This window comes from Pinus tabuliformis, chromosome 6 (assembly GCF_031772625.1).
Source record: "Pinus tabuliformis cultivar Carrire ecotype Pingquan chromosome 6, CPIR1, whole genome shotgun sequence".
Lineage (NCBI taxonomy): Eukaryota > Viridiplantae > Streptophyta > Pinopsida > Pinales > Pinaceae > Pinus > Pinus tabuliformis.
In genome coordinates this window covers 1861435411-1861507499 of record NC_142292.1, presented here as the reverse complement: position 1 = coordinate 1861507499, position 72089 = coordinate 1861435411, and the positions used below count along the sequence as shown (strand labels likewise).

The following is a 72089-nucleotide window of genomic DNA, read 5'->3' as shown; positions in this document are numbered from 1 at the left end:
ATATTGGGGCCTCCAATGTTTGTTCTTGCTACCCTGATTGCTCTTTTTCTTGCTGCTCCTCTTGTTGCTGTTCCTTTTGCCGTTGTACTTCCTGCTGTTGTTGCTCTTCTGTGGGAGCTAGCTGTTCTGGATCCATCTGTTTCTCTTTGCCTTTGCAGGAAGTTTGATGAGTAGTTCTGACTGCTTGCTGATGTGCTGTGGAAGATGAGGCAGCTGCTCCTAGTTGCCTTTGATATGAAGAGGAAACCTGTCCACAAGTTTCCAAGTCAGCCTCCTTCTCAATATTTTTTTCTTCTCTTTGTAGCATTTGCTCTCTAGTGATTGGCTCTTCTAGGGTGCCCTCTTTCCAACTTAGTTGATTGGCATATTTCTCAATATGAGGCAATTTAATGTGAGCATAGCCACCCAATTTATGTTTTATCCTTCTGAGAGAAATGAAATGATTAGGGTCATAAGGTATCCATTTGAAACTAGTTTCTAATCGGAGGGCCTCTAGCATGCCATCTGCTTCCTTCCATCCCTCCTCCCTTATGTTGTAAAGGAAAGGGCCTAGCTGGTTCCTGACTTTTAGCTGCACTTTCTTGTTCTTACTATGGAAATGGATCTGATCTGCATTTCCAAACTGCCTGAAGTATTCCAAGGCAAATAGTCTCATGGGGACATATCTTGGCAGCCTGTAAGGGTCCAGCTCACAGCCATAAACTCTGATTACTGTGTGGTGTTGGTAAAAGTACCAATCACCAATGCTGTAGGTCTTAGAGAGATGGAGAATTCTTTGCATTTCATCGGTCAATCTTGGAGGAGGAACACCATATAGCAAGGTCAAAGCAGGATGAATGAAAAGGTCTATGAATTCACAGTATGTGTATGGTGAGCAAGAGGTATGATGGAAAACTGAAGTCCAAAACACAACTGACCTTGGGTTCCCCTGGGCATCAAGTTTCTTGAGAGGAACAGGGAAACTGTCAGGTTGATAGAATAAGAACAAATGATATATGTATGAGGTGTATCTAAACACCTTCTCCCTTTCTAGATTCATTAGCTGCTCATGAATCTTGTCTGCAATGTATGTAGCATAGTCATAGTGCACAGCAGGAGGATTTCCAGGAGAAAATATGGACAGCATGGCCATAATTGTGTCATCAATATCCTCAATTCCCTTGTAGCCCAGGACATAGCTGATCAAATCTACAAGCATTTTGCCCAAGTCATTAAGATATGGATATCCTATAGGAGGGGTCCTCACAGCCTCAGAGCTTGGCTGTATGAATAACTGATTGATTTTGATGATCTGGGCACTGGACAGGCTGCGCCCCTTCTTTAATAGGTCTAACATAGAGAGAGGAGTTAAAGGTCTTGCAGTGTGAAAGTGCAGCATCTCATTTATGGCTTCAGGGGTGATGTGGAACAAGACTGAGCCAGTGGGACTGACAACAGCTCTCTGACATGGATCATAGCATTCACAGCATCTATGGATCAAGTCTGGAAGTGAATTGACTTGAGGAAGGTTAAAAATAGGCAAATTGGAGTCCCAAATTCCTAATATATCAGCTCCACTAAGGTGTTGAGCCTTCAACTCATTCAGCATATGGATATTAAATTTAGCATTCATTGGAAATGAGTCTATCATCTGATAATCTTTGTCACCTAGAGCTTTCCATTCTAACTCTCTCTGTGGGGCATTCAAAGGCTGAATATTCAATGCAATTGGTGCTTCCATGGCTAATAAGGCCTCTGATTAGTATGTGAAGTGGTTTTACTGAACAGAGCAACACAGAGGGGTATCTTTAAAGCAGAGAGGTAGATTGCAAAGGAACAGAGGGTAAATTGTAATAGCAGCAATTGAAATACTGCACAGAGGACTGATAGAACTAATATCAGGACTGATTTAAGTGTCTCCACAGTGAATTATTATAGTTTCGGGATCTAAGTCCACGAATGCGCGGATAGACTGCAGGTTTGGTGAAAACTCGGACAAACAAGGTTCTGCGGGTGAATTTGGACTCAATAGTTGAAAATGAAGGACCACCACCGGGGATTTACTGGTAAATTCAGTGTTTTCTTACTCTTTTAAGCTATCTTTGGACATTTATGGACAAAACCAGGCGCAGGGGGAATAATTCGGATAAATACCTCGTGAATTGCCGGCAATGGTCACAAATGTAGGTGGAATTGGCGCGCCAACGGTCTTCGGGTCGATTTCTGCAGGTTGGCGACAGATTGGTCGTAAAATGCATGCAGAGGTGAGCAACAGTCGTTTTAACAAAAGTTATAAAAAACACGATTTTCGGCCAAAATATGGACTTTTTGGGATTTTTGGCGCTTTTTTTGGATGACGTCAGCATGACGTCATCAGGTGGGGTCAAGGTCGGATGACGTCAGCATGACGTCATCGAGTGACGTGGCGGCCTGTGAGTGGTCCACGGGGATGGTGAGGTGGCGGACAGGTCAGAGCAGTGGCGGACAAGGGCGCTGACGCGGCAGTGATGTAGCAAAGACGTGGGCCTGACGTGGTAATGACGTTGGCATGGCGGGTTCACATAAAACCAGAAATGGTAAGTGGATTTTCTCGGACCGCCCTCGATACGGAAGTTGTTTTGTCAGAGGGCGACTCGAGAAATTGTGGGGGCGACGCGTGGCAGAGGCCTGACGTCACCCTCTGACAGTTTCTCGGGTGCTATCTTACGGACGTCGAGCCCGACCCGATATGCATATGGGCCGTCGGATGAAAAGAGCCAGATCCGACGGTAGACGGATCGCTAAGGCGCGAGGACGATACGGCAGCGGGTGGGGATTAAAATGATATTTTCTTTGGAATACGCGCCCTGCGGGGACTTTAGAGTTCGGCGGTTTGTATGGTTTTTTAATGTATTTTCAATAAAAATGCGCATTGCGCCAAACTTTGGATAAAGCCGAAAAGTGGGTTTTTGCTGTATTTTTGCAAATAAAGCGGGTTAGGGGTGAAAGTGGGGTTTTTTCACAAGGTTCTTTTGCAAATGAAGGGGCAAATGGTTTAAATGATTTCTGAAGGGAGAAGAGGGGTAAAGCTTAGGCTGTTAAACTAACCAGAGGTCAATTTAATCCCTGACTTTGGACATATGGCTATAGTGCCAAGGGGGGGGGAATATTTATAGAATGCTTGGGGTTTATACACCATAGTGTTTATAATAGTAAGGGAAAAGGGGAACATAGGGGATTTAGATAATAAGAAGTTAGGGGTTAATATGAGTGGAAAAAGGTGAATGAGGAGTGATATCACTAAGTTTATATGAAAACAACTTAGCTTAGGGAGTAGATCAAAATGAAAAGAATTTTAGACAAGAAATGTGGCTTTTAAAGGAATAAGAACCAACATAATACCTTGAATTCTTTCATGAACACAACTGGTGAAGGGATGTTAGTAATGAATGTGAAGGGGGGAAACAGGAAGTTAGACATGCTCCTTTGCTTTGCTGCAACATGATGGAGAAGAGGACCTTCTCTATGCCTTGATGTTTCTTTCATGTAAGACCAGCAAAACTCAGTTTGAAAGGAATGATATTTCTGCAACCCCAACTGCCTACCCATCTACTTGCCTAGCATTTTTTGTTTCTTCATGGAGGGTGCACTTAGACTTGCAGACCCTTATGTGCCTTTTCTTTTCTTTTGGCCTTTTCTTTTGATTTTCTATCTAGAACTACCCTTATTGCTTCCAAGGCCCCAGATTAAGCAGTTGGGAACCTTAATTCCCTACCTAACTACTGGTCTGCCAAGATTAAGCAGTTTGGACAGACTTCTTTCTCTATTCTACAACAGAAAATTGAAACATGGCATGATCCAGATTAGGCTGTTGGACCATCCATCAAAATTGAGTCAACATCAAGCTATATACACATGTTGTCTTTCCTTGGAAATATGGGATCTTTGCATCACCAAAGCAGAGCATATTTGGAACTTTATTTGCCAATCATGAAATATGAAACCTATTGGTATAGGTAGCTAACAAAAGGAACGCGATGATGGACAACTTTTCCTAGATCCTTCAGCGGCTACCCAGGGGAAACGCATCGGCTTCCAACAGCTACTCTGGAAATGCCACACAGTTTAAGGTACAAGTTAATTTTGAAATCCCCGTATTCGAGGGTCAGATAGACGCAGATGTCATCGATAAATGGTTAAATCTGCTAGAGGGTTATTTTTATTTTCATGATTTTTCCAGTCGAGAAAAGATTATTTTCACTCTTCTCAAAGCAACCCCCCACGTCAAGCACTGGTGGGAAACCTACTGCGAGCAGAAGGATGAAAATACAGGCTCACTATTTTCAGCCGCACCCACTTGGAATTCATTCTGGGATGTTGTCAAGGAGCAGTATTACCCTGTCGGAAGCTATGAGGATCAATACATAAAGTGGACCATGCTGCAGCAGGGAAGGGACCAAGATGTGCCAGAGTTTACCAATATTTTCCATACCCTTCGCACAAAGTTGGGTATCAAGGATTCGGAGCAGTATTTGGTACTCAAATATCACAGCTTCATGCACAAGTACATCTAGGAAGAAATAGAATTCTTGAACATCTCCTCGCTCGACATGGCATACCAATATGCCATCAAGGTCGAGCAAAAGTTTAAACAGAAGAAGCGAGACTTTGGATCTGTGAATCTGAAGCAAGGGAAATGTGCCCCCAAACCGCAGAACAAAGGACAAAGCCAAGGCAGGGCGGCCGAAGACAACCCGCCAAAGCTGCAAGAAAAGAACAGCGCCACGAAGCCGAAAAAGGACACGGGAAAGTGGTGTGAGTTCCAAAAGAGCTCCACTCACAACACAAGTGAGTGTCGGGCCAAGCAATCACTGGTGGCCGAGCTAAAGGTTTTAGAGTCAGATGCATGTTCTGAATCTGAGTCAGAACCCAACAAGGGAAATGACAAAGGGAAGCAGATTAGCGATGCGGAGCCCAACGCCACCGTTGCCACCACGAAGATCCAGGAGGAGGAACCCGAAGATCCAGAGGAGGAGGAACGTCTCTTCCACTCTGGATGTGGGTAAAGGGCTCCCCACTACAGTTCATTGTCGATAGCGAGAGACAAAAGAACCTCATTTCGGCAGACATCGTGAAGCGGTCGGGCTTACCGACCACAGCACATCCACAACCATACACCATCGGGTGGCTTCACCAAGGATGAGATCTTCGCGTGAGCTAGCAGTGTCGCCTTCCATACAACATCAAGCCCTTCACGAATGAGGTATTGTGTGACATTGCTCCCCTTGAAGTTTGTGATGTATTATTAGGACAACCATACTTGTGGAAGTGACATGCTGTGTATGAATCAAGGCCCTGTGTTGTTATTGTTACTTTGGGAAATAAGTTGTACAAGATACCGGAGGTAGCACTGCCTACCGCCATAACTTTGGTTGCTGCAAAACAATGCAGTAAACTCATTTCCAAAACCAGGAAGTTTGTTTTCCTGATGATACACCCTCAAGGAAAGAAGAAGACGATGGCCACGACCTCCAAACAGGGCCCCTCCACACAACAACTACAGATGGACAAGGTCGTGGAGGAGTACGAGGACATCTTCACCTCCCCAGCAGGGGTTCCTCTGCACTGTCAGGTCAAGCACTCCATCGATATAACCCCAGGTGCATCGCCGCCCAATGGACCAATCTATCGACGCTCCATTATGGAGAACGATGAAATCAAGAGGCAGATTCAGGAGTTGCTGCAGAAATGTCACATCCGTCTGAGTTCATCGCCTTATGGGAGCCCAATCGTGTTGGTACATAAGAAGGATGGGACTTGGAGACTCTGTATTGACTATCGGGTGCTGAACAAGATCATTTTTCATAATGGGTACCCGATCCCACAGATTGATGACCTCCTGGACCAACTAAAGGGGGGAAAATTTTTCAGCAAGATTGATTTGAAGTCAGGATATCACCAGGTACCAATCGAACCCTCTGATGTGTGGAACACTGCCTTCAAAGCCAAGGAGGGCCTTTTCAAATGGTTGGTCATGCCTTTCGGATTGACAAATGCTCCTGAAACCTTCATGAGGCTAATGGATGACATCTTGCGGCCATTCACTAACTCATTTGTAGTGGTATACTTGGATGACATCCTGATCTTCAGCCAGAGTTGGGAAGAGCACCTCCACCACATCCGAGAGGTTCTCCAAACACTGCAGCAACACAAGTTATGTGTCAATTTGGAGAAATGAACTTTTGGCATGACCCAGGTTCAGTATCTGGGATACATTATTGACAAACACGGGGTGCATGTTGACCCAGCCAAGATCCAAGTCATTCGGGATTGGCCATCTCCAACCATTTTGACAGAGCTTCGCAGCTTTCTAGGTCTTGCCAACTTCTACCGCAGGTTCGTGTTGGGATTTTCTCATATCACTTGGCCCTTGAGTCAAGTCACCAAGGGAGGAGTGAAAGCAAAATTCTTTTGGTCTGAATCTCAACAGAAGGCATTCACAGAGTTGAAAGATCGCCTCTGCTCGGCACCAGTGCTTACATTACCAGACTTGCAACAACCATTTGTGGTCGAGACAGATGCCTCTAACTATGCTATTGGGGCAGTCCTTACTCAACACGAGCATCCAATGGCATATCATAGTGAGACACTTTCAAACACAGTCCGAAAGTATCCCACTTATGACAAAGAAATGTATTCCATTGTTTAGGCCTGTTGACAATGGAAGCACTACATTTTGGGGAAGGAAACGGTCATCCACACAGACCACCGACACCTGTAGTTCATACAGACACAAGGGAAATTGCAAAATGATTGCCATTAGAAGTGGTTCACATACCTGCAATAGTTCAATTTCATTATCAAGTATAAGAAGTGCAGCACCAATAATGTTTCAGATTGCCTCATTCGACCACCAATCATGGCGTTAACCACTATAGCACAGTTTACTATTTTTAGCAGTTATTCGGGCCCTAAACTTTAGGAGCCATTTTGAGGCCCTGAACGACGTTTTTTTGGAAATCTACCGACAGCGATCATTTCTCTAAAATTGTTTTATCCGTCATAGTCCTTAGAGAAATCTTTCCAACGGGTTATCATGCACGTCAAATGGAGATAATATGACCAAGTCACAACCACGAGAAGTTGGTTGTCCAACTCACCCCAACGGGGCCCATAAACTCTTGGTATTACATCTCCTCGGGTTAGGGTTTTGGTTGTTTAGGGTTTGCTCTTATTATTCAATAATAAAAAGGCCCTTGAGCCTCATTGTAAGGTAGTTCAGAGCCATGTAGCCGCCACATCTCTTCTTAGAGATAAGCTACCATCGCCCTAGCTGGTTTATTTCCATTTTTGTTTGTAAGCATATTTCAGTGTTTTACATTAATGCAATGAAGTATTATTTCCGTTGCATCTCTGTGTTTATGGTTATCTCTGTAATTTGTTGCGTTCCTGTTTAAATTCGGATCAGTGGTATCAGAGCGGTCTGCTTTTTTTCTCTGTTTTTCTTTCCATGTCCTCAACGAGGTTGGGATATCAGGAGTTTGGGCTTGAACTGGTCGAACCTTTGCAAGACCAGCATCACAAATCCCGACGACCTCACATGGCAGATGAAAAGAAAGACGAGCGGGCATGAGATCCTATCAAAATCTTGCTCGAAGAAGCCCTTGAGCGACAAAGGAGCGCGATGATGGACAACTTTTCCCAGATACTTCAGCAGCTACCCAAGGGCGACGCATCGGCTTCCAATAGCTACTCTAGAAATGCCACATCATTTAAGGTACAAGTTAATTTTGAAATCCCCATATTCAAGGGTCAGATAGACGCAGATGCCGTCGATAAATGGTTAAATCTGCTAGAGAGTTATTTTTCTGTTCATGATTTTTCCAGTCGAGAAAAGATTATTTTCGCTCTTCTCAAAGCAACCCCCCACGTTAAGGATTGGTGGGAAACCTACTGCGATCAGAAGGATGAAAGTACAGGCTCACTATTTTCAGCCGCACCCACTTGGAATTCATTTCGGGATGCCATCAAGGAGCAGTACTACCCTGTCAGAGGCTATGACGATCAAACATAAAGTGGATCACGCTGCGGCAGGGAAGGGACCAAGACGTGTCGGAGTTTACCAATATTTTCCATACCCTTCGCACAAAGTTGGGTATCAAGGATTTGGAGCAGCATTTAGTACTCAAATACCACAGCTGCCTACACAAGTACATCCAGGAAGAAAAAGAATTACTAAACATCTCCTCGCTCAGCACGGCATACCGATATGCCGTCAAGGTCGAGCAAAATTTTAAACAGAAGATGCGAGACTTTGGATCTACGAATTCGAAGCAAGGGAAAGGTGCCCCCAAACCACAGAACAAAGGACAAAGTCAAGGCAGTGTGGCCCGAGACAACCTGCCAAAGCTGCAAGCGAAGAACAGCGCTGCAAAGCCGAAAAAGGACACAGGAAAGTGGTGTGAGTTCTATAAGAGCTCCACTCACAACACAAGTAAGTGTCGAGCCAAGCAGTCACTGGTGGCTGAGCTAAAGGTTTCAGAATAAGATGCATGTTCCGACTCTGAGTCAGAACCTGACAAGGGGAATGACAAAGGGAAGCAGATTATCGATGCGGAGCCCAATGCCACTGGTGCCACCACGAAGATCCAAAAGGAGGAACCCAAAGATCCAGAGGAGGAGGAGCGTCTCTTCTGTTAGTGTCAGTCTTTTCAGCCTTCCTCCAGTGATCAAATATGCTCTTACAAAGTGATTTTGAAGTGTCAAGGTCAAATTTTGTCATTTCAATGAGTCTTCAAGCAAAATTTGGTCACTAGGCATTAGGTCTAGGGTTTGCTTTCACACTTTTCAAAGTTGTCCAAATGTCAGTCCATGTCATCATTCAGCTGAGCCTATCATCATTCAGAGGGTTTCTATCATCATATTAGGTTCCATTGGGTCATGTTACACCTTATTCATGCTTCAGTTGTGCCTAGGCAAGGTCATTTCCCTCTCCTAGGGTTTTGAAGGCAATTTCTCTTGGATGGTCAAATCACCGGAAAAACTTGTTTCCGGATGTTCATACACCTTCCCCTATCCTTAAAGTACCTTATCAAACACTTCCCATCCCTTAGATCCGCCAAATTCCTCATTTTTGCACAAACCCTAGTTTCTAGCTACAACCTGGCAATTTTCTAGGTTGGGCCTGTGTTTTGCCCTTTTGGACCCCTTCCCCTCACTCAATCTCTGATATTCCACTTTCCCCTGCTTCCTAACATCCCTCCCTACTTCCAAAAATTTCCCCAAGAATTTAGAAGCCCCCTATTCCCTTCATTTCGCTCCATTTCGACAAAATTCTTTGTTTCACACATCGGGACAAGTCGCACTCAAATGATGTTCCAGAGCAATAAAAGATGAATTTTGTAAAACTGAGAGAGGTTTTTGTCCACAACATGCCAAGGAAGAAAAACCTCCTTCACTTTTTGCACAGGTGTCATGGTTTTAAAGAAATATCAAAAATACCGGCGAGAACGAAGGTGCTCCAAGGACGGTTGGCCAAAGCACAAAAACGAAGGAAAACGCCCGATCCACTCCAAATTTTGGCCAAAGCCTCTTTGACTGAGCATGGTACTTGATTGGGGACTCCCAGCCCAAATTTCAAGAAATTTGGAGAAAATTTTGTCATTTGTGAATTTTTTATGCCAATTGCAGGTTTTCTCCATTAACGGGTCTCACCCCCCGCGCGACCCTACATCATGGCAACTCCATTTTGCAAAAACTCAGAATTTCCAGATTTTTCATGAGAAGTTACATATGCTCATCAATGGACTTGAGATTTTATGAAGATTTGGGCCTCCAGAAAGTCAAAAAAAAAGCAAAAATTGACTTTCTGCCACATTTTTGAGTTGCACAGTGACTGGAATTTCAGGCTAACTTCTCCAGATTTCACTGTACAGCTCAGAAAAACGCAGTTGAGAGTTTTCACAGGCTGAAATCATTCACTGGCGACTCCTTCACTGAAAACTCCAGAGGTCAATGCTTCATGGTGACTTCACTGCCGAGAGATCAGTAGCTTTGAGATTTTCAAGATGGATCAGATTGCAAGAAGATATGCTCCCTTGAGTCGAGATCACATCCCCGGTTTTCCAAATAAAATTCCGAAGGTAGATTGGTCAAGGAATTTGCCTACATTTAATGATGATGGTAAGAAGGATGCTGCTCTTCATCTAGTTAGATTTCATATGCATATTCGCAAGTTGAAGGTGGTTTTTCCTGAAGATTGCTTGATGAAGATATTCCTGGCCACTCTGGAAGGTGAAGCCCAATCATGGTATGAAATTTTGCCGCCTGCTTGTATTTACTGTTTAAAGGATTTTCATGCTATGTTCATTGAACGATATAAGGACTCTTATCCATCATTAAATTTGGTTCAAGACTGTTGCAAGCATGCTTATAGTTTTATTGAAAGCCTTGAGAAGTTTTATGAAGATGATAATTTTATGGAGGTTGAGATCATGGAGGCTCTGTATGAAAATCCGTTTCAGCAGCACACAGAAATCTTAGAGGATACTTGTCAAGATCAGCAGGTTGAAGATGGCCATATGGTTGTAATTGATGAAAGAGAAGAGCTTGTTTCAGATTTGCCCACAGAAGAAGACAGCGTGCAAGGTAGCCAAGATTCAATTTTAGAATGTAATGCAGTCAACTCAGCTATTTCAGATCAAAATTCAGATCATGGTGACCAAGAATACCTTGTGTTGAATCCTATAAAGAAGAACTCGACTGTTGAGATCAGCTGGCATGAAGAAAACGAAGTTACAAATCTAAGTGCTCCCACCTCACCGGAACTAGATCTTCATGAGGAGGTCATTCAATCAGCTCATGAACAACAAGGTGAGATCTTTGCTCAAGCAAGTGAAAAAGTTTTTCTGCATGAATTTGTGGTAGACGATATAAATGATCATCTTGTGCTTCAAGGACCATCTGAAGTTTCTTCTCTTATGATTGATGAATGTAATAAGGAACATGATAACCTGGCCCTCATGTCATATACAAATGACCTACAGCACATTCACACCACAGAAGATCAAAACATTCAGGATTTCCTTTCAGATTCTTCATATGTTTCATGTGCTGAAATGTCTTTCCAAGAAGAGATCGGCTCATCCATTTGTTCAGAGTTTTTTGAAGCCCATGAGCGTACTTTTACTGAAGCACATGATGAAGGCAGATCAAAATTTGAAATAAAGGATTACTTGTTCTTTCAGCAGAAGGTGGTAATGGTAAATCTTCATGTTTTTCACGATCCTCTAGCAAGTTTGTTGCAGCCAGCAGTGACAGTGTTTATTGCGATGTTCAGTGATGAAGGAGATCATGGTCAACTATGTTTTTGGATGCCCAGTTACCAGTATCTATTGTTGATCATGAGATCTGATTGGGAGAACCAGTCAAGAAGGCATCTGCTTGATTGGTTACATTGGCATTATGATATAGTTTGATGGTAGGTTGTCTTGTAAGAAACATAGGCGGTTTTAAATTTTAAGTTCAGGTCTTGAGTTAGTTTGTTAGAGTCAAATTTTTCCATCATTTCAATTTGTCATCGAGTCGGTTTGAGTCAAGTTTTAGTTAAGTTTCAGTCACTTTTTAGTCAAGTTTTCATTCAATAAATGTGTCAAAGGTTTTGTGTTCTCTGTTCAAAATAATGACTCCATTGCCCAATGATTGTAAGGCACTAGTCTGCTCTCCCAGAGGTCTAAGGTTCTTGGCACCTCCAAGGAGCTACCATCCCCATTGGAGCCAATGTTAGTGTCAGTCTTTCCAGCCTTCCTCCAGTGATCAAATATGCTCTTACAAAGTGATTTTGAAGTGTCAAGGTCAAATTTTGTCATTTCAGTGAGTCTTCAAGCAAAATTTGGTCACTAGGCATTAGGTCTAGGGTTTGCTTTCACACTTTTCAAAGTTGTCCAAATGTCAGTCCATGTCATCATTCAGCTGAGCCTATCATCATTCAGAGGGTTTCTATCATCATATTAGGTTCCATTGGGTCATGTTACACCTTATTCATGCTTCAGTTGTGCCTAGGCAATGTCATTTCCCTCTCCTAGGGTTTTGAAGGCAATTTCTCTTGGATGGTCAAATCACTGGCAAAACTTGTTTCCTGATGTTCATACACCTTCCCCTATCCTTAAAGTACTTTATCAAACACTTCCCATCCCTTAGATCTGCCAAATTCCTCATTTTTGCACAAACCCTAGTTTCTAGCTACAACTTGGCAATTTTCTAGGTTGGGCCCGTGTTTTGCCCTTTTGGACCCCTTCCCCTCACTCAATCTCTGAGATTCCACTTTCCCCTGCTTCCTAACATCCCTCCCTACTTCCAAAAATTTCCCCAAGAATTTAGAAGCCCCCTATTCCCTTCATTTCGCTCCATTTCGACAAAATTCCTTGTTTCACACATCGGGACAAGTCGCACTCAAATGATGTTCCAGAACAATAAAAGATGAATTTTGGAAAATTGAGAGAGGTTTTTGTCCAAAAAATTCCAAGGAAGAAAAACCTCCTTCACTTTTTGCACAGGTGTCATGGTTTTAAAGAAATGTCAAAAATACCGGCGAGAACGAAGGTGCTCCAAGGACGGTTGGCCAAAGCACAAAAACGAAGGAAAACGCCCGATCCACTCCAAATTTTGGCCAAAGCCTCTTTTACTGAGCATGGTACTTGATTCGGGACTCCCATCCCAAATTTCAAGAAATTTGGAGAAAATTTTGTCATTTGTGAATTTTTTATGCCAATTGCAGGTTTTCTCCATTAACGGGTCTCACCCCCCGCGCGACCCTACATCATGGCAACTCCATTTTGCAAAAACTCAGCATTTCCAAATTTTTCATGAGAAGTTACATATGCTCATCAATGGACTTGAGATTTTATGAAGATTTGGGCCTCCAGAAAGTCAAAAAACAAGCAAAAATTGACTTTCTGCCACATTTTTGAGTTGCAGAAAGCCGTCTTGGGAGATTGCAATTTTGGAGGGGCAAATGACCACCAAATTAAGAAATTCTAGTTGGGTTGGAAAGTAGACTCATAGACCTTTCCAACAAGCCTACTTTTGATCAATTTTGCCACCTGGAAGTGCCCCAAATTTGGTCCCAAAGGCGCGCGACCCGTCAGGCTAACTTCTCCAGATTTCACTGTACAGCTCAGAAAAACGCAGTTTGACCCTGTTTGACTTTTTGGGGTGGATTATTATCCTATTTGATGTAATTATTGTACTTTATTTACACTTTTACTCTTATGTACCTCTTCTAGAAGATTCATTCATGAAAAAGGTGAAAATTAAATGAATGAATTGGTTTCCTAGCTTATAGAGGCAAGTTGTTTTGACTGCCTAGTTTGTAGTGCTTAGTTTAGAAGTGGTTGAAACAGCTCCTAGGATAATGAGCTCGACCCATGGAGGCAGGGAAAGAGGTTAGATGATCTATATTATGTACTTTCTTGCTCATTTTCATGGTTGGACTCTTGAGGGAGAAGCTATCATTGTATTATTCACTGTATCTCTGCAATTTTTGGCTAAGGAAGACCAGGGTTTTGCAGTCCTTTTTGGGATTCTTGTGGTTACATGTATTGATGGTGTGTTTCTCTATGTACTTGTAAGTGTGTTATGTGAATCATTTCCTTTCTTTTCCTTCTGCACATTAAACAAATGAAGTGTTAAAGTAGAATTCATGACTGTCATGCTCTGCTTTTAAGTTTGTTTAATTTCAATGTTTTCTACTGTTTAAGGAGAATTCAAAGTTATTGTTTGCTCTCCTTAGCTCCTCATCTGTTTTTCTCATCCATTCACCTCAATTTAAGGCATCAATACTGTCTCCTATCTCGCCCCAAAGAACCCCCTGCAGAAACTGTGTCCAATCCCCGCACCCAAAATTGCCATCTCCTCAATTTGCCACCAAAAACCCTAAAAACCCCAAATCAACCCTTTTGATCATTTTACTAGCCTAAAATCAGTGTTACCCTATTGGTCATCTCATCCATTGAAGATCTCACCGAGATAGACTGGAGAGAGCCCTCTCCCGCCCCGTAGGGCTAGCTACGAGGCGAAGTGGTTTGATGTTGCCTTGAGGTTTACCTTTCTCAGCCTGAGGTGAAATTTCAAGCGCTAACATCTTCCACTCTATATGTGGGTAAAGGGCTCCCCATTACAGTTCATTGTCGATAGCGAGAGACAAAAGAACCTCATTTCGGCAGAGGTCATGAAGTGGTTGGGCTTACCGACCACAGCACATCCATAACCATACACTATCGGGTTGCTTTAGCAAGGACGGGATCTTCGCGTGATCCAGCAGTGTTGCCTTCCATACAACATCAAGCCCTTCATAGATGAGGTATTGTGTGACATTGCTCCCCTTGAAGTTTGTGATGTATTATTAGGACAACCATACTTGTGGAAGTGACATGCTGTGTATGAATCAATGCCCCGTGTTGTTATTGTTACTGTGGGAAATAATTTGTACAAGATACCAGAGGTAGCACCGCCTACCGCCATCTCTTTGGTTACCGCAAAACAATGTAGTAAACTCATTTCCAAAACCGGGAAATTTGTTTTCGTGATGATACGCCCTCAAGGAAAGAAGAAGACGGTGGCCACGACCTCCAGATAGGGCCCCTCCGCACGACAACTACAGATGGACAAGGGTCGTGGAGGAGTACGAGGACATCTTCACCTCCCTCGCAGGGGTTCCTCTGCATTGTTAGGTCAAGCACTCCATCGATCTGACCCCAGGTGCACCGCTGCCCAATGGACCAATCTATCGTCGCTCTGTTCTCGAGAATGATGAAATCAAGAGGCAGATTCAGGAGTTGCTACAGAAAGGTCACATCCGTCCAAGTTCATCGCCCTGTGGGAGCCTGATCATGTTGGTACAGAAGAAGGATGGGACTTGGAAACTATGTATTGACTATTGGGCGCTGAACAAGATCATTGTTCGTAATAGGTACCCGGTCCCATGGATTGATAATCTCTTGGACCAACTGAAGGGGGTAAAATATTTCAGCAAGATTGATTTGAAGTCAGGATATCACTAGGTACCAATCGAACCCTCCGATGTGTAGAACACTGCCTTCAAAGCCAAGGAGGGCCTTTTCGAATGGTTGGTTATGCCTTTCGGATTGACAAATTCTCCTGAAACCTTCATGAGGCTAATAGATGACATCTTGTGGCCATTCACCAACTCATTTGTAGTGGTATACTTGGATGACATCTTGATCTTCAGCCAGAGTTGGGAAGAGCACCTCCACCACATCCGACAAGTTCTCCAAACACTGCGGCAACACAAGTTATGTGTCAATTTGGAGAAATGCACTTTTTGCATGACTCAAGTTCAGTATCTAAGATACATTATTAATGAACAGGGGTGCATGTGGACCCAGCCAAGATCCAAGTCATTCGAGATTGGCCATCTCCAACCACTATGACAGAGCTTTGCAGCTTTCTAGGTCTTGCCAACTTCTACCGCAGGTTCGTGTTGGGATTTTCTCATATCACTTGGCCCTTGAGTCAAGTCACCAAGGGATGAGCGAAAGAAAAATTCTTTTTGTCTAAATCTCAACAGAAGGCATTCATAGAGTTGAAAGATCACCTATGTTCGGCACCAGTGCTTGCATTACCAGACTTTCAACAACCATTTGTGGTCGAGACAGATGCCTCTGACTATGCTATTGGGGCAGTCCTTACTCAACACGGGCATCTAGTGGCATATCATAGTGAGACACTTTCAGACACAGTGCAGAAGTATCCCACTTATGACAAAGAGATGTATTCCATTGTGTAGGCTTGCCGACAATGGAAACATTACAATTTGGGGAAGGAAACGGTCATCCACACAGACCACCGACCCCTGCAGTTCATACAGACCCAAGGGAAATTGCAGAATGATCGCCATCAGAAGTGGTCCACATACCTACAATAGTTCCATTTGAATATCAAGTATAAGAAGGGTAGCACCAATAATGTTGCATATTTCCTCAGTCGACCACCAATCATGGCGTTTGCCACCGTGCTCAACTCTTGTGGGCACGAGACTTCTGATTGGCCAATTCTCTACAAAAGCAACCCAAAATTCAGCCACGCATACCAGACACTCTTGGAGGGTCAGCATGTTCCATATTTTCACCTCCATGATGCTCTGTTATGCCACCTGGGTCACCTTTGTATTCCTTCAAGCGAGCATGCCAAGATACTTTTGGAATCACACTACAGTCAGGTTGTTGGGCATTTTGGGGTCAAGAAAATGGTGGCAGTACTGTAGAAGTATTTCTATTGGCCGAATCTTCGACAGGATGTTGAGAAGTACATCAGATCATGCACTGACTGCGCCATTGCCACACTGAACATCAAGAAGCAAGGCCTGTATACCCCGCTGCCTACCACTAGTCGACCTTGGGAATCCATCTCCATGGATTACATGTCATGCCTTCCTTCCACTAAGCATGGAAACGACTGTTTTTTTGTGGTCATCGATAGGTTCTCGAAGATGGCCATTATGGCGACCTGCAAGAAGAATATCACAGAAGAAGCCACTGCTAAACTCTTCTTTGAACGAGTGTGGGTACACTTTGGGATCCCACAGTCTATCATCTTAGATCGTGACAGCAAGTTCCTCAGTACATTTTGGTTCAGTCTCTGGTCGATGCTGGACACCAAACTCACTAAGTCCACAGCCTTCCATCCTCAAACTAATGGCCAGACAGAGCTTGTCAACAAGATGATCGTACACATTTTGTGCATGTACAACTCAAAGCATCCATGCACATGGGACGAGAGCCTCCCCTATGTTCAGCACAGCTACAACCGGGCTCTCCACAGCTTGACTGGCCACAACCCTTTTCATGTGGGCTTGGGATTCCAGCCACTGTGTCCCATTGATGTGGCCATGCCATTTGCAGCTACTCACGCAAATTTGACTCATGTCTAGTCCGAAATAGATAAGGAAAACAGCTTCATTGAGAACATCCAACATATTCGCTAGCAGGTCCATGACATTCTAGAGAAATCAAATGCCACGTACAAGCAACGACATGATCAACATCGGGTGCCACACAAGTTTCAAGTAGGCGACAAAGTCTAGTTGCATTTGCAAAAGGAACGCCTTATCGGAGCCTATCAGAAACTCAGACCACTCTGATATGGTCCTTAGACCATTACCAAGGCTATGGGAGACAATGCATTTGAGCTCAGCATTCCCTCATTTTTTGGTCTGCACCCAATGTTCAATGTAGACCGCCTTTGGCCATACTTTCCACCATTACTAGACACATCCGACATTGCAGAACAGCTTACACCCACAGAGTTAAATCTAGATTGCATGGAACAAGCTGCAACTGATCGAATCATGGACACACAGATCAAGCACACTCTCTAGCAGAATATCCAACTATATCGAGTTGTCAAAGCAGACCAACTCCTTCACCAGGGCAAGTGGCTCACCAGGGACCAAGTTCAGCAGAAGTTTCCTCATCTCATGGAGGAAATCAACGCAATGGAGACCATTGCTTCCTAAGGGAGGAGGAATGATCTAGGTCGATATTGGTGGCCACCCATTAATTCCACTTGGACCCCGACCATTGCTTCTTTCAATTTTTCGGTTTCCTTAATTGTAGCACAGTTTACTTTTCTTAGCAATTTTTCGGGCCCTAAACTTCTGGAGCCGTTTTGAGGACCTGAACGACTTTTTTATGGAAATCTACCGCCAGGGAATATTTGTATAAGATTACTTTATTTTTTGGAGTCCTCGGAGAGATCTTTCCAACGAGTTATCATGCGTGTCAAACGGAGATAATATGACCAAGTCATGACCTCGGGAAGTTGGCTATCCAACTCACCCCAATGGGGCCCATAAACTCTTGGTGTTACATCTCCAAGGGTCAGGGTTTTGGTTGTTTAGGGTTTTCTCTTATTGTTCAATAATAAAAAGGCCCTTGAGCCTCATTGTAAGGCAGTTCAAAACCATGTAGCCACCACATCTCTTCTCAGAGATAAGCTACCATCGCCCTAGCTGATTTATTTCCATTCATGTTTGTAAGCATATTTTGGTATTTTACATTAATGCAATGAAGTATAATTTCCGCTGCATCTTTGTGTTTATGGATATCTCTGTAATTTTTTATGTTCCTTTTTAAATTCGGATCAGTGGTATCAAAGCAGTCTGCTTTTTTTTTTTTCTTTTTTTTCTTTACATGTCCCCAACGAGGTCGACATATAAGGAGTTAGGGCTTGAACTGGTCGAACCTTTGCAAGACCAGCGTCGCAAATCCCGACGGCCTCCAATGGCGGATGAAAACAAAGACGAGGGGGTAGTAGATCCTATCAAAATCTTGTTTGAAGAAGCCCTCGAGCGACAAAAGAACGCGATGATGGACAACTTTTCCCAAATCCTTCAGCGGCTACCCAGGGGCGACGCATCGGCTTCCAACAGTTACTCTAGAAATGCCACACCATTTAAGGTACAGGTTAATTTTGAAATCCCCATATACGAGGGTCAGATAGATGCAGATGCCGTCGATAAATGGTTAAATCTGCTAGAGGGTTATTTTTCTGTTCATAATTTTTCCAGTCGAGAAAAGATTATTTTCGCTCTTCTCAAAGCAACCCCCCATGTCAAGGACTAGTGGGAAACCTACTGTGAGCAGAAGGATGAAAGTACAGGCTCACTCTTTTCAGCCGCACCCACTTGGAATTCATTCCGAGATTCCATCAAGGAGCAGTACTGCCCTGTCGGAAGCTATGAGGATCAATACATAAAGTGGACCACGCTATGGCAGGGAAGGGACCAAGACGTGACAGAGTTTACCAATAATTTCCATACCCTTTGCACAAAGTTGGGTATCAAGGATTCGGAGCAGCATTTGGTACTCAAATACCGCTATTGCCTGCACAAGTACATCCAAGAAGAAATAGAATTCATGAACATCTCCTCGCTCGGCACAGCATACCGATATGCCGTCAAGGTCGAGCAAAAGATTAAACAGAAGAAGCGAGACTTTGGATCTGCGAATCCGAAGCAAGGGAAAGGTGCCCCCAAACCGCAAAACAAAGGACAAAGCCAAGGCGGGGCGACCTAATACAACCCACCAACGCTGCAAGCAAAGAACAGCGCCGCGAAGCCGAAAAAGGACACGGGAAAGTGGTGTGAGTTCCATAAGAGCTCCACTCACAACACAAGTGAGTGTTGGGCCAAGCAGTCACTGGTGGCCGAGCTAAAGGTTTCAGAATCAGATGCATGTTCCGGCTCTGAGTTAGAACCTGACAAGGGGAATGACAAAGGGAAGCAGATTATTAATGCAGAGCCCAACACCACCATTGCCACCACGGAGATCCAGAAGGAAGAACCCGAAGATCCATAGGAGGAGGAGTGTCTCTTCCACTCCATATGTGGGTCAAAGGCTCCCCGCTACAGTTCATTGTCGACAACGGAAGCCAAAAGAACCTCATTTCGGTAGAGGTCGTGAAACAGTTGGGTTTACAGACCACAACACATCCACAACCGTACACCATCAAATGGCTTCACCAAGGACAGGATCTTTGCGTGAGCCAGCAGTGCCACCTTCCATACAACATCAAGCCCTACAGATGAGGTATTGTGTGACATTGCTCCCCTTGAAGTTTTTGATGTATTATTAGGACAACCATACTTGTGGAAGTGACATGTTGTGTATGAATCAAGGCCTCGTGTTGTTATTGTTACTTTGGGAAATAAGTTGTACAAGATGCCGGAGGTAGCACCGCCTACTGCCATCTCTTTGGTTACTGCAAAACAATGCAATAAATTCATTTCCAAAACTAGGAAATTTGTTTTCCTAATGATACACCCTTAAGGAAAGAAGAAGATGGTGGTCACAACCTCCAAACAGGGACCCTCCGCACGACAAATATAGATGGACAAGGTCATGGAGGAGTACGAGGACATCTTCACCTCCCCCGCAGGGGTTCCTCTACACTATCAAGTCAAGCACTCCATCGATCTGACCCGAGGTGCGCTGCTGCCCAATGGACCAATCTATCAGTGCTCCATTCTGGAGAACGATGAAATCAAGAGGTAGATTCAGGAGTTGTTGCAGAAAGGTCACATCCGTCCAATTTCATCGCCTTATGGGGGCCCGATCGTGTTGGTACAGAAGAAGGATGGGACTTCGAGACTCTGTATTGACTATCGGGCGCTGAACAAGATCATTGTTCATAATAGGTACCCGATCCCACAAATTGATGACGTCCTGGACCAACTGAAGGGAGAAAAATATTTCAGCAATATTGATTTGAAGTTAGGATATCACCAGGTACCAATCGAACCCTCCGATGTGTGGAACACTACCTTAAAAGACAAGGAGGGCCTTTCGAATGGTTGGTTATGCCTTTCAGATTGACGAATGCACTTGAAACCTTCATGAGGCTAATAGATGACATCTTGCGGTAATTCACCAACTCATTTGTAGTGGTATACTTGGATGACATCCTGATCTTTAGCCAGAGTTGGGAAGAGCACCTCCACCACATTCGACAGGTTCTCCAAACATTGCGAAAACACAAGTTATGTGCCAATTTGGAGAAATGCACTTTTGGCATGACCTAGGTTCAATATCTGGGATACATTATTGATGAACAGGGGGTGCATGTGGACCCATCCAAGATCCAAGTCATTCAGGATTGGCCATCTCCAACCACTCTGACAGAGCTTCACAGCTTTCTAGGTCTTTCCAACTTCTACCACAGGTTCGTGTTGGGATTTTCTCATATCACTTGGCCCTTGAGTCAAGTCACCAAGGGAGGAGCCAAAGCAAAATTCTTTTGGTCTAAATATCAACAGAAGGCATTCAAAAAGTTGAAAGATCACCTCTGCTCGGCACCAGTGCTCGGATTACCAGACTTGCAACAAACATTTGTGGTTGAGACAGATGCCTCTGACTATGCTATTGGGGCAGTCCTTACTCAACACAAGCATCCAATGTCATATCATAGTGAGACACTTTTAGACACAGCCAGGAAGTATCCCACTTATGAAAAATAGATGTATTCCATTATGCAGAACTGCCAACAATGGAAGCATTACATTTTGGGGAAGGAAACGGTCATCCACATAGACCACCGACCCCTGCAGTTCATACAGACCCAAGGGAAATTGCAGAATGATCACCATCAGAAGTGGTCCACATACTTGCAATAGTTCCATTTGAATATCAAGTATAAGAAGGGCAGCACCAATAATGTTGCATATTACCTCAGTCGACCACCGATCATGGCATTAACCACCGTGCTCAACTCTTGTGGGCACGAAACTTCTGATTGGCCACTTCTCTACAAAAGCGACCCAGAATTCGGCCACACATACCAGACACTCTTGGAGGGTCAGCATGTTCCAGATTTTCACCTCCAGTATGCCCTGTTATGCCACCTGGGTCACCTTTGTGTTCCTTCAAGCGAGCATGCCAAGATGATTTGGGAAGCACACTACAGTCGGGCTGCTAGGCATTTTGGGGTCAAGAAAACGGTGGCAGTATTGCAGAAGTATTTCTATTGGCCGAATCTTCGACAAGATGTCAAGAAGTACATCAGATCATGCACTGCCTGCGCCATTGCCAAACTGACCATCAAGAAGCGAGGCCTGTATACCCTGCTTCCTACCCCTAGTCGACCTTGGGAATCCAACTCCATGGATTACATGTCATGCCTTCCTTCCACTAAGCATGGAAACGACTGTGTTTTTGTGGTCGTCGACAGGTTCTCGAAGATGGCCATTATGGCGGCCTACAAGAAGAATATCACAGAAGCAACCACTGCTAAACTCTTCTTTGAACGAGTGTGGGTACACTTTGGGATCCCATGATCTATCATCTCAGATCGAGACAGCAAGTTCCTCAGTACATTTTGGTCCAGTCCCTGGTCGATGCTGGACACCAAACTCACTAAGTCCACAGCCTTCCATCCTCAAACTGATGACCAGACAAAGGTTGTCAACAGGATGATCATACACATTCTGCTTATGTACAACTCAAAGCATCCACGCACATGGGACGAGAGCCTCCCCTATGTTCAGCACAACTACAACCGGGCTCCCCACAGCTCGACTGGCCACAGCCCTTTTCAGTTAGGCTTGCGATTCCAGCCACTATGTCCCATTGATGTGGCCATGCCATTTGCAGCTACTCATGCAGAGTCGGCTCATGTCCAGTCCGAAATAGATAAGGCAAACAGCTTCATTGAGAACATCCAACATATTCGCTAGCAGGTCCATGACATTTTGGAGAAATCAAATGCCAAGTACAAGCAGCGACATGATAAACATCAGGTGCCACACAAGTTTTAGGTGGGCGACAAAGTCTGGTTGCATTTGCAAAAGGAACGCCTTACTGGAGCCTATCGGAAACTTAGACCACTCTGATATGGTCCTTACACCATTACCAAGGCTGTGGGAGACAATTTATTTCAGCTCAGCGTTTCCCCATTCCTTGGTCTGCACCCAATGTTCAATGTAGACCGCCTTTGGCCATACTTTCCACCATTACTAGACACATCCAACATTGCAGAACAGCTCACACCCACAGAGTTAAATCCAGATTGCATGGAACAAGTTGCAACTGATCGGATCATGGACACATAGATCAAGCACAATCACCAGCAGAATATCCAACTGTATCAAGTTGTCAAAGCAAGCCAACTCCTTCACCAGGGCAAGTGGCTCACCAGGGACCAAGTTGAGCAGAAGTTTCCTCATCTCATGGAGAAACTCAACACAATGGGGACCATTGCTTCCTAAGGGGGGAGGAATTATCCAGGTGGATATTGGTGGCCACCCGCCAATTCCACTTGGACCCCCACCATTGCTTCTTTCAGTTTTTCAGTTTCCTTAATTATAGCAAAGTTTACTATTTTTTGCAGTTTTTCGGGCCCTAAACTTCCGGAGCCGTTTTGAGGCCCGGAATGACGATTTTTGGAAATCTACCGCCAACAATTTTTTGTCCAAAATTGTTTTTTTGTCGTAGTCCTCGGAGATATCTTTCCAACGAGTTATCAAGCGTGTCAAACGGAGATAATATGACCAAGTCGCAACCCCAGGAAGTTGGTTGTCCAACTCACCCCAATGGGGCCCATAAACTCTTGGTGTTACATCTCCTTGGGTTAGGGTTTTTGTTGTTTAGGGTTTTCTCTTATTGTTCAATAATAGAAAGGTCATTGAGCCTCATTGTAAGGCAGTTCAGAGGCATGTAGCCGCCACATCTCTTCTCAGAGATAAGCTACCATCGCCCTAGCTAGTTTATTTCCATTTCTGTTTGTAAGCATATTTCAATGTTTTACATTAATGAAATGAAGTATTATTTCTGCTGCATCTTTGTGTTTATGGTTCTCTCTGTAATTTGTTACGTTCCTATTTAAATTCGGATCAGCTGAAGATGGGATCCATGAATGATGAGGAGTACACTAGCAGATTTTTGGAGCTATTGAGGTATGTGTCTTATCTTAAGGGGGGAAAGTGAAGATTCATAGATTCATTAGTGGGTTGTCGGTAGCATTCAAGGATAGGACTGAGTTTGATGAGCCTAGATCATTGGAGGAAGCCATTAGGAATATAAAGCATTGTTATGAACAATCAAAGTGCAGATCTAAGACTAAACAGGATTGCAGAGGTAATGATAATAATAAAGGGAAATGGGATAAAAAGAAAGCAAGACCTCAAGACACAGGTAACAAGGAGAATGCAACACTACCTAAGAAGTTCAATGCACCTAATAGAGGATAGGGATTTCGGTCTAAGGAGCAGAACAAGGGTGATGGTAGGAAACCTTTATAGTGTTGGACTTGTGGTGGAGAGCATCGTAGGAGATATTTTCCACAGCATCAGGGTGGTAGGCCTCAGATCTATAGTGCACAGGAAGTGCAGACAGTGGGGGATGTTGGATAGAGTGTTCCACGGATCTATGCAACGTTGGATAACAAGTACGCAGATCACCAAGCATCTATTATCGAGAGGGATGGTAAGCTTTGTGATCAAGTTGTTTCTATTTTGATTGACCATGGATATAAAATAGTTATGGTAATCTTGAATTGGTGGATAAGCGTAGTTTGAATAAGGAAGTGCATGCAGAGTCTTGGTTAGTACAGTTGGCCACAGGTACTAAGAAAATAGTTCATCACTAGGTAAGAGCTAGTGCATTTGAGTTGAATGGTATGCCTATGTCAACACATTTTAATGTGCTTCCATTGGGATCATATAGTATGCTTTTGGGTATGAATTGGATATATCTTCACGGGACCAAAGTGGACTGTTATGACAAGGTCATTGAGGGCTTGGATAACCATGGGGAACAAAGAATCTTGCAGGGTAAGAAGAAGGCAATGTCAGTTAGAATGGTTACAGCTATGTAAGAAAACCACAGTTGCAGGAAAGGGTGTGTTATTTGCAGTACATACTTCCAGTGATAAAAATAAGGATGTTGAGGATGCGGAAGTTTTGAGTAGGTACCCCATTTTACAGCAGTTTCAACATGTCTTTCCTGCAAAGATTCCATAATTTCGCCTCATAGAGAAGTGGATTTTTTTATTGAGTTGGTACCAAGGGCAGTGCCAACATCAAAGGTACCATACAAGATGAGTACACCAAAGTTAGTGGAATTAAAGGTGCAGTTGAAGGAAATGTTTGACAAGGGATACATTAGACCAGGTGTATCACCTTGGGGTGCACCAGTGTTGTTTGTGAGGAAGAAGGATGGTACTCTAAGATTGTGCATCAGTTACAGATAGTTGAACAAGGTGACCTTCAAGAACAAGTATTCATTGTCGATGATTGATGATTGATTTGACCTTTTGAAGAAGCAGCGATGTTCTCGAAGATTGACTTGAGATCGGGACATCATCAAGTACACATTAAAGAAAAGGACATCTACAAGACTGCTTTCTGGACCAGGTATGGGCATTACGAGTTTGTTGTAGTTCCTTTCGGTTTTACTAATGCTCCATCTACTTTTATGTGCTTGATGAATAGTGTATTGTGTCCTTATCTGGGCAATTTTGTTATTGTATTCATTGATAATATATTGATATATTCCAAGAATGAGGAAGAGCATGTCGAACACTTAGCAACAGTGTTGAGATTGCTAAGAGAGAATCAGTTGTATAATAAGCTCAGTAAATGCATTTTCTTTCAGATGGAGTTACATTACTTGGAGCATGTGGTTTCCAAGGAAGGAATAGCAGTGGATCCAAAAAAGATAAGAGCTATTATGGAATGGGAAGCTCCTAGAAATGTGGATGAGGTAAGATCATTCCTGGGTTTAGTAGGTTATTATAGGAGGTTCATCAGGAACTTCTCCCAGATAGTTTATCCCACTACATAATTGCAGAGGAATGGTAAGAAATTTGAATGGACAGAGGAATGTGCAAACAATTTTGAGCAATTGAAGCAGTTGTTGACAAATGCTCCAGTGTTAAAGATTGCAGATCCAAACAAAGAGTTTGTGGTATGTACAGATGCTTGCAAGAAAGGACTTGGTGGGGTTTTGATGAAAGAGGGACAGGTGGTATGTTATGAATCAAGGAAATTGAATGAGCACGAGAAAAATTATGTTACACATGATCTTGAGTTGGGATTGATCATCCATGATTTGAAGATGTGGAGGCACTATCTTCTTGGCAAGAGGTTTACATTAATGAGTGATCACAGTGGGTTGAGATATATATTTGATCAACCAAACCTGAATTCCAGACAAGCTAGACGGTTGGCCACAATCAGTGATTTCGAATTTGAGATCAAGTACATTAAAGGTAAAGAGAACATGGTTGTGGATGGTCTTAGCAAGAGAGTACAGGTAAATCACATAGAAGTTATGAGCTTCTATGGGATAGATTTACAGGAAAAAATATTGCAGGCAGGATAGCAGGATGATGGGTATAGGGAGCTTATGCACAGGTTACAGTAGGGTACAGGTGATCAGCAAGTGGACTATTGTCTCACGGTAGATGGTTTGGTCAAATTTAGGGACAAGATCTATGTGTCGAATGACAATGAGCTCAAGAAGCTTATCCTAAGATAATTTCATGCTAAATCATATTCAAGTCATCTAGGATATTAGAAGACAATGACATTGGTGAAGAAGTTATATTATTGGCCGAATTTGAACAATGAAGTGGTTTAGTTTATGGCTAGGTGCTTGGATTGTCAACAAGTAAAAGCAGAGTGCAAGCATCCAAGTGGATTATTACATCCGATTATGATTCCAGAGTGGAAATGGGAGGTCATTTCCATGGATTTCATTACAGTTTTACCAAGGACATTTAGATAGATTCTATCATGGTTGTGATGGACAGGTTGACAAAGGTAGCACACTTCAGTCCAGTGAAGTCTACTTATTCAGCGAATGATATAGCACGGGTCTTCATCAGAGATATAATGAGGTTGCATAGTGTACCAAAGAAGATCGTATCAGACGGAGATGCCAAGTTCACCTCTAGGTTCTGGAAAGAGTTGTTTGCAGGTTTGGGTACATAGTTGGCCTTTAGTACATGTTATCATTCGCAGAAAAATGGACAGACAAATAGGTTCAACAGAATTTTGGAGGACATGTTGAGAATGTACGTCAGGCATCAACAACGAAAGTGGGAAAAGTATCTTCCACTGGTTGATTTCGCTTACAACCATGGGTATCAAGAGTCTCTAAGGATGAGTCTGTTTGAGACACTCTAATGGGCAGAGTTGTAATACTCCCATCAGTTGGAGTGATCTAGTGAACAGGTTGTTGATAGGACTAGACATGTTGGTAGAGATGGAACAATAAATGCAGGTAATCAAGAAGAATCTAAAGGAAGCACAGGATAGACAGAAGAGTTATGCAGATCATAATACGATGTTTAAGAAGTTTTGGGTTGGGGAACAGGTGTACTTGCGCATCAAGCCCAAGAAGAGCTTCTTGAGGATTGGATCACGTGCCAAGTTGGAAACTCAGTATTGTGGACCTTTTAAGATTCTTGAGAGGATTGGACCAGTAGTCAATCGAATTGCACTACCTCTGACAGTGAAAGTCCATGATGTATTCCATGTGTCATTGCCTAAGAAGTATGTTAAATATGTTGATCATGTGATTGACTAGTCTGTATTGCAGGTAGAGCTAGGAGGAGAATTCCAGTCAAAACCTCAGTGCATTTTGTAAAGAAAGATACTTATGCTTGGGAACTAAGCAATCGAGTAGGTTAAAGTGCAGTGGAAACACTTTGGGCCCCGACGAAGCTACATGGGAGATGGATGATCAAATGTGAGCTATGTATCATTTTCTATTCGTTGGTTGAGTAGATGTATTTTGGTATATGCTTTGGTGTAGTGTTTTGATATATGTATATGGATGTAAATACCGCCATGAGTTGTGTTATAAAGCTCCAATAAGCGATATGGTTTCCATGTTGTTATGTTTCTATGTTTGTCATGTTGGTTTTCTTTCCAGCAGGTTGTTCATTGTATATATTGCAACGAGATAAGTTATAAAGCTCCATGGGCAGCATGTTTTTCTTTTCAGCGGTCTTGCTAGTTGTAAGTGTCATTGAACATCGAAGACGGTGTTCTCCCAAGGGGGAGGGTTTTGTAACAACCCTGGTCAAAAATCCATGTAATAACGTTAATAAAGGAAAATAACAACCAAGGTCATGGGACACGTATTACAAGTTGAATTTTGGGAAAAAAAAAATAGTAATGGGGATCGTTTGTGATTGATTAATGGCTATGGAAATTGGCAAGGGAAATGGAAAAGGCTTTGAAAAGGCATGAGGCATTTATTGGCATTTTATTTATGAAAATAATGGAAAATAGGAGAAAAGGAAGGTGAAAGATCACAAGTTTTGTGGATCTCATAATTGTCATAATTTCCTTGCCTTACTCCTTCGTTTTTATATTATTTTCTAAGTTTTTTTTGTAATTAGGCTATGATAACTTATGAAGTATGAATTACAGGAGTGTTTTATATGCATTTATTATTTCATTATCCGTAAAACGAATTTGACCATTAAAGTGTTATTTACTTACGAATGGATTCTTATTTTGGACAGGAATCTATTGATGAATTGGTATTTGACACTACTTCCTGGAATGATCATGTGAAATTGGATAGCTTCAGGTTGTTACACCTTGTTTGGAGCAAATTAGTCAACAACAAGTTTCCGACTTGGTCCTCCATATGCATTAAGTTTCAGAAATAGACTAACTTTTCTTATCTTTTACCGACGTGATATAAAAACATGCATTAAGCCTCGAAATGGGTTGTTCAATTGTAATATTGTTTTTGACATAAGTTCAGACTTGCAAAGACATCGACTGTAATCAGTTCTATGTAATTGAATGGAAGTGTTTATTACTCAAAGTTTTTGTGGTGTTGATTCTTTTCATAAGGCAGTTCGGTTCTAGGGATTTAGGGTCGATCCTGGCAGCAACACTATATTTACCTGTACTATTAGGTTGGTGTTTAATTCTTTTGTCTCAACTATTTCCATTTGCATAATTGCTCTTAATTTCTCGTTGCTTGTTCATTAAATCATATGCTCTGCTTTAAATAAGATTTATAGAGATTTTTACATAGTAGATTTGTTGTAGTTAATATGTTAGAAATATCATCATTTCCTATCATTTCCTGTAGATTATCATAGACCGTTATCTTGCATACTTAATTGCTTTCGATGGTATGATTCTGCAATACTGTTTTTCCATTCTGTAGTTGTTGTTCCCTAAGTAACAATTTAATGCTCAGTAGGTTTTCCTTTGTTGTTTCCTTCATAAAGCATTTAGAAGTTGATGTTATGAATGGTTCAATGTCATTATAAATTGCATTATGAGTTAATTTCTTTAACACTACAACTTTGTTTTTCAATAGGATAGAAGTAACTAGTCATACCAACATTTATCTTGCATAAAATGTGTTGATAACCTTAAAATAGAAAATTGAAACCTCGGGTTGAAAAATTAATGTGTAATAGTTAGTTGGTCCTTTTAGGAACAACTAATTGGCTCAACATTTTTTCGCCGTTGTCGGGGAGGTTGTCCAAGAGAGTGCTAGTTGTATCCCTAGGGGTTGGGTATTAAAGACGGAAGGTAAGAACTTGTGCACACAACCAAGTAAAAATATTGTGTTAGTGCCTCCCCTCCGCTAATACGTTTAGGTTATTTAGTGTATATGACTAGAAAGAAACCTAGAACTAAGAATCAAATAGAGATAGATCATAAATCTACCTCGAAAATCACCAAAACCCAAGGTCAAGTTGGCCTTGGAAGAATAACCTTTATAGACAAAATCATTTGTAAATCAGAATCTCAAGCGTTGGTAGGTCCCCAAGCAGTATCTGGGAAGGGTTCTACTATCATTGTCCCTGGAGTAGGAGGGTCATCTGTTGCAGCTAACGATGAGATTCATGATAAAACTTTAGGATCTTAGTAGAGTTTCCAAGAAATACCTGTTAGGCATCTCAATCATTTTGATAAGAGTGAGGGGCACTCTTGTAACTTAAGAAAAGGGAGAGGTGAGACAAGTGAACCATACCCTCAACCTTCTGAGCAGGAATCTCCTGCAATACCCATTGTGAGACGAGAAACTAGAATTCTTGACCTGAGCAGTGTTGTGAGACCTGGTCAAGGCCCAAAACCCCATCAGCATATTAGCCTTTTCCAGTTAGTACCTCTTGATTATAGGATCCCTAAAGGTTACTAGCGAATCTTTGATCAAATGGAAAATCTAGTAACAGGAACGCAAACCTTAACCATATAATATCCTATTGTTGATCTGCAAGCTCATGCACCAATGAAGGTCATCCCGTTGCAACACCTTTGGAAAACTTTCATGGGATGGTCTCTGAAGACTCTAATGCATTTTTGTTTGAGTTCGATGTCTTATGTCGGGGATATGATTATACTACTGACCCCCAAAAATTAAAGTTGTTTCCTTCTACCTTAAAGGGAGCAGCATTACGATGGTTCATGGGATTGGGGGGTGGTACTATAACTTCGTGGGGACAAATGAAATAGGATTTCCTTACTAAGTACCAGGATTATTGTCAATCTAGAGATCTAAGAGAAGAAATATTTAAGATGACATCAAAAGAAGATGAAACCTTGGAAGAGTATGTTGAAAGATTTCAATAATTTACAAATATCACCATATAGTACTCTACCCAAGGACATGTTGAAAACCACTTTGATTAGAGGTATGAAAGATGAATGGATATAAAGGTTTAATTAATGGGGTAAGGTGACATTTCTAAAGAGGAATATGATGGCATTGTAAAACTGTGTATCAGATGTTCACAATGGAGTACATGAACCAATCTTGGAGCTCGCAATCCTATCAATAAATCCAATAGAATTGCAGGGGGGAGTTACACGAGCAGAGATTGGTAATCTTTTAGAATATTTTAAAAATGATATCTTAAATACACTAACAACACAGTTGGATGTTTTATAAGTAAAAAAAAGCAAGCTAAAGCGGAACATGCATTAGCTATTTTTTGTCCTCTCTATCAAAAGAAGCATAGTCATAAAGAATGCCTGCTGGATACAGTCGAGATATGTGTTATTTTTACCAAAGATCACTCGACCGATCGTTTTCCTCCACTTCCTGGGTTGAAAGTTGTATTTAAGGAAGCCGAAGAAGAACCTGAACCAGCATCTTTTGTGGCACAGTGATGACAATCGCAGAATCGCCCATCAGGTATGTTGCGGGACCCTTCTATGTTTTTTTCTAGACAATTTGGTCAACAACAATTTCCTGCATTAAATTGGCAGGGCAAGCAACATTCTTCTACTACCTAGCAACCTTAGCCATACACTTCATCACGCTGGACAAAACAGTGATTCCCTGGTCCTTCTTGGCCAAATCAACAGTGTCCCACAACCTCATGGCATAGCACACAAAATAACCCATACCCTCTACAATAGGTAAATCAACCTACTCAAGGGCCAATGTGGTACCAAAATTGACAACGCCCCACTGGACCTATTAATCAATCGATGGGAGTAATGCCTTGATCACAAAATAAACCACCATTACAACCTCCATTTCAATTACCTCCAAACGCTCCACCTCCACTACGACCTCAGTTACATGCACAACCAAATCTGAATCCAAATAACAAACCTCTGCAATTTTTAGAAATTCTGGAAACTTTGAATTCTCCGCCTCCCTCTTTGGAATTTAACGAATTACGTCTGAAGTCTGGGAGAACCATCTTTCCGAAAGATCACTCAAAAAATCAAGAGCAACCAAAAAACGACAATCCTGCTAAGGAGCATCCTTTGACAAAACATTCTCATCCTACCGTAATCAATACTGAAGCATAATCGTCTAGTAAACCAACTAAAAAACAAGAATCCATTAAGATTACAGACATTCCTTTTTCATTCCCTGAGAGATTAGCCATAGAAAATCACTTGTATATCCCGATTTTGATCTCTTAGGGGAATTACAAAACTTATGTATCAAAATCCCTCTCCTACAGGCTATTAGATGAATACCCATTTATGCCAAAACCATCAAAGCACTGTGTGTTAAGAATCCTGGTAGGAAGCCAACAGACTCCCCTATTGTCTATGTTTTAGAGAAACTATCTGATCTCATTCTAGAAAAACAAATACCTATTAAATATGATGATCCTGGAAACCCTGTAGTCACTGTTGAGATTTATAGATATAATTTCCCAAACACTTTAGTGGACTTTGGAGCTGCCATAAATATTATAACACTCGAAACTTGTGGACTCCTTGGAATAACTAGATTTAAACCAACTCCAACCTTGTTGGAACTAGCTGATAGATCCGTAGTAAAACCAGAAGGGACCTTAGACGATATCATTGGTTTTGTATATTCCTAGGAATACACAGTGGATTTTCTGGTCCTTAATCCTAAAAATAAACTGGGAGGACACCCTTTGATATTAGGCATACCATGGCTTTCCACTGCAGATGCATACATCGGGTGTCGAACCGGAAGTATCACAATCTCTAAGGGACTGTCTATCAAGAATCTTATACTATACCCACCCGCTAAACCCAACATGTCGACTAACGATTTTAAATGTTTCCCTCCCGAATATTAGGAAGAAAATTTACACTCTCCTCTCACTGTCAATAAAAAGTTCTTATCTTTAAAAGACAGACCGGGGACGATATAATTAATGGGTTTATTAAGCAGCCTTCCACTACTGGAAACCCAACATGTCAAATCCTGAAAGTTGTGCTTGACAACAAAGCCCAAGGAGATTCGCTAGAGGACTTGAACACTGAGCATATACCCCACGACTTCAGTTCACAATAGCTTTCCCATTGAAATTGAGCATGTCAAGACGTTGAATATTAATGCCAATCTTAATGACCTTTAGTATGAATTTCTGATTCAAATTCTTCAAAAATATAAACAGGTTTTTTCCTGAGAATACTCTGATATGAAGGGCATCGATCCATAGTTGTGCACACATCATATTTATATTAAGAAAGATGCTCGAACTATTCGCCACCCTCAAAGAAGATTAAATTCACACCTCAAGGACATAGTAAAATAGGAACTTCCAAAACTTCTTGACGTTAATTTTATACATCCTATCTTTGATAGTTAGTAGGTTTCACCATTGGTGGTAGTCCCTAAAAATAATGGCAAATAGAGAATATGTGCCGACTATAGAGAATTAAATAAAACCATGCAGAATTATCATTTTCCTCTTCCATTTGTGAACCAAGTCCTTGACACTCTTGCCGGAAAGAAATATTTTTCTTTCTTGCAAGAGGAAAATGAGATGCAATGCAACTAGTGCCAGCCTGCTGAGACTCAGCGGACGGAGACGATATGCCAACAGGTATTCATTACAATCCACTTCCAACAAAGAGAGTGCCAAAGCGCAGCCAAATCTTCAAGAAGCTACAACTATAAAGTTTTCTTATTTCTACCCACGCTATTAAGGGGGTCTCTATTTGCCTTGTTTAATGTGATAGTATTCAAAAGTTGGGTTATATTAGCTGTTCTTTGATTCCAATTTATCATTTATTATAATAACATTAAGGAAATTCATTATGAAATGTACTATCCTGAAACAATCTCATTGTTCAACTGCACGTTAAGTGTATCCGTGTATCCTTTCAACTTGATCATGCGGTTGTTTGTTTTGCTCATATGACTACCAAAATGGTAGTATCCACATGCTTCATCTTCTCCTCGCTTGTTGTTTCTTGAGAATGACATAAGCACGTTGGCTAAGATAAATATACAAGCATCTTAACTGTTCTAATAAACCTCAAAAATGTCATAGAATAATGAAAACAACCATCTCGATTCAGATGGCATCTATAATAAGGTCAAAATGCAACCACAATATATCAGGTTTAGAGCTATATACCTCCTAGGTTGCACTGGCAGAGGCTGGCTTTCATTGTAGAGTCATCGTATAACGCATTGACCTCCACCTTGATATAATGAAATTATAACTCGAATGTCAAACTGACCCAATTCAGAGGATTCTGCTTGATGATGAATTTACAAATCAAGAACCTCCTTGAATGAATGAAATAGTTGAAACTGGTTGCATAAATAAAAATATATCATTTGGATTAGTAGAGTTGATATGAGGCAATAAGAATCAATTGTCAGCACAATATTTGACTTCTGATACTTGACCCCCCATTGATACTAAATAAAGTTTATTCAATTCAATGTAATTTTTCTTGTCCCAAGCCATGCATTTAAAATTTAAGAGGGTCTGACTTTTTCAAAGGCCAACCTGTAGTGACAATCGGAAATCCAAAAGCTATTTGCTTTTCTGTTTATTCACATTTTATTTTAATTTGCATTTTAGTATTTACAATAACTATTAATTGGGAATTCATTGTAATTGTACTCATGCAATAGTTCTATGTTTTGCAATTTAGACAACACTAAATATGGGAATGGTATGTTAAAATCAACTTGAAATGCGACCAAATTTACAATGGAGAATAATGGCATGACACCATACATGGATCAAATTGATAATCCGCATATGATGTTAATAATGTCTATACCCTTCCAATCTCCACAAATTTGTTTATCCCTCTGAGGAAGGAAAAGCAACAACTTCCTTCAATGATGTAAATCAGAACACGCGTTCTATAAATTGATTTAACAGTTCAAAACTCTCTCCAGAAAAGCATTTGAACTCCAGTGATACAAGTGTCTCAAAATCCTCAAAAATAAAGACCACATTGCATAACTGTACAAGGAAAATGCATCTATAAATATGAAGCACCTTAACTTCGAGGTACTAAAAACCAAAAACTAACTGAAGAAGCCGAAGCATAAATGTATCATGGTAGCTTGAATTTAACCATTTGAAGCTAATTTCAAACCTTGCCAATGCTACTTTCATCCTTGGTGAAGCAATCTGATTTTTTCAATAGTGTGAACAACTGTAACTTAAGTGCACAACACCCCTTATGTTGGCCAATCCAATCCCTTTACTTTCGATTTAAAAATTTTACGTTAAAAATCAAAATGGAGCTTCCTCATGTGCTTCAAATATTAGATAACAGCTATGCCAGGGCACCAAGTGTATTGACATAATTAGATATCCATAAATATGTGGCAACAACCTTCGTTGCCTTTAAACAGAAAATGATCTTATAGAAGCCTCAAATGTGAAATATCATTGATCCTCTGAATTTGCCATCCTGTTTTAAAAGAATAGCAGACAACAGTCATGGATGTGTTGTCAATACACAGCCGATGAGTCATTGCTGGATTAGACCCAAGCAATCCCCTGATAAGGCACTTTATAGCCATCCCATGCGTGAATATGGCTACACATTGAGTGGCTTGTTTGCTTTGTTCCTGTGACTGCCTCCAATTGCTGCCTTCTCTGGAAGAAGAATCAGTTGCAGTCTCATTATCTCCTGTAGTGACAAACTGAAGCCTGCTTTTACCAGACTTTCTTCTTCCTAATTGTTTTTGCCTATTAAATAATTCCCACTGTGATACAGTAACATCATCTCCATCTTCAACAGGATGAACCTGCATTAGAGAGTTTTGACTCCCGGAGCATTTGATCTGCTTCTGAAACTGTCCAGAATTCCTCTGTATTGGATTTTCAGCCCTCCTCAGTACTCTACTGTTTATAAATTCAATAACACGAAACTCAACTTGACGTTGAGACTCTCCACCAGGCGCATGGAAGTCAGGCTGAGATCTGTCAATCGCATTGAGCAAGTCAGAAGTGTAAATCTCTGAACGAAGGCGGCCTTCCCATTGTCCTTGACTCATCTCCATCAGTGAATCAGAGTATTCTAACTTCTCTTCTGAGATATTCAGTTCCTGCATGATTAATTAAAGAAAGATAGCATCAGAAGAAGTACAGAAAAATGAAGCTGAAATGGAGTGAAAATGAATGAAAGAAACAAAATAATCACATAAGATACAATTGCCATATGGCCCATTTAACAATGGGTTTTGTAGGGATCCATCTTATATAACATTGAAATAGTTTAACTGCTAGTAAGTGTCACCTGAGGCATTGCAATCACAAGATGAATCAATTGGGCCATTACAGCATCATATCATCTAAAGCCTTTTCAGCACAGTAACATGATTCAAGAAATGGGGAGCTCACTTTTATCCATTTACTACTTTATCAGCAAGTGGCCTTCCCGAAATCTATTCTAAGGTTTTGGTAAACCATATTACCTAGTATCAATAATATATTCCTTGCAGTTTGTTATCAATATAAGCTCTCAATGAAATGGGTTAATGGTATCTCTGACTACCGTTGGTGAAATTCAACCCTACCAAAGCAAAGCTTATGCATACCCAATACACCCATACCTACAACATGGGCACCTAACAAGAGTGAGACATGAGTTTAACCCCATGCTCATCAACTTTGCTTGAAAAAGAGCAGGACAGCATACACGCTTGAAGCATAAATCACTATTATGTATTATATAAATAGAAACAGCTTAATGGATTTGATTAAATGGATTGTGGACCCACTAGTAACTGTGATGTTCTAAACTCTATCCTCCAAGTGGAATTTTACCTTCCTTTACGGCCTCAAATATCTGCCTTTGTCTGGTTGTTTTCAGAGTATCTTGGATTGACCAATATGGACTGTACTTGTCTTTGTCACCCCGCCATTCTCAGGGAGGTTCAAATGTACAAAACATGGTAAGCACATGGTAAGTAACTGTGGTGAACACCATATTGACTCAGAGGAAGCTTAAGTCAAAGTGGAGGAAGAAAAGAGTATGTTGCTGCAGTTGTTTCCAGGGATACCTTCAAAAAAATTAACAGGTTGAGAGCTCACAGCATTCAACAGGATGAGTGCATTGTGGTTGTGAAAACCAAAACCTGTGAAACTGAAGAATTGGTGGCTCCGTTCCAACTGTTGATCTTAGTTCTCTTGAAGAGCAAGTCAGGGAACTGAGAGCAACCAGAGAGCATCCTGCACATACAACGGGCGGTAAACGAGCAGTTCTGTGGCTATGTTCCAACTGCTAGTCTCATCCCTTAGCACTCTTGAAGGGAGAATTATAGAGACGAGTGCAATTTGAAGGCATCCTGCACATGCAAGGGAGAGTCGAGCAGTAGTTCTGTGGCAAGCTGAACCCTCAGCCAAGCACATCAGGCAGCTGATCAACAAGACCATCAGTCACCTGTTTTTGAGATTCCCGTAATCTGTTCTCTCCGGTTTTCTTATGTGTGCATTTTGCTGTGAACTTGTTTACCAGTTTCATTATCGGTTTTCATATGAATATGTTAGTAGAAACATTCCGAAGGAAATAAATGTTATTCAGTGTTCCATTGCGTCCCCCCACCTGGGGGTCGAGTTTCCTAGCTCCCCACGCTCCGGGGACTTGGGGACGAGAGGGAGTCGTTTCTCCACACTCCCAAAAAAAAGGGTACACAAGGAAACTTGCCAGGGGTCGTTTCCACAAAAGAGGGTCATCTGGTGTTAGGATATTCCGACACATAGGAAATAGTTAAGTACAACTTGGTCTAGTGTAGAGTTAAGTATAGAGTTAGGTAAAGTGTGTTTCTTTACCGTTGTACATTTTGTAACTTACAATCCGACGGTCACGATATGTAGTGATCCGACGGTTCATTCTCTCTTCGGTATTACCGACACTTGATCCGTGGCTTGACAACCGATTGGTCCATGAATTCTATTTAAAGCGCATGGAGGGTCATTTGTAGGGTAATCCGTGCATGAGAGAAACATATGTAAATTTTCATTCTTTTATTAATAAATTGCCTGAAGTGGCCGCGTTGGCTCAGGCCGTGGACTGTTTCCCTCTTTGAGGGTTTTAACCACGTCAAAATACTGGTGTATTGATCTGCGATCTGGTTGTGAGCGGTGTCCTTTTGGTGTTCTGTCTGAGGAACTTACCCTGTAAATTCCTACATGGTATCAGAGCTATTTGAGGGCCGCGTCCGTTGGTGATCCAAATCTGAAGCCAGTAGAACTGCATCCGACTGTCGTTTCCTAGATCTGCTGTTTCTGACTGCTTTCGGGCCGAGAGAACTGCTCTGTTGTGTTGGGAGCATCTGTTCCAGTGAGGAACCCCTTTCGTTTCACGCGAAAAGGTTTTCGGTAGCCCTAGCTGCGTCATTTTTAAGATCTGGAGGTATACAGTGTTTATTTGCAGTTTACTGTTATTTTCTCTCTGTTTATTTCGGTTTCGGTTTATTTAGCCTTTTTATTACCGGATCTATACCTTTTATTTCTGCGTATGCTCTTTGCCCTGCGACTCTGTGCGATCTTGGCAAATCAGAAACAGAAAGGAAGGATTTTTCTCATGCGTATGCTCTTTTCCCCGCGCCTTAGGGTGATCTCGGAAAATCAGAAACATTGAGGAAAATATTTAGTTTCCGGCCAAAGCTAACTTTGAGCCGCAAGGTTCATTTTTGAAAATATTTAGTTTTTCGGCTAAAGCTAACTTCGAGCCATAAGGTTCGTTTTCTTTGCATGTCCGTGTTGGGTTTTGTGTTTTTTGTTTTGTAGGGAAAAAGAGTCTTCTCAAAGCAAGCACGCAACCCAAAGCATCAACCCCCCCCCTCTCTCTCTCTCTCTCTCTCAAATTTTTTGTATAGATCAATTGGTTCAAAGCTATTCTAAGAGAGTAGAGGTCTTGGGTTCAAGTCTCCATTTTTTTGGGGGCGGATTTTTTCATTTCCGCACATTCCCGCACTTCGTCGGCAACTTCAACAACTTTTTTTCAAAAAGCCATAACTTCTTCATCCGGAAGCCGTTTTCAGAGCCGTTTTTTTTAAACCAGCCTAATTTTTCGAGATCTATCCATTGGAACACTTATTTTCAGCATCTTTAGCTTCAGTTTCCATTGAAATGGAAAGTCAATACCAAGTTACCCTTGACAGCACCAACTACTTCCAATGGTTGGCTTACATTGAGGATTTACTTAGAAGTAAAGGTCTCTACAGAATAGCCTCAGGCCAAGAAAAGAAACCGAAGGATGAAGATAAGGCTGCTAAATGGGAAAATAGGCAAGATCAAGCACGTGGATTGATAGGGATGTCTATTTCTCCAGATCTTAGATTCCATATTGCAGAAATTGATACTCCTGATGAAGCAATGAAACAAATCAATAAAGTTTTTGGGATTAAAAATGAAATTAGAGCCCATCAACTTGAAAATGAGTTGCTTACATTGGACCCTAATAATTTTTCTTGCATTGAAGATTTCTTGTCCAAGTTCAAAACCCTTAGATATCTTTTGGAAGGTGTTAAAGTTAAGAAAGAAGATAGTAACCTTATCTATTCCATTCTTACAAAGTTGGGACCAGCCTACTCTGTGTTTGTTTCCACCTTCCATTCCACAAGAGAAGCCTTCATTTCTCAAGGAACAGACTACAAGCCCCCTTCCTTTGACTCTTTTTGTGATTCTTTAATAAGAGAACAAGAAAAACTCTTACACCTTGGTCTTCTTAATCTTGGAAACTCTTCCAAGAAAGCGTTAGCCACCCAGCAGCAACCAAATTCAAAGAATCCTAAGAAGTCATATCCTAAAAAGAATGGTCCTAAACCAAACAAGGGTCCTAAGCAATTTCAGCCCCAAAATGAAAAATCATTTCAACAAAATGATAAGACAAATAAAAACAAAGGGAAGAAGACTGATAGACATTGCAATTTTTGTAATCGAGATGGGCACTTAGAATCAAAATGCTTTAAGAAGATGGAAGCCTTGGAAGCAGCAATGAAGAAGCATAACATCCATTTGGGGCAATCTTCAACTTCAACTTCATCTTCAGGAATGGCACTTTCTGCATGTGGTTGTCAAGCATCTCGGTCTGGCTATGCATTAAATGTATCTTCTTCTTCTCATTCTCATGAGTGGCTCATTGATTCTGGAGCTTCTTATCACATGGCCAAAAACAAAGCCATGTTTTCTTCTTTCACTGATTGTAACACCAAAAATATATATGTTGGTGATGATAGATCTCTTAATGTTGTAGGGACTGGAACTGTTCATCTAGACAATGGTCAGTTTAATGATGTATTATGTGTTCCAACCTTATCCTGCAACCTTCTATCTGTATATCAGATAACTCATTCAGGTGAAGGTAAAATCGTTGAATTTTCACCTCATGATGTTGTAATCAAGGACTTAAGAGATCCTAAACAGATTTTGGCTACTGGCATCGCTGATGATTCTACAAAGTTGTATAAGTTTCACAACTTTGGGTCATCAAATCTTCCCTCAGTATTTGTTGCTCATAACGATGAAGTGAGCAAACTTTGGCATGAGCGATTTGGTCACTTAAACTATCGCTCCCTTCAGCATCTATGTAAAGAAAATATGGTGACAGGTCTTCCTATGGTATCTTGCAGAGATGGTGTTTGTTCCGGATGTGTACTCGGAAAACATCATCGGGACAGTTTTGAAAAACGTGCCTCTTGGCACGCCTCAGCCCCTTTACAGCTTGTGCATAGTGATTTATGTGGTCCACTTCCAGTTGTGTCATTCTCTGGCTGCAAGTATTTCTTAACTTTTATTGATGATTTCTCCAGACGCACTTGGGTACACTTCTTAAAACTCAAGAGTGAAGTATTTAACACTTTTTTGGCCTTCAAGGCCTTTGTTGAAAAACAATCTGGACATCAAATTCTTAAGTTAAGATCTGATAATGGCGGAGAATATGTTAAAAACACATTCATCAACTATTGCACTGAGAATGGAATTCAAATGCAACATACTGTTCCATATACTCCTCAACAAAATGGTGTAGCTGAAAGGAAGAATCGCACCTTAAAGGAAATGGCTAATTGTATGCTACAATCTAAAGGACTTGGTCTTAGTTTTTGGGCAGAAGCAATTAACTGTGCAAATTACATAATAAATCGCACTCCTACTAAGGCTTTAAAGAATATCACTCCAGAAGAAGCATGGAGCTCAATCAAACCAGATGTAAGTCACTTTCGTGTTTTTGGAAGTGAAGCGTGGGCCCATATTCCAGATGAAAAGCATAAAGCTTTAGAACCTAAGAGTGAAAAATGTACTTTTGTTGGATATTCTGAAGATGTCAAAGGCTATAGACTTATTCCATTTAAGTCCAAAAATGTTATCATTAGAAGAGATGTAAAATTTGATGAAAATATATCGGCCTGCGAGCCTAGTCCAGCGGATGTGCCACCTCTCCCTATCTCTTCTACCTTTGAAAACATTTCTTCTTCCGATGATGAAAGTGAGGATGACAATCCTCCCCCACCATCTCAGGATCCTCCTTCAGCTCCTGAGCTTCCAAAATGGGTTCGTGCTACTCGAGATGCAGCAGGTGATCTTGCCGGTGATCCTACAAATCAGCGACGCACACGTTCTCAGTTCGAGAGAGCCTCTTCTTTACTGGCTCAAGCTCCAGTAAATTATGATCCTGACACCTTTGCAGAAGCTTCAGGCCATCCAGATTGGGAAGCAGCTATGAATGAAGAATATCATTCATTATTGGCAAACGATACATGGGATCTTGTTCCTCTACCAAAGGGACCAAAACTTGTTAGATGCAAATGGGTTTACAGAACCAAGTATGGACCAGATGGGAAAGTTGATAAACATAAAGCTCGTCTTGTTGCTAAAGGTTTTTCACAGGTTGAAGGCATTGACTACACTGAAACCTTCTCCCCTGTTGCCAAAATGAACTCTATCCGCCTTGTTCTTTCCCTTGCTGCCTCTTTCAAATGGGAAGTCCATCAGATGGATGTTAAATCTGCCTTCTTGCATGGGGACTTGCATGAAGAAATCTATATGGAACAACCATTGGCTTCATACAAACAGACTCCAGCCTTGTATGTCGACTTAAGAAATCCCTTTATGGTCTCAAGCAAGCTCCTCGGGCTTGGTATGCCAAAATGGATAGCTTTCTTTTAGAATCTGGCTTTTCTAGGTGTCATTCTGACAATACTGTCTACACCAAGAAAGTGGGCAACTCTCTTATCATCCTTGTTCTTTATGTTGATGATCTTATCCTTACTGGTAGTGATCCCAACCTTATAAACCATGTGAAGTCTAGCCTTAAAAGGAAATTTGAAATGACAGACTTAGGACACTTACACTATTTTCTCGGTCTTCAAGTCTTGCAATCCAAGGAGGGTATTTCCCTTTCCCAGTCCAAGTATGCTTGTGATATTCTACGTCATTTTCACATGGAAGACTGTAAGCCAGCCCCTTCTCCCTTTCAGTCTGGAGTCAAACTTTCAGTCACTTGTACTTCTCCTGAAGTTGATGCTACCTTATACCGTCAACTTGTAGGAAAACTTTTGTATCTAACCCATACTCGTCCTGACCTTTCCTTTGCTGTTGGCCTTGTTGCTCGGTTCATGCAAAACCCCCGTGAAAGTCATTGGAAAGCAGCTAAAAGAATACTTCGTTATGTTCGAGGTACAGTTCAGTTTGGGATTCATTACAGTGCCGAAGCATCTCCTCTATTGGTTGGTTTCACTGATTCCGATTGGGCTGGTGACCCTGATGATCGGAAGTCTACTGCCGGTTATGTGTTCACTCTTGGTTCAGGACCTATTACATGGGCTTGCAAGAAACAAGGTGCCATTTCTCTTTCATCAGCAGAAGCAGAGTATCGTGGTGCCGTAGAAGCTAGTAAGGAAGCCTTGTGGCTTCATCAGATCCTGTCAGAGTTTGGCTTTCAGCAGCAGCATCCGACTACACTTTGGTGTGATAATCAAAGTGCCATTCAACTATGCAAAGATCCTGTCCAACATCAGCGCAGCAAACACATTGAACTGCACATGCACTTCATCAGAAAGCTCATTCACGACCATGTTCTTGAAGTGCAATATTGTTCAACAGATGATCAAGTTGCAGACATCTTCACAAAGGCTCTCACAGAGGCGAAGTTCACTAAACTTCGATTTATGGTTGGAGTTCAGGAAGTTGTCACTAAGGGGGGATAGGCTCTAGTGCCTCCTTCCTTCTCCTATTGTGTCATATTTGTAAATCCTTCAATCCTATCCCAAGTTGTTCTTAAGGGGGGATGTTAGGATATTCCGACACATAGGAAATAGTTAAGTACAACTTGGTCTAGTGTAGAGTTAGTTAGGTATAGAGTTAGGTAAAGTGTGTTTCTTTACCGTTGTACATTTTGTAACTTACAATCCGACGGTCACGATATGTAGTGATCTGACGGTTCATTCTCTCCTCGGTATTACCAACACTTGATCCGTGGCTTGACACCCGATTGGTCCATGAATTCTATTTAAAGCGCATGGAGGGTCATTTGTAGGGTAATCCGTGCATGAGAGAAACATATGTAAATTTTCATTCTTTTATTAATAAATTGCCTGAAGTGGCCGCGTTGGCTCAGGCCGTGGACTGTTTCCCTCTTTGAGGGTTTTAACCACGTCAAAATACTGGTGTATTGATCTGCGATCTGGTTGTGAGCGGTGTCCTTTTGGTGTTCTGTCTGAGGAACTTACCCTGTAAATTCCTACACTGGGGTCATGAGGGGTCATCGGGGGTCGTTTCCATTGACCAATTTCGAATTTTTTTAGTGATTTTTTTAGATCATAATTTAAAAAAATATATATATATATTTGTTTTGACTATTTCCAGCCACAAGGGTTATGTTTTCATTGCTGAAGCTCGACACCCATCACTCTAACTTTCTAACGTCGTTGCTGCTGGACGCCGACGCCATCGAAACCTGGACGCTGGACGCCATCACTGCTGGACGTGGACATGGATGCTGGACGCCGTTGAAACTTGAAACCTCCATCTCTGTTGCACGACGTGGAAACCTCCGTCGCTGCTGCACGTCGTCGAACGGCAAAACCACCTCACTGTCGTTGAACCGCTACTTGCCTAAGTGCCTCACGACTTTGAAGTTTCAAAGTTTGCACTTGAACTGCAGGCAGCGGCCAGCCCATCGACTTTGAAGTTGAACTGCAGCCCCCATCGACTTTACCTGGCCAAAGTTTGCACAGTAAGTAACATTAACAATTTACTATTTAACATTGATGATTGCAGCGTGTCACTGCTGTTTTTTTTTTATTTTTTTTGTTGTAAATTGTAAATTTTTTTAATTTTTTTGTGTTGACTGGGTGCCTGTAGGCTGTCACTGCTTTTTTTTTCAATTTGTTTTTGTAAATTTTAAAATTTTAAAATTTTTCAATGTTGAAACTTGACTATGTGCCTGTCACTGCGTTTCTTTTTTCATTTCTTTTGTAAATTATAAATTTTTTTAATTTTTCAGTGTTGACTGTGTATTAATTTTTTTTCTTGTAAATTAAAAAAAATATATATATATTTTCAGTGTTGAATGTGTGCTGTTAATATTAGTCAGCCTGTGTAATTTATTTTATTTTTTATTTTTTTCACTATGAGTATGTATCAATAATCAGTATGCATATGCCATAAAGTGACAAGCCTAAAGGTTTTATTAAAAATAACATTTAAACAGTAAGCCCTTGTTGCAGGTTGCAACCCACAGGCTACAAGTTACATTCAACTTACAACTGAGTCAGAGTTATTCTAGGAACAGTGACAGCAGCTATAGTGGTAGTTACTAGTGAATCACATGATGTACAAAAAAAAATTAAACGCAATCACAGGAGGGCAAGAAATCAGAATAGGCCTTTGCATGGTGTAGATTCTGAAGGCCCACCAAGAGATCTGGAAAGATTTGCAAAGGGGACATTTAATCCTTTAAAACGGCTTCTAATCTATGTAACCAGACTTCCCAAAAAAGATCTAAAAGTTGGTGGTGGCTCACGTGATTGGGTCTGCAATATTTGTGGGCATCATTTTGTTGGCAGCTATACCAGGATGAAGCAACACATTTTGGCTATTACAAGTAAAGGAGTCAATATGTGTCCCTCAAAAAACCTAAATTCAGCTCAAAGAGAGCAACTTTGGAGGCTAGAAAGGGCAGCCACTGGAAAAGGATTGTTTTCTAGTAGACACGTTGATCCATCCACAAATATTCCTCCATCCAGTGCTTCATCAAAAAAAACAAAGGTTTCTACTGGTGCATCTCGTTCTTGTGCAATGGGTACAGTGTCTGGGATGTACAATGTTCTAGATCGAAATGACACAGATGATGCAATTGGCAGATTTCTTTTTGCCAGTGGAATTCCCTTCCATGTTGTTCGCTCTCCTTATTACAAGGAAATGATCCAAGCAATTGGAAGAATAGGGTCTTCATATGTACCACCCGGAGAACATAAGCTACGAAAAACAATTTTAGATAGACAAGTGTCTAAAATTCATGTGCAAAAAGAGAGAATGAGACAAACATGGTTGAAGTTTGGTTGCTCTATTGTTATGGATGGATGGACTAACATCCGAAAATGCCCACTAATCAACATCACAGTGACATCTTCAGAAGGTCCATTCTTTCTTGAAGCTGTTGATTGTTCTGGAAAGCGCAAGGATGCATCTTTCCAATTTGAGTTTCTTCGAGAAGCTATAAAGGATGTTGGGCCTAATAGTGTGGTGCAGGTTGTGACAGATGCAGCAGCATTTTGTAGATCAATTGGGTTATTGATTCAAAACAGGTATCAACATATTTTTTGGACTCCTTGTTGTGTGCATGCACTCAATAATGCACTAGAGGACATTGGCAAGATTCAGTGGCTATCAAACTTGGTGACAGCTGCAAGAGATGTGCAGATATTTATCGGCAACCACCACACCTCTTTGGCCATGTACAGGGCTCACACAAGGAAGGAATTCGTCAAGCCCACTGATATTAGATATGCTAGCTATTTTCTCTTATTGGAGAAGATGCTAAAGGTACAAGCACCTCTACAATCCTTGGTTGTGAGTTCAGAGTGGGGAAGGTGGTCAAAATCAAAGACAGACACGGGGAAGAAGGTCAGACTTTAGGTGTTGGACAATGATTGGTGGGCAGATTGTTCTTATTTGGTGTCTGTTGTCGCGCAGATTGGCACGACAACGCTCGGACCGGGGGCTGTCACTCTGATCCCCGATCCCTCCGTTTAAGCCTGTCTCCCGCGGCTAAGGGGGGTAGACCCTGCGAGATAATGAAGACCAACTGCCAAACAGTTGGGTGGGAGACACGATACACGATATGATAAGTACTAGATGGATTTAGAGATTTAATAGACCAGTGCCTTGTGGAGTAAATGTTGAAATGATTACTTTTTAAATGATATAGAAACATGGACCATGAACAGCGACCATCTATCATCAGCTAAATCACATGACCAAAATGATATCCAGCGATTGAAAACTTCGAAAAGATAAATGCTTAAAACCACCACGAGAATCGTAAATTATCAACCAGATATCATATTTCGTAACTCAAACTTGAAAATTTAGCATCTCAGCATAAAACATATAACGCGAAAGCTCCTGAGACTTGCAAAAATAATTTCCCACAAAATTTTTATTTTTTGAAAGTTTTTTTAAATCTTTTTTCAATTTTTTTTTTTTTTTTTAATATTATGGAAATTAAAATTCTAAAACTAAATTAATTTTAAAACTAAACTATATAAAAAAAAATATAAAACAAAACCTAAACCTTTTTATTTTTATTTTTTTGTATTTTAAAAATCAAAAAGGAAAGAATCTAAAACTAAATTCTAGCCATTAAAAATAAAACTAAAAAATATATTTTTATTTTTATTTTATTATAAGAGAAAAACTAAAAAAATTACCAAATAAATCTAAAGAAAAATTGAATTAAAATTAATTTAAATTAAACTAAAATCTAACCTAAAGCACTAACGCTAACATATTAAAAACTTAATTAAAACAAAACTAAATAAAACAAAAATAAAATCTAACTAAAAACTATGACTGAAACGTAACTACACTAAACACAAAATCAAAATTTAAATCTAAAAGATTTACGGACTATGTAAATATTAAAAAGCGTAATGTCAAAAATTAATACAATCTACCCAAAACCAAAAAACTGAGCCGTAACCCTCTCAGGACTCATTCACGCTTACAAAAATAAATCGATACGCAGCATACCTGACCCGAGAGAAAGGACAGCGGACGGATTGCAGTGGTTGAGGATCGAATAGAAGTTGGTTTTGTTACCTGGAGCTTCCACGGGTTTGCCCAGAATCGTGACGTTATGAACAATGAAATCCCTTCGAATGATGGCACAGGTAATAGCGGCGGACAGGAAGAAATCGCCAGTTTTAATGCTTATCAGTCGAATGGTAACCCCGTGCCTGGCTAACTCGCGGCCCCTTCAGGTGCTTCTGAGAGTTGTGGAGCCAAGAGTTGATTTACGGAGGCCGAGACCCCTGTACATGGATCTATCCGCAGAGTCTCCACAAGAATATGAGCATAATTTTGCCCTTTCCCAGCTATTTTAGGAGGCACGTGCAGATTCGGGTTATAAGAATTTGAATCCTTCAAAATATTATTGAAATATTGGTTCTGACCACGATTTTAATTAAGTAGGGACAAGATATGGCTCAGAGGGAGACAGCGTATGAAAAGATCTCAGAACTCGTCCAAAGCCTGGCAGCTGAATGCTATGATCTGGGCAGCCTTGATTTCTTTCTGAAAAATTTGCTCTTGATGAAAACCCTGTGGCTGCAAACATAGAAATACAAAACCTTAATGAAAAAATTGTAACCCTAGAACAGAAAAATTTGAAACCCTGAGACAGCTAATAAATTTACAGATTTGTGGCCCCTGAAATGCCAGATTTAGCAATAACAGCAGTAATATTTTCGAAATATCAGAAAATTGAACTTCGCTGTGAACAGAAGGAAAATCTCTCATGTAAAACAGGAAATAAACTCTTAATGATTAACCCAGGGCCAAAATCAGCTAGGCTCTGCAAAGAAAACCCTGTGGGAGTCGGCTGGTTCAGCCCAGAACTTCCCCAAACGCCCACAAATATCCTTCACTAAAAAGTTTCCCTGCACATCTCAAGCAACCATCAGCACAGAGAGAAAGAATGCTGCTAGATCTCTGAAAATAATGGAGATACCTGCCATTATTTCAAAAACCCTAGCAGCCCTCAAACCCTAGCAGGTGAACAAGATACCTGTGCTCACACTACTCTAAAAACAAGCTATGATTAAGGGCTAAAAACTGAAATATGCAGAAAATTAAAGATCTCACAGCAATCCCAGAGAGTAACACCAGCACGATTTGGACCCCAAAGTCTTCTTTTATTAACCAGAAATCAAATTACAAGAGAGCTTTTTCAATACAGACTCACAGATCAGATGATTTGAAATGACCCCCTAAGACCCTATATAAAGGAAATGATCCTAACGGCTAGTTCGAGTGATCCATGTAGAAATGATCTCGACCGTTGATGAGGATCAAGACATCTCTTGATCTCATCCGTCGATTTATTAACTTAAAAATATTATTATTTTATTAGTTAGGGTTTTTGCTTCATTTTTTAATTTTTTATTATTTTTTATTATTTTATTATTTTTATTCATTTTTAAAATTTTTTAATTCATTTTAAAATGGATCACTGAACTAAGCCTTTCGGAAACATCACCTAGGACCTAGGACTTAGGACTCATGAGGGGATTTAAAATATTTCTAACCCTCAAGACACACTTCATCATGATTTTTACAATTTTCATCTCAAAGGGATGAATCCACTTAATACAGACCCTCATAGAACACCCAGTTCTGCGACACAACTATAATCTAGCAGATTAACATATAAGATTCTCCTAAAGTTCTGATGACGAAATCCATCCCGGCTTTGGGGTCAGGTTTGAAGGAAAACTCTGCCGATCGTAGATCGGTGAGACGAAAAACCTCCCGGGACGCAGATCATCATTAGAAAGTTAGGTCCACCTAGGCAACTTTACATACATGACTCTGATCTGCTTAGATTATTTACAACTTATACATGCAGACTGGGTTTACAACAAAAATGATCAAGCTGTCGATGACTGTAGGCTGGCACGGACATGTCGCTCCGGAGCTACCCCTCTCTGCTAACAGAAAGGAGGTGTACTGCATGGGCAGTTGACCAGTAGTGGTCAACATCTGGCTCTACTTGGGGACACGTTGCTGCACTGGTAGGAATGTGAGAATCCAGAATCTGCATCCATACAACGCACAAATGAAAATAAGTAGCGTCCATTCCAAAAATCAGCATATACGTTAAGCACAATAAAGATAAAAGCTCTTCATTTATTAACTATCTAAAACAGAAACGAAAATGCGGAAAAAAACGAGGAGTAGGGTTAGAAATACGATACAAAGGATGCCCTACGGCATCAGATGTTTTCAATATAGTGCATACTGAGCATTTGCCTGCTTTCAGGCAAATCTGTCGGCTGCTTGTCGGATGTGCCATGTCCCATTTTGCATATGGTAGGACTCTTTCCTATCCGAAAATCAAGCTGCTCGCGGCCGTCTGATGCGTCAAATCTTCTTCTCATTTTCTTCCTCTTGCGCTTTTTCTCTCTGGCAGGTCGAATTACTGATGACCTGGAACTTTCTGTTTCGAAACTATCAGATGAAGTGTGCATGCTAAGTCTTTTTGTGTTTTGCATCTGATTTTTATCGTTTTTAAGCTTATCTGGATCACCTTCAATTAACCACCTAATGACCTCCTCATAATAAGATGGAACCTGTTGCGGCAAATGAGAAGGCTCCTGGTTTCTCTTATCATCTGACCATTGTTGAATCTTTTGAACTTGTATTCTAATGGCATCCATCTGACTAGAGCATTTAGCCCTTATAGCACTGATTTGTATGGCATGGTGTTCTTGCATGTGTTTTATCACTTTATCATTCTTTTCCTCTATGTCCATCAAGCAATGTTGCATGAAATTTATTTCTTCTTTATGTTTCGCTTGCATGTCAGCCAATTGATTGTTATGATTGAATGTCATAGAGTCAATTTCCCTATCATGATCAGCTTTCATGGTCACCATATTTTCCTCTAAGACTGACATCTTGCTATGCATGTTTCCAATTTCTTTTTCATATTTAGTTTTCATGGCCTCAATTTCTTTAGCATGCTGATTTTGCGTGACCTCAATCTCCCTATTACGTTTTTCCAGGTGGGTGCATAAAGTTTTCACATCATTGACATAATTAGTTTGATTGATTTCCATATTTCTCACCAGCATCATTAGATCTCGTAAAATTTGTTTTTGCTCTTCCATTTCATTGTCATTTGTCCCTGATTTGTCACTATCATGAACTTGATCTGCAATATTTCCGGTGGATGACACATTCTGACATGATGAATCGTCTTGGGATCTTTCAGCTGGACCTCTTATCAAATTACTTTCATTCTGTTGCACAATTTTAGAGGCAGAAGGCAAGCTGTTTGGACTATCATATCTATCTTTAAAAGCATTGAGAATGTCTTGTAAAGAAGTGAAAAAATCATTAGGAAAATTGTTAAACCAATTCAAGGCATCACCCTCTAAAGAATGGACAAATAGACGCATCTTAAAATCTTCATGATTATATTGAGGAAATCTACAATATAAGATCATTACACAAGTAAACATGTTTAAATGTTGTTTAACAGTGACTGAATCACCACCCGAGAACTTAAATAATTTAGAAATGGCCTCTTTCGGAAGATCATGGAGATTATCAGTAAAATGACATGGTTTACATGAATAATCCATGATGAACAATAAGGGATCAAATGGATGATAGAAAGAGATTTCTGCTCAAGAAAATTAAGAGATGAAAGAAGTGGAGTCGCCACTTGAACAATGAATCTGATTCTAGGATCCCAAAAGTAATCACAAGCAAATATGAGGAAAGCTTCTTGTCTGGGAAAAATGAGAAAGTGGAGTCCCCACCCAAACAAGAAACAAACCGAAGAGATGCTACTGATATGGCGAAAAATAAGGCAATAAAAGATCCAAATGATAATCCAAAAGGTTGAATTTGCCAGCTCAAAATGAGAGATGAGAAAGATGAGAAGGTGAATGTCGATGAAACCTCCAGGAACAGAAAAACTCTGTCCCCGGCAACGGCGCCAAAAAATGTTGTCGCGCAGATTGGCACGACAACGCTCGGACCGGGGGCTGTCACTCTGATCCCCGATCCCTCCGTTTAAGCCTGTCTCCCGCGGCTAAGGGGGGTAGACCCTGCGAGATAATGAAGACCAACTGCCAAACAGTTGGGTGGGAGACACGATACACGATATGATAAGCACTAGATGGATTTAGAGATTTAATAGACCAGTGCCTTGTGGAGTAAATGTTGAAATGATTACTTTTTAAATGATATAGAAACATGGACCATGAACAGCAACCATCTATCATCAGCTAAATCACATGACCAAAATGATATCCAGCAATTGAAAACTTCGAAAAGATAAATGCTTAAAACCACCACGAGAATCGTAAATTATCAACCAGATATCATATTTCGTAACTCAAACTTGAAAATTTAGCATCTCAGCATAAAACATATAACGCGAAAGCTCCTGAGACTTGCAAAAATAATTTCCCACAAAATTTTTATTTTTTGAAAGTTTTTTTAAATCTTTTTTCAATTTTTTTTTTTTATTTTTTAATATTATGGAAATTAAAAATCTAAAAAATTAAAATTCTAAAACTAAATTAATTTTAAAACTAAACTATATAAAAAAAAATATAAAACAAAACCTAAACCTTTTTATTTTTATTTTTTTATATTTTAAAAATCAAAAAGGAAAGAATCTAAAACTAAATTCTAGCCATTAAAAATAAAACTAAAAAATATATTTTTATTTTTATTTTATTATAAGAGAAAAACTAAAAAAATTACCAAATAAATCTAAAGAAAAATTGAATTAAAATTAATTTAAATTAAACTAAAATCTAACCTGAAGCACTAACGCTAACATATTAAAAACTTAATTAAAACAAAACTAAATAAAACAAAAATAAAATCTAACTAAAAACTATGACTGAAACGTAACTACACTAAACACAAAATCAAAATTTAAATCTAAAAGATTTACGGACTATGTAAATATTAAAAAGCGTAATGTCAAAAATTAATACAATCTACCCAAAACCAAAAAACTGAGTCGTAACCCTCTCAGGACTCATTCACGCTTACAAAAATAAATCGATACGCAGCATACCTGACCCGAGAGAAAGGACAGCGGACGGATTGCAGTGGTTGAGGATCGAATAGAAGTTGGTTTTGTTACCTGGAGCTTCCACGGGTTTGCCCAGAATCGTGACATTATGAACAATGAAATCCCTTCGAATGATGGCACAGGTAATAGCGGCGGACAGGAAGAAATCGTCAGTTTTAATGCTTATCAGTCGAATGGTAACCCCGTGCCTGGCTAACTCGCGGCCCCTTCAGGTGCTTCTGAGAGTTGTGGAGCCAAGAGTTGATTTACGGAGGCCGAGACCCCTGTACATGGATCTATCCGCAGAGTCTCCACAAGAATATGAGCATAATTTTGCCCTTTCCCAGCTATTTTAGGAGGCACGTGCAGATTCGGGTTATAAGAATTTGAATCCTTCAAAATATTATTGAAATATTGGTTCTGACCACGATTTTAATTAAGTAGGGACAAGATATGGCTCAGAGGGAGACAGCGTATGAAAAGATCTCAGAACTTGTCCAAAGCCTGGCAGCTGAATGCTATGATCTGGGCAGCCTTGATCTCTTTCTGAAAAATTTGCTCTTGATGAAAACCCTGTGGCTGCAAACATAGAAATACAAAACCTTAATGAAAAAATTGTAACCCTAGAACAGAAAAATTTGAAACCCTAAGACAGCTAATAAATTTACAGATTTGTGGCCCCTGAAATGCCAGATTTAGCAATAACAGCAGTAATATTTTCGAAATATCATAAAATTGAACTTCGCTGTGAACAGAAGGAAAATCTCTCATGTAAAACAGGAAATAAACTCTTAATGATTAACCCAGGGCCAAAATCAGCTAGGCTCTGCATAGAAAACCCTGTGGGAGTCGGCTGGTTCAGCCCAGAACTTCCCCAAACGCCCACAAATATCCTTCACTAAAAAGTTTCCCTGCACATCTCAAGCAACCATCAGCACAGAGAGAAAGAATGCTGCTAGATCTCTGAAAATAATGGAGATACCTGCCATTATTTCAGAAACCCTAGTAGCCCTCAAACCCTAGCAGGTGAACAAGATACCTGTGCTCACACTACTCTAAAAACAAGCTATGATTAAGGGCTAAAAACTGAAATATGCAGAAAATTAAAGATCTCACAGCAATCCCAGAGAGTAACACCAGCACGATTTGGACCACAAAGTCTTCTTTTATTAACCAGAAATCAGATTACAAGAGAGCTTTTTCAATACAGACTCACAGATCAGATGATTTGAAATGACCCCCTAAGACCCTATATAAAGGAAATGATCCTAACGGCTAGTTCGAGTGATCCATGTAGAAATGATCTCGACTGTTGATGAGGATCAAGACATCTCTTGATTTCATCCGTCGATTTATTAACTTAAAAATATTATTATTTTATTAGTTAGAGTTTTTGCTTCATTTTTTAATTTTTTATTATTTTTTATTATTTTATTATTTTTATTCATTTTTTAATTTTTTTAATTCATTTTAAAATGGATCACTGAACTAAGCCTTTCGGAAACATCACCTAGGACCTAGGACTTAGGACTCATGAGGGGATTTAAAATATTTCTAACCCTCAAGACACACTTCATCATGATTTTTACAATTTTCATCTCAAAGGGATGAATCCACTTAATAAAGACCCTCATAGAACACCCAGTTCTGCGACACAACTATAATCTAGCAGATTAACATATAAGATTCTCCTAAAGTTCTGATGACGAAATCCATCCCGGCTTTGGGGTCAGGTTTGAAGGAAAACTCTGCCGATCGTAGATCGGTGAGACGAAAAACCTCCCGGGACGCAGATCATCATTAGAAAGTTAGGTCCACCTAGGCAACTTTACATACATGACTCTGATCTGCTTAGATTATTTACAACTTATACATGCAGACTGGGTTTACAACAAAAATGATCAAGCTGTCGATGACTGTAGGCTGGCACGGACATGTCGCTCCGGAGCTACCCCTCTCTGCTAACAGAAAGGAGGTGTACTGCATGGGCAGTTGACCAGTAGCGGTCAACAGTGTCATTCTTGGGCCCTATTGTGGAGGTCATTCGTTACACTGATTCAGATGCTCCTAGTCTTGGAGAAATCTATGAGACCTTTGATAGCATGTTGGGTCATGTGCAGGCTGTCATTCTTGGGCCCTATTGTGGAGGTCATTCGTTACATTGATTCAAATGCTCATAGTCTTGGCGAAATCTATGAGACCTTTGATAACATGTTGGGTCGTTTGCAGGTAGCCATTCAGCAGAAGGAGCCCTCATTAGAGTTCTATACATCCCAGATTCAACCCATCATTCAGCGTAGGTGGAATCCCATGAACATGCCTTTGCACATGGCAACGTATGCATTAAACCCAAAATGGTATGTTGAAAGACCTAGGAGGGTGCCTCCTATTGGTGATCCTGAGGTAAAGAATGGCTTTCTAGATACAATTACAAAGATGTACAATGAGGAGGAGGGGGCAAGATTTCGAAGACAGTTTGTTCAGTTTGCATCCCTTAGTGGCCCCTTCAACACACGTGGTGCTCGGGAAAATCGCATAGATCTAGCCCAAGATGACCCGATTGGTTGGCGGAGGATGCATGGGGATGGTGCTCCAAAGCTCAAACATCTAGCCATGCGTTTGTTGTCTCAGATTGCTAGTTCCTCTGAAGCAAAGAGGAATTGGTCCACATATAGCTTCATCCACTCTATCAAGAGGAACAAGCTTACCTCTAAAAGAGTTGAGAAGTTAGTTGTTGTGCACAGTGCCCTACGTCTTGAGCATAGGAAGACACCTGAGTATTTGAAGGGACCAGCAACACGATGGGATGTTGATCAGAGGATGATGCACAAGTAGATATGGAGGAGAGACTTGATGAGAGACAGATGGGGTTGGTTGGTGTGCCACTTAGCATGTTTGAGAATGCAAGTGATTCAGATTTAGATAGTGATATGGTTCATCCTGATTTATTCATGCAACAGCTGGATGCAGAGACTAGCAGGGCATTACCTTGAACCAAATTATGCTCGTTTATCTTTTGATATGTTGATGTTCTAACTTCTTATGTTATTCTGACTCTATAAAATTTTGACTCTTGATGTATCAGACTTGACTTTTATAATTTTATTTCAGTAGTTAGTATTCAATGTTCATAGTAGGAACTTGGAAGTGGAACATCAATATGGTTTAGTGATTAATCATAATGTATGATGTATGGTGTAACTGTTGATGTATGATTATATCAATGATCATGCTTTGCAGACTTTTGTTTTAAATTTGTTTCAGTTATATGATTCATCAATTTATAAATTATATTTTATATTTATAAGTTTTTAAGACCCTGACGTCCCCCCACGTTTCCTAAAAATTGGTGGGGAGCTTTTGCATAGGCCGCTCCCGCGTATCCTCGCTCCCTCGCCTCCTCGTCCAGGACACTTGGTGGAACACTGATGTTATTTCGAATCTAGAAATAAGAGGGCACTCTAATAATCTAGAGCTCTAAAGATGGAGAAATCCCCCTTCTCTGTCAATGAAAGCCAGCCTTAAGAATACAACTGGGGCATTTGTACACTTTGTTAATATAATACTTTGGTTTTGTTAAAAAAAATCAACCACCTCCAATGTGACACTATTAGGTTCGATCCATGTTAGAAAAAAAACAGAATGAAGGATATCATGGAAATGCAAGTTATTTATTTTAGTCCATCTCTGTCCCAGGTTACTAGTACCAAGCTCATTGCCCTCCTTGAGACTGCCAAAAAGCAATCTCTGGAATCTCAAAAGTTTATATTCATTTCATATTAGAGGTAAATTAAAATATAGTTTTGCACAACAGACTAAATATCAGCACGGACTGCTAAACGATGAAAGTCGAAAGTGTATGAAATCTTCCAGAGTGATACTTAGCCAATGATCACCTCCTACGGTACGTTCAGATCCAAACAGAATGAAAAAGCACCAACTGAATGAAAAAGCACCAGCTGAAATATGAAATTGAATAGCATCCCACTCCTCATGAAGTGCCAAAAACATATAGGTAGCAAGTATTTGTAGGACCAGTTGTAGTCCATATGGTTGGACTTCACTTGGCACCTTACCATGGCCTTCTTCCAAACTCAAAAACCTAGCAATCATGTCAGAGCTGCAATATTAATGAATTAAAAATCGCATCCAGATAGACAGTTCTCATTTGCCAACTCAACCCTTGTAACAAGCTAACAGCTTATCATGCGTAGGACTAAAATTTTCAAAATACTACATACTGACAATTACAACTCCAATGCTTTTTATTACATTACCAAGTAAAGAGAATTGGATTCTAGATCTCACAGCAACTCAGCCTACCATGGTTCCATTTTTCTTTTGTTAATTGTAGATAACAATGGTATATTCTATGCTTAGAGCAATTTTACATCAGCCTCTTTATTAACCCAATATCAATATCCAGTTTAACAATTACATCAACTTGATAGTAAAATGCAGATAGAACATAAACAATAACAGTAGAAGACAAGCCAAGACAAGAAGACACAAGATATGGCACCAGCGAGGGACAAACCCCATGTAGGGAAACCCTTGATCAATTCTTCTTATAATTCTTCAAAAGTTCAGCAGAGAGAGAGAGTACAATATACAATATTGACTTGCCCAATCACATTGAAATATGATCAGTCAAACAGCAGAAACAGAAAGCCCTAACCAGAAAGTCAACGCTGGTCAACAGATTAGATTTTGACCTCCAAAACAGCTCGGTCAAACTCGGTCAACTCGGCCTCCAACAAGTCAAATCAGCCCAAAAACAGTGCGAAAAATTCCAGTCAAATCTGGTCAACAAAATTCAAGGCCACAGCAAGCCCTAGCACAGTCAATGCTGGTCAAATAGAGGTCAAACTGCCTCAAATTTCGTGCCCAGAACTGCAGCCTGCCCAAATAGAAAATCTCCACCCAAAACCACACTCAAAACAGGTCAACGCTGGTCAATGCAAGTCAAATCAGCCTCCTGCAATTTTGGTCAACGGCTGGAACAGAAAACCCTTCTCTTCTTCGCACGTGTGCAGAGTTGCCTCTAAAATTCGTACCCAATCAATGAAGGAGAGAGAAGAATGTGAGTGAGTGAAGTGTCCAAATGAGGAGGAGGCACCTTGAATTTATATGCAAACGTTGAGGATGAATAGACGTGACAATTGGGCTTCTGAGCCTACATTAGTTTGTTGGCCGACCTTGAAAATTTGTCCATAATCAAAATAAATTCATAATTCCATTTGTATATGTCAAAATGGGATGATCTTTAGATCAATCCTACACCTCTCAGAGAGAGGAATCCAATAAAAATATCAGCTGCCTCATATGAGTTGTCCAAGGTGAAGTTTGGCCCTAGTTGTCAAATTTAACATCTTTCTAATGGGAATGATGCCTTACGCAACAACATTGTTCTCAATTGTTCCTACAAGAAAGTTTTACATCTTCAACATCAGTAATGTGCAAAATTTTACTATAGCTAGGAAGCTCATCTTCCCATGATTTCATTTTCTAATACTGCTTATGCAGCCGCTCTGTGCTCCATTGTTCACAAAAGAAACATCTTTAGCATTTTTAGGATACATAATTTCAATCCAGCTGGAAGCTGTATCTTACATAAGATGCATGACAGTAAAAGGCTATATACTTTTCCGACCTACTTTATCAGTTTAAAATTTGAAAAAAGAATAGAAATGGCATATGCAATTGCTAAGGACTATAAATCATCCAATGGTTATCATATACATCTTCCTAGGCTCTTTAGTTTGAGTGCTCTTTGCCAGGCCAAGGAATATCTCCTTAATTGAATGTCATTGCATTAACGAGAAAAAAATTAAATAACATCAAAGAGCGACCACTAGGATTCATCTTCCAAGCCAGTTCGTATTCTAACTGTTCATATTTCCCTTTATTTACATATTTACAATTTATTCACCCAAACACCAAGGATTAGGTGTCTAACATTCCCCCCCTTAATCTAATGTGGTGTTTGTGAGTCCAAGCATCATTCTAAATATTTCAAACTTTTTTCTTCCAAGTGTTTCGCTGAAGATTTCTGCAATTTGCTCATTTGTGGAACAATGGCATAGATGAATAGTCTTGGCCTTTGCATGATATCAAATCAAATAATACTTTGTGTTGATATGTTTGGTTTGATCATGGAATTTGGGATTCTTGGCCAACTTAATTGTATAAATATTGTCAATCAGAAGGGGAGTAGAGTTCACTTGTTTCTCCTGCAATTCTTCAAGAATTTTCCTGAGCCACACAATCTCCTTGGTTGCTTTTGCAACTACCACATATTTCGCCTCTATTGTAGAATCTGTTGGAACTAACTGCTTGTGTGACCTCCAAGAGACAGCTATTGATCCAAGACTCAAATATTGTTAATTTTAGATAACAATGGTATGTTCTATGCTTAAGAGCAATTTACTTGCATTTTCTTATTAGCCCAATATCAATTTCAAGATTAGCAATCACATTAACATGATTAGCAAGGGCTATAATCGAATAGATGGTGGTGTATCGGGCAACAGGTGAAAATATATCATCGTAGTCCACACCTTCCTTTTGAGAGAAGCCTCTAACAACAAATCTAGCCTTGTACTTTTCAGCGCTTCCATCAACTCCATGCTTGATCTTGTAGAGCCATTTCGAGGTGACAACAGATTTGTCCTTGGGTCTAGGAACCACATCCCAAACATCATTCTTCATAATCGACTCATACTCTTCGTTCATAGCATCCTTCCAAACTTGGTGCTTCACAGCTTCTTCGAATGTGCCAGGCTCAGATTGAACAATGGTGCTCATTGCAGTTAAGTACCCTTGGTACCTATTCGGCTTCTTACTTTCCTGAGATGAGCCCCTTGGTGCAACATGCTTCTCAACATCTTCGAGAGTTTCCCTAAGCCATGAGGGTCTCCTTTTCGAGGAGGAGGGCTCATGAGGGGGTGGATCAATGGGATCCATTGGTTCTTCAACATCAAGCATCGGCTCATCCTGCAGTTCTCCTTGTTTTCCTGAATATGCTACTTTGTTCTTCCTTGGAAGAGGAAGGTTACTAATCTTCCCAAGGGCAGCATCCTCATCGAAGGTAACATCATGACTTATCTCCACTTCTCGTTGACGAGGGACATAGATTCTATATGCCTTAGAAGTTTCACTGCAGCCCACAAATGTTCCTTTCTTCCCAGAAGCATCCAATTTGCTTCTCTTTTCTTTCGGCACATGAAAATATACGGAACTACCAAAAATTCTAAAGTTAGAAACATCAAGTTTCTTACCGAAGAAAACTTATTCAGGAGTTTTGGATTCCAGCGCTTGATGAGGGCATCTATTTTTAACATACATGGCAGTGTTTGCAGCGTTGGCCCATAAGAACTTTGGAAGGCTTTGATCATGAAGCATGGCACAAGTGATTTCTACGATAGAACGGTTCTTCCTTTCAGCAACACCATTTTGCTCGGGAATATATGTAGTTGTAGTCTCCCTCTTAATGCCAACTTCTCTACAATAGTTATTGAACTCATTTGATTCATATTCAGTTCCATTATCGGTCCTCAATATTTTGATCTTTTTCCCTATTTGACTTTCAACCAAAGCTTTGAAAGAACGGAACCATGAGAATAGTTCGTTCTTCTTCTTCAAGAAATATATCCAAGTCTTACGAGAGAAATCATCCATAAAGATAGCATAATATAAATATCCTCCCAAAGAGTTCACGGGCATTATACCAGATAGATCAAAATGAACCAATTGTAATATGTCAATAGTCATGCTATCACTTGACAGGAATGGTCCCCTTGTATGCTTTCCTTAGGCACACCCCTGACAAACCCCTTCATGTTCTATTTTAAATTCGGGCATACTTGTCACCATCTTCCTCACATCGGGTAGAGCCTTATAATGTAGATGGGCAAACCTTCAGTGTCATAATTCGGATTGAAGTGATGTGTCGCAAGACATAGCTCCCAATGGACTTCCTCCAACTTGATATAAGCTATCAACATTGAATCCAAGTGTAAAAGCATCTTTGAAATTTTTATTCCACGCATGTACCTTTCCATCGATGAATGCCACCTTGAATCCTTTGTCCTCCATTGCCGAGATAGATACCAGGTTCTTCTTTAGATCAGGTACATATAGTACTTCTTGTAGATGAATGGTGTTACCTTGATTCAATTGAAAAGTAACATTCCCAACTCCCTTCACGGGATAGGTGGCATTGTTTCCAAGGATAATTTCCAAATTTTATTCCTTTTCAATCAGATTTGAAAGAGCTTCCTCATACCCAGTGAAGTGCCTTGAGCCACCACTATCAACAACCAATTTCCCAAGGTATCTAGAAGAGAGGCAGTAGAGACGGTAGATAATAAGATAAAATTATTTTTGCTTGTTATCAACAACATTAGATTAATCATACCTGGTGTTTCTTGATCTCTTGGGAGGGCGACCATTTCCTTGTTGAGGAGCGGGAGCATTCCTTTTTCCTCTGTTGTTGAATCTGCCATTCCTTTGATTGTTGTTGCCCCTGAAATTGTTGTTGTGGTGATTATCATCATCATGAGGTGTATCCCTTCTATTAAGACACCCCTAGCATAATGGCCAAACTTGTTGCAAATGAAGCATCTTCCCTTCCTTCCATACTTGAAACTCGGTCTTCCTTGACATTGCCTCTTTAAACCTGCATTGTTCTTCTTTTTAGTATGAGCGGAGAATGCAGTGGGATCATTCCTATTTGAAGGCATATCTAGTTCCATCATCCTTGTTTCTTCTTGAGAACATCTGGTCAGCAATTTTTCAAAACCTGGAATCCTATCGTTGTTTAGTAGTGTTGAACACGTGCCATTTACAACGGAGTCCTCCAAGGGCAATGAGAGTAAGCTCCCTATCAGTAATAGCTTCTCCAATCGAAAGAAAATCATTTGTTAGCTCAGTAATCCTCATGAAGTAGGATTGAATATCTTCACCCCTTCTGTTCTTTATGTCCTTCAATTTGTTCTTGAGAAAGAGAACTTAGTTTGCATTGCTAGCTTTAAACATGCCAACCAACCTGCCATATATCTCCTTTGATGTGTTCAAATCAGAGATGTATGCAACCAAATGCTTATGAATAGAATCCCTAATGATCTTATTTGATTTGAATTCACCCTTCTTGTACTTTGTCTTCGTGGCAGTCAGTGCATTTGAAGGAGGCTCAGAAATATTTCCCTGCACATAATCCATAACATCCTGCTCTTCCAAAGTCAAATCAATAGACATCTTCCATGAATGATAATCAAATTTATCATTGAGCTTGTCATCAGATTTGAAATAAGATGTGGAGGCCATTGACTCTTGTCCTTGTCCAAGAAATCTCAGTGATTGCTCTTTTCACTCTTGCTTGGGCTTTGTCTTCACCTCAGCTCTGCTACCATGTTAATTTTAGATAACAATGGTATGTTCTATGCTTAAGAGCAATTTACTTCAATTTTCTTATCAGCCCAATATCAATTTCCAGATTAGCAATCACATTAACATGACATTAAATGCAGATAGAACATAAATAAAACAATAGAAGACAAGCCAAGACAAGAGTACACAAGATATGGCATCAGCGAGGGACAAACCCTAATGTGGGGAAACCCTTTGATCAATTCTTCTTATTATTCTTCAAAATTTCAGCAGAGAGAGAAAGTACAATATGCAATATTCACTTGCCGAATCAAAGTGAATTATGTCCAATCAAACAGCAATCACAGAAAGCCCTAACCAGAAAGTCAACACTAATCAAACATGACAGATTTTGACCTCCAAAACAGCTCGGTCAACTCGGCCTCCAACAGCAAATCAAATCAGCCCAAAAACAGTCCAAAAACACTCAGTTCAAACTTGGTCAACAAAAGTCAACGCTACAGTGAAACCCTTCTGCAATCAATGATGGTCAAACAGTACGGTCTGCCTCAATTTTTGTGCCCAAAAATACGGTCTGCCTCAATTTTTGTGCCCAAAAATACGGCCTGCCCAATCAGAGATATCCCTCACAAAAATGCAGTCAAACAGGGCAACGCTGCTGGTCAACACTAGTCATAACCCTTCCTGCAACTTCGATCAACGCTGGTCAACGCAGGAACAGAAAAGAACTGTCCTTCTTCGCACGTGTGAAGAGCTGCCTCAGAAATCCGTACCCAATCATGAAAGGAGAGAGAGATATGTGAGTGAAGTGAAGTGAGGTGTCTAAATGAGGAGGAGGCTCCTTCTATTTATATGCAACATTGTGGGCTTGAAGGTCTAAATTAGATGGCTTGTCGACCTTGACAATTTGTCCACAATAGAAATAAATTTATAATTCCATTTGTAGATGTCAGAATGAGAAGATCTTTAGATCAATCCTAAACCTCTCAGAAAAAGGAATCCAATAAAAATATCAGCTGCATCATATGAGCTGTCCAAGGTGGAGTTTGGCCCTAGCTGCCAATTTTAACAAATATTCACTTTTTGCACTAAGTATCTTGAACCAAATCCTCCAAATACCTAGAGTCATTGTATCTATTCCTTTGGGAGTGTGCTTGCCCCAACACACCCCTATGGAAGTAATCCAGGATCATTTTTTCAATTTATTGGTCTTCGCCTCTGAGGTTATGTCCGGGATCACGCTGCTCCCTTCCATGTCAACCTCTATTTTGTAAAGGAAATTATTTTATTATTGTGGTTGTTTCTGCTTCCAAATCAAACCGATATTTTTCATGAATCTCTGTAGTTTGTAAGGAGATCTTATTAGTTTTGAGCTTTTACTTACAGGCTACTAGTTTCAGGCTAAGGGGATGTTATTAGTTTTGAACTTTCAGTTGCAGGCTACCAGTTTCAGGCTTTAGTTTTGGAGGATTTTATTATCTGCCCCAGTTTTCATCAGGTGTTAGTGGCCTATCTGCCGCATGGTGTTTTGAGATATGCTTTGTAAAATAAATAGAAGCGTATCCAATAAAAGTAGATTTAATGTATCCATCATTGTGTTCATATATTCAATACAAAATGAGAGGTAGCTGAGAGGATTTCCTCATTACTGGTATGATTTTTCATTGTGGCAATCATTCACAGAGAGAAGTGAGGTGCATTCTGCAATCTGATGGGGGTGGAGTTGATGCAGTAATTATTCATGTGTATGTGTGCAATGGTGAATTCAACTTAAATGGTGCAGTGGGTGCAGTGAACATGGGCACTAGCACAAAGCCATCTAAACCCAGGCCTGATATGCACCTTGAGGTATTCAAACCTTAAAGATGCATACCTCAAGCTAGCACAAACGGTTCGTGTATCAAATCTTAGAACTCGGGGTATGAAATCCAGAACTTGCCAACCTCGAGGAGCACATCAGACCCTGGTTTGGATGGTGCCAGTTCATTCATTTAAAATTCGGGAGGGAACCTAAGTCGCTGGCCTTGTGAATATGAGCATATCAAAAGACAAAAGTAGCATCTTCAGAGATCAAAAATACATACTGACATACCTGGCAAATGGCCAGTGCAGTTTGCTTGGCACGGTCGAGTGGGGACGAATAAATTGCATTGAAAATGATTCCCTGAGACTTCAGAAAGACCCCCAGAGCCCTGGCCTGCCTCTTCCCATTGGCCGTCAATGTTGCCAAAGGAGATCTGCCCCCAATCAGTTCTGCCTTCTCATTCATGGTGCTCTCGGCATGCCTGATCAAATAAATTTCTGTGATGAGATCATCCTCCATAGGCAACCACCTAGAATGATCCAAAGCATTGGAGTGGAGAGAACTGGAAGTGGAATGAGTAGGCGACATAGAAACGGGGGTTAGTATGTTGTAAGGATCCCATACCCTCACAGAAGGACCCATGTAAGGACTCCCACTGAATGACAGTTGTGGTGACAACGGAGATGCGGAGGGATGGCAAGGGAGAACCTCTGGTTCCTGTTCCAAAACCTTTTTTTTCTCTTCTCCCAGCTTACCCTTATGCCCCTCCTCCTCCACTACTTCTTCTTCTTCAACTTCTTCCTCTTCTCCCCTTTGCTGTTCAGAAGATTGGATCAGACCCATTATTAATACCGCAGGATTATAAGATGGATAGAAAACCCCAAATCAATTAGCCTTCATAAGCATCGTTGTTCCTCTGTTTCACCTTAAATGTGTTGGTGTCCAATTAACAGACGGTCAGATCTCTTTCACATCTGTTGCCTGTGCCCTTTTAAGCTCTGACCCAGTTACTGCTTTTCCTGGCAAATCGAGATCTCATCCTGATCACAAGTCTTTTCTTCCGCACCATCAGTGCCCTGTGATTGTGTTCAAATGCCCCATAGATATTTTTTCTTAGGATTGGGTTGGATTATCCAACATCTAGACACTGTTTTGATGTCATGACCTCGTCCGGTGGCTAGCATGTCCTTGCATTTCCAACTAAGAATGTGGATCCGTCATAGCGTCGGTTCAGCCTCGACTAAAACGTCTTTCCCGTGCTGCTAATAATTCCCCGGTTCCCTCGTCCGGTGGCTAGCATGTCCTTGCATTTCCAACTAAGAATGTGGATCCGTCATAGCGTCGGTTCAGCCTCGACTAAAACGTCTTTCCCGTGCTGCTAATAATTCCCCGGTTCCACGCTTTCTCAGCTCCCCTCAACCGTTTTGTCTTTACAAACTTTATCCTGTATCATTATCATACATTCATTTATACATTGAGTGTACGTCTCCTCTTAGTAGAGAGAGCGAGGAATGGACCCTGTAGGAAAAGTTTATTTTTATCTTTTTCTTCCCTTTCGTTCTTTAAAAAAAAAAAAAATTGCTTAGTGGATGGCATCGTCCTTTTTTAATGGAAGATTGTGATTATATAAAATAATGAATAATGAATAATGAATAATGAAAATTGTGATTATATAAAATTATGATTAATGAATAATGAACCGTTTGCATTTAATAAAAATTAATATTTTAGTATGGATATTTTTAATAGTCAATAAATTAGCAATTGCATCAAAAGCGGTAAAGGAACGTTAAAAGTTTAAGTCTCAGTTGTGGCCACTGCACAAAACATGGATTCAATTAACTTAATATTGAATTTTATATTGTGTCAAATGAGTCTCTTGCGTGTTTAATCTTTGATATTCTAATTGAGAGTGACTTTATAAAAATATATTAGAATAGATGTTCATTATAAGTCTCACTAAAATTATAGTATTGAGAAAAAGGTAAATGGAGGCTAAAAAGCTTATGGCCTAGAAAGAAATTGTCAGTCCATAGACCATTAGTTAGTAGACATCTCGCTATGGGACAAGGAAAACTTGTCTTTCAGACTCTCATCACTCTTGTTATCTCATCTTTAGAGAATCATCCGGAAAAATAAAGCAAATCCAAAAGCATTTTATAGTTTATAATCTCAAAATCAAAGGTAATACGCCCTATCCTATCCTCATAGAATTGAGTCTTTCTTGTTGGCAGGAAAAGTTCCCTAAGGCAAGGGTTAAAAACCTCATCAAAGCAGGATAAGATAATCAACAAAAAACACTTAGACAAGCATGTCAAACATATGAACTACCAAACATAGATTTGGAAGCATACCTGGAGGTCCTACATTTGAAGATGTTCCCGTAGAATCCAAACCCTCTGCTTCCTCCAAGATGTGCAGACCTGCAAAACAATCACAGAAGCATATACATTATAGATAATTCAATGTGCATACATAGTAATATGTCAGATCATCATATATAAACATATAAACCATCATTCATAAGATGACAACATATATCGAGAACAAGACATGAGCTTCTTTATTGATTAACATCAATAAGTATAGGAAAGGTACAACTTTATCCAGACCAAAGGCACTGACGAAGCCTTCCTCCGGATTTGTCCAGCCTGAGCCACAAAGACAACCTCTCTAATAGGTGCAAGTAGATGCTAGATAAGGATGTTGAGCATTTATGCAAAGGAAACCAGGGTTTCCTAGAGACTGGGAGTGCAGGAGGCACGAGAAAAGTAGACTTGATCTGGGAGAAATTGAGTATAATGTTGATATCCTTCTTCTTGTATGAATTAGGCCTACCCAAGGGGTGTATATATACCACCTCAAATTGGTTATTTCAGTTAGGCCACGGGCTCCTGTAGGTGGGCTCTCGGTAAAACCCGTAAACCCTGCCCAAAAAATAGCATTTTATTTTATTTTTTCATATTTTAAAAGGTGTATGCGGGTATAATGTTATGGTACCTGCATATGTACGTGATTTAGTATGGGCAGAGTCACGTATGGAATTTTAGATATTGTTTTTTAATATAAAGTCAAGTTTGCATAGGGAAAGGGACTGCCTAGGATCATAAAAGAGCATCAGGTCTACAGGAGTGTTGAATGATGTTATAACATTTCCCCGTCTTGAAAGCATGACTATGACTAGGTTCATAATACACAAGAACAAGATAAATGACATGGAAGACAAAAGGCTTCTTAATATTGTTTCAAAATCTAATCAAAACCACATGTATCTCAAACAAGGGTGGCATAAAAGATGTCAAGTCTTTGTTAAATCATTGGGGAATAAAGTAAGAGACTATAATGCAAAATAATGATAATATTGAAAATGTCCACATTTAAATTTAAGGAGAAATTATAGTGTAATAAATAATTAGAAGATAAAATAAAATTAGGGTAAATAAGAAAATTAACATTATTAAAATAAGCACAAACTATTACAAACTCCATAATGAAATGCAGCTTTGGACATTTTCTAAAATGGCATGGGTGTCATTTTTGTAACAGTAAGAGGGTTGAAGAGGGTTGACATTGAGAAACACTTTCTCTTAAAATATTGTGCAAGACACCCACATTGAATCACAATTTTAAAATATTTGTTATAATACCAACTTCTTAGTATTTTAACCCATTTGAAAAAATTTATACTATAACTTTTTAAACATAAACATAAAATTTTAAAATAAAAGAGAAATTTAATTTCAATAATTTAAGCACCACCATCATTCCTAAATTAATATGAATAATATTAATTAAATTAATCCCTTAAACTATTATTATACTGATTAAATATAAAATTATAACCTTCGCTTAATTTAAAGAAATTAGTGTTGGTTAAAAAAAAAAGTAAAAAACAATCATGAGATCGTATACCACGTTCGTAAGCAAAATAATAGGCAAGGGTAATGCCACAAGTCTTGATTCCTGAACTTTGAACTGTTGCAACTCCAAGAAATCACACGAATCTAAATGGCATTAAGGGCATAAGCAAACTTCAATTATCTTGGTTTTGGGGCTTAAGCTTTATTTTCTTCAAGAAGCTGCAAAACAATGTAAATTGAGTAGAAGAGTTTGATGGTGATCAGATGCCTGTATTTCTACTTCCCGCTCGTGAGGTCCTCACACATTAAATGAACAATTTCTAAACATCACCATGTCTTAGTTGATTTAATAGGAGTGATATCTACCTGGTTGCACATTGCTTGTAAATTATTTTTCATTTACAAGACCAAAGAACTTCACTCAAGACTAATGTTTGCACTATAAAGAAATTGCAAAAACTTGGAGGCCTAGGCAGCGCACCACACAGACTAGTTAAGACAATGTACCCCTTCAATAAGGAAATTTGAGTTCAAATTGCAAAAGAGAGATCCCTGATTTAACCTTCACATGCCCATTTACTAAACCATCAATCCAATAATTTAAAGCATCACCTTCTCAACCAAATAGTGCCTCGTAAGGGTAAATTGTTGCATTTTGTTTGCTCCCATGATTACCAAGGTCAATTCATATTTCTCTCATATTCAAATACACTAAAATATGTCAAATCCCAATAGCAAACAGAAAGCGTAGACTTTTGCAAGGAAGCCTTCAAAAATTTTAATTAAGTAGTTGTTCAGGACATAATGCAAGCAAGGAAAAGTCTTCTAGGTGGAATTTTGATGAGCAATAAGTTCAAATGGAGAGAATGTTTATCAATCTCCAACTATCTTTTGCAGTGAGAAATCAAAGATCATATCATGAAAAATTATTCTTAAAAAAATAAATAAATAGAATATATATCCAAAAATTATTTGATAAAACTTTCAAAACATTCTAATGCACCAAAAACCTTTTGAACTGCAAACATCACTCCTCCAGTTTACACTACCCAATTGTCATCACTCCCTAAACTATATTAAGTTGAAGATAAATGCAATAGTCAATATAAGCTCAAAGAGAGAAAAGATGAAATGGGTGAAACAACTCACAACAATTACAACAATACTTTTAATTGATTTGGAAATATCAGTTATGATTAACCCTCTTGGAGTTAACCCACAAAATGATTCATGGGATATCCTAGAATGATAATTTCATAAGCACAGGAAAGTAAAGATGTTCCACAGACTATGCCACATAATCACAATGTAGAGACACAAAATGAATACCAACTAGAGAATATACATCAACAAGAGCTAAATTGCAGAATAAGTATAATTTAAAAATCATGTCTATAATAAAACTTGATAATAGTTGCTAGATTGATTGTCAATATACTTCACAACAAACATAATAAGAATCACAATGCACTGCCTATGATAATAGCTATGTCAAAATAGATTGTGATCGGTAGGATAATTGTGACCCCAAAAAAATTGGATGTGACCAATTATTGAAATGTGATTGATCCTTCCACATTTTATTTTGTGTGCAGAGTTGCTCTAGTTGAAAGTTATAAGCTTAATCTCCCAATTGATTTTATCTCTCTTAAAATAAGGGAAAATCATCCATATCAAGAAACTTGAATGATGGTGACTTCTTTGAACTTGTATTCCCAAATATTGGGCATATGTTGCCCTTCAATTCATGGGAGAGATTGAGATTATCCACCAATTTATGGGAAACATCTCATCTTGCACACTACACACAAAAGACAAGTCGCAGATACTTTCACAGTATATTTTCGCCAATGTTAAATTTTGACAAAATTCCAAAACTCAGATGTACTAACAAGAATTAATCCTCATACGATATATATATATATATATATATATACTCATTTGAGTTTTACTGCAAAGGTTATAACTAACTATAAGAAATTTAAATATGCATCGCAAGTTCTATATGGCAAGAAAACGAAGTATTCCCTTATCTACATATTATAATTTTTTTTACTTTACATCTTATGACATGAAATACGTGAAATATTTGTATGCTTAACAAGTTCTTTGTAGCAATTTAATTAAGCGTTCCCTTTCGATTGAAAAATTGCCTCAAATGAATCCATTTATAAATGTGCAAATTAAAAAAAAAAAATCAGAGGTCATCTATTTGCAATAGAGCAACCATTACAAAACATGCAGCCAAGATTTGAAATGGTCCTTACCTGAAGAAAAACAGTTCCATCAGTGTAGGCATGTGGATTGATTGCACGAGTTGTATGTTGCCCACAAACACCACAAGTGATTGCAACTCTCACATGTCGACGAGGAGATTTGGTAAACATAGACCAAGGATAAATAGACTTCTCAATCACTTATGTGTTTTCATCAAGCCCTGTCGATACAACAATGCCTTCCATTCTAGATCATGTGGTTTAAGATTACAACGAGGAACTTTTCCAAGCAGTTGGGAGGTGGGGGCTTCAATTATGTCTTCAAAGCGACTCTAACAAAGGGCTCTCTAGTGGCGGTTAAGAAGTTGGAGAGTATGAGCCAGGGAGAGAAACAATTTAGCACAAAAATGAGCAACATCGGAATCACACAATGTGTGAATTTGGTTAGGTTACTGGGATTTTGCACTGAGAGCTCTAAAATATTGTTGGTGTATGAATATATGCCTAATGGTTCTCTTAACTCCTCCTTATTCCGCAAAACTCACAACGATGATGATCAGATTCAGAGCAAGGTGTTGGACTAGAAAATGTGTTTCAACATCATGTTTGGGACTGCCCACGGAATAAATTACTTGCACAAGAAGAGTAGGGAGTGCATCATCCATTGTGGCATCAAGCCATAAAACATCCTCCTGGATTCCAAATTCTACCCCAAGTTGGCTGATTTCAGGTTAACGAAGCTCCTCGACGGAGAGTATAGTAAGGTCCTTATGGTCATGAGAGGAACCAGAGGGTACTTGGCCACCAAATGGCTCTTTGATCTGCCCATCACTACCAAGGCAAACGTCTACATCTTCGGCATGACACTAGTCAAGATTGTGACTGCCCTGACAAAATTCCATGTAATAAAAGTTAATAAAGGCAAAATAATAACCATGGTTGATGGGACACTTATTCCAAGATGAATGTTGGGAAAAACATCCTAGTGGGTGTTCATTTTGGTTGTTATGGCTAAGGAAATTGGAAAAGGAAATGGCTAAGGCTTTGGAAAGGCAAAATGACATTTTTTGCACATTTATTGATGAAAATAATGGAAATTAGGAGACAAGGAAGGTGAAAGGTCACAAGTTGAATGTGAGGAGGAAATTGAAGGAAAATAATGGAAAATGAAGAAAATAGAGGCCTAATCTATATAAAGGCTTCTCATTATTCTTTCTCTCTCTCTCTCTCTCACTCTTGGACACTTAGAGTTTTCTTAGAGCACTTTGGAATTGGATCAAGAAAGGCAAAGGAGACAAGAGGAAGGAAGGAGAAAGCAAGGAAGAACAGGATCAAGTAGCTACAACAGGATTCTTTGCAGGTATTAATTTGCATGTGTGTTATCCTTGCTAGATTTGGCATGCATGGTATTGCATGTGGTTCTTTGTTATTATGGCATGGGTTTTGCCAGGTGTGATAATGTTTTCGGCCTAGCCTTGCCATTTTCAGATAGCCATGGTGTGATGGAATTCTCATGTTTTGGTTGAGTTGGATTGTCGGATGGATTTGAAGCTGAGGTGGATCTATGAATAATAAAACACAAAGCCTAGTAACGCCTGAACCGGACTGTGGGTTGCAATAAAGCGAGATTTTATGTTTCCTCGATGGGCCTAGGAATCCTCGACCGATGAATGGCGGGATATACGGTAAATCCTAGAGGTGGTTTCCCTTTATTAGGCCTAGGAATCCTTGTCGGTGAATGGCGGGATATACGGTAAATCCTAGAGGGTGGAGTCTCGGTTTAGGACCTAATGATCGGACTGTGGATTATGGTGAATCCTAAGAGACTAGAGGACACGAAAATTCCTCACAGTGTAGGTGGAGAAATCCAGTGGCATCCATGCTTGTTTTGGCCTAATTATTTGGTGGAGATCATGGTAAAGCCTATTATTACATGTTTATTGTTTTGGCTTAGTGATCCAATGTGGAGTGCAGTAAAGACTATTTTCTATTGATGAGGGTGAGGTGGTGTAGCCTTGGGTTGCCCTGGTTGGTTCTTTTGGTTTGAGTCCCACATTCATGCTTAGAATATGGCATAGGGGTGAATGGATGAAGAGAGAATTGGCTCAATCACTCTATGGTCGGGTGGAACGTGGTAGTCCCATCCCTAGTTGGCTTTTGCATTCATTAATAAGAGGTTCTTTCCTTGGTATCTTATGTGTAAATGTACTGGTTTATATGTGAATTTTATGGCTGATGTATCCTTGATATTTCTGTTGTTATTATGCTGGTTATAAGCATGTTTTATGACAATGATCATGTATGGCTCTCCTCATGTTTTGATTTGTAAATGAATGAATAATGTATGTATGACCTAATATATGATAATGCAACTAATGATATAAGGGAACAATGTTTCTTAGCGATTCTTAGATAAGTATGAGACCCCTATGCTAAGATATGTTGTTTACACTTTGTGATATGTGTGACAAAATGCTCATCATGGCTAGTAGGGGTCCAATCTAGACCTTGTCATTGTTTTGCAAATGCATCCTTGTTATTTTGTGTGAATTCATTTTTGAATGTGTCACTGAGTTCTGGGCAGTGACATGGGATTTGGGCCTGAAAAAGTTGCTCAAATCCCGGAGATGCAGGCATAGCATTGGGCAGAAAAGTCCTTGAACGCATGCATACCCATGATGTGGGAGCGTCCAGGCATTAATGGTCTAAAACTTTAGTTGGTCTCAGGGGATGGCTACCTTAGTGGTTTGGATGGCTCTTGGGAGTTCTGTTGTTGATGTGGAAGGTTTCTATGGTGTGTTTCCGTCGATTCCACTTCCTTAAGGTCACCTAGGAGGTTGAATCCAATCATAGTAACCTCTCGTCACATGTTTACCCCTGTTGGCTGGTTACTTAGGTAGATGTCAAAGGAGGGTGTTACAAAGTGGTATTAGAGCATGGTTCACTCCTTGGATTGGATGGGCAGTGTGTGATGGTCATGCATTCATGTCGGTTGCACATGCGTTAGTTATCATTGTGGTCTATATGCTTGTTGCATATGCATGGTGTCGGTCATGGTTGTAGTGATGTTGCCATGTGAAAGAGGATGTTGTTGTTGTGAAGTGTGCCATAATGAGTGTATGATTGGTTACATGTTGTTTATGCTTTTGTATTGTCATTGTACATTGGTATGGTTGTTGTTGTCATGCATGAGGTCACAGTATGTGTAGTTGATATGGTCATACATTGATGACTGAACTCTAGCTAGAATGATGGTTACATGGTTATATGCTTATGTATTATATGTATATATGTTGTCATGATTATGTTATACATGTACTACA

At 40.1% G+C, this 72089-nt stretch overlaps 1 protein-coding gene across 1 annotated transcript; it reads right to left on the bottom strand.

Annotated features, from left to right (window-relative positions):
* Positions 1–34050: 34050 nt before the first annotated feature.
* LOC149266513 (uncharacterized) lies at positions 34051–64133 on the bottom strand. Its single transcript, XM_089430599.1, has 2 exons — positions 62979–64133; positions 34051–35273 (listed from the first exon to the last, which is right to left on the bottom strand). Exons 1-2 carry the CDS (start codon positions 63531–63533, stop codon positions 34584–34586), a joined length of 1245 nt encoding a protein of 414 aa, XP_089286725.1. The 5' UTR covers positions 63534–64133; the 3' UTR covers positions 34051–34583.
* Positions 64134–72089: the final 7956 nt, after the last annotated feature.

What these genes read in the sequence shown, in the direction of transcription:
- LOC149266513 (XM_089430599.1), bottom strand. Translation starts at nt 63,533, where the DNA reads ATGGGTCTGATCCAATCTTCTGAACAGCAAAGGGGAGAAGAGGAAGAA. An exon ending in CTGCACTGGCCATTTGCCAG is followed by an intron (nt 35,274 to 62,978) that starts GTATGTCAGTAT and finishes TTAATCATGCAG; the next exon opens with GAACTGAATATCTCAGAAGA.